This window comes from Anser anser (assembly GCF_964211835.1).
Source record: "Anser anser genome assembly, chromosome: 1".
In the NCBI taxonomy this organism is placed as follows: domain Eukaryota; kingdom Metazoa; phylum Chordata; class Aves; order Anseriformes; family Anatidae; genus Anser; species Anser anser.
Window position 1 is genome coordinate 52,794,966 of NC_139720.1, and position 72,089 is coordinate 52,867,054.

Consider the following 72,089-nt stretch of genomic DNA (forward strand, 5'->3'; position numbering starts at 1 on the left):
AATTCACATATATCATGCCAGCACACATGTAAAGACCCTCTGTTTCCAAGAGGCTTTGTTTGAAAATCTCGGTTTTAATAATCATAACTACTTCTTCAGCAATAAGAAACAATATTTCACTTATTTCTGGAGAACTTTTCCCTGGGACCAACAAATTAAAAAAGATTACGTGCAACTATTTTGGTATACACAATATGTTAGCGAGTAAGATACTGGGATACCATGTTGCAAAATATTTGTCTGAAACCTTCTTAGATATTGAAGTCTGGCTACTCCCTAGTCAAAGAATTAAGGTGCTCTTGGAAGAGACTGTGAAGTTATCAATTTAATCCAAAGGAAAAAAAGAATATATATATATAATACCTATTATATATATATAACTATACTAACATGTTATATATATGTATCTACGTGTATAATAGGTGTATATAATATGTTAGTTTTGTCAGATAATTTTCTAACCTGCTTTTAATACTTCTGGTGATGTAGACTTCATGACTTCCGGTAATTCATTATTCCCATGTTCTAAAACTCACTCCTACAAATAATAAAATACTAACAATAACAACAACAATAATAATCTTATCTCTTGGACAGTTTATTCCTTGTGTTTTTTGTTACTATAGGAAATCGAGAAGCCCCAGTCTGAACACATTTCCATTGTTCAACAACGTCACTGAAATTCAGAAATTCAGAAGTTCACGTAGCAAGGCTAGGATGAGGTGAGCAGCCGTTAGTGGAGCAGACAACAACTAATGGCATGTGTTTGCAGAGAGCTGTGTTTTAATTCCCCAAAAGAGTGTTAGCCTCAGTCTTACCTCCTCACATCTGAAACAGGTTATCTTGCAGCAGTCACGGGATATCAACTAAAATCAGACTCTGTTTATGAGTCCTTTTGAGGCTTTTACAAGGTTTTATCACATTCCTTTTATTAAGACGCATGATGAAGAAGGAGTTTCTAAATGGGAATGGCTCATTTCTATTCTTCTTCCAGCAATGTGTCAGCTTTCATCAAGGAGACATTAAGTAATGTAGTCCAAGATAGTCTTTTCCTAATGAGTGAATGGTAGTGACAGTTCCCTGTATTTTTCCAAAGTGTCTGTGATCATTTCTGAAGGAAGTTGTCACGAAGTTTCTTAGAGGCCAACATAAAGAGACAATACTAAAATGATTTGCAACAGCAGAAAGTTTTCTGGTTTCATTGTTTCTATTGTTTCCCTCAATGTTCAATTCATTTGCATATCAAATAATTTAATGTAAAGAAAGTATCTATATGAGAAGCATGCTGGTTTTTAAGTGTCTGCCAGAGAGATAACATTGATTGGACCATTAACTCAAGCTGGACATTTGAGTTCTTTTAGAATTTTTTCCTGTTCATAAATAAATTAGCTAAAGCACTTGTAGTAAACATGTAATCAAGAGCTATACATGATTTGGAGTTTTGTATCGATTGTTCTCCATCTACAAAGTATTTTGTCTTGTGAAACAACAGAATGACTGAGACAATAAGATTATATTGCTGAATCTTTTTACTTCTAGTAAACTTAGTGTTTGCTAAGTTTATTATACCCATATTTTGCTATTGTTTTCAAAGTGTTTTAAAAAAGAGGTATTGATACCCATCTCTTATTGATGAGGAACCTGAGGTTTTAGCCTAGGACTTGAAAAGAAGTCATTTGGAGTAGAAATACAAAATAAGAGAGAGAAAATAAATAGTTTCATATGATAAGATCTTTCAGAATAAACCTTCTTACATATAAATAGAAAGAGGACTTGATCTCAGTGGACCACTCTTCTGTAGAATGCTAACTAGGTTTGTTGCATAAATAAAAACTTTTTCTTCAAAAGCAAGAATACACTTAGACTCTAACCAGTCTAATACTTTATAGACTGCATCCTCAGCCAATAAACATAATTCCTCTCACTTATCCAGTACAATTTCTTACCTTTCTCCTATCTTAAAACTTCAACACATATGAGCTTACATTTGGCAACTGCCAATTTTCTGATCATTTATTTATGAGAATATTTGATGACACTTCTTATCTTCCCTAACATATAATATTTTTTAATCATAAATGCTGTCACAATTTCTTGAGAATAGAGCTGATAAAAACATATTCCAATGGGTTTACTTTTCATTGTGAAAATATCATAAAGAAATTTAATGTTCTGACTGCAGACATGAAGTCTTGGTCAGCAGTGGATTGCACTAGCAAAAGCAAACTTACAAAAGTTGGTGTGGATATATATATGAATACACAGTTAAATACAGACACAAGTGTGATGGGTTTCAATTTATTTTTAATAACTATATCTGAGTTAGCCATGTAGCCTTTTATAGTCAACGGAGAAAAATAGTCATTCCTTGGAAAGCAGCCCCACAGAGAGGGATCTGGGGGTTTTGGTTGATAGCAAGTTGAATATGAGCCAGCTGTGTGCCCTGACAGCCAGGAGGGCCAGCTGTATCCTGGGATGCATCAAGCATGGCATTGCTAGTTGGTTGAGGGAAGTGATTGTCCTGCTCTACTCTACACTGGTGTGGCCTCACCTCGAGTACTATGTGCAGTTCTGGGCACCACAATACAAAAAGGATGTGAAACTATTGGAGAGTGTCCAGGCTACTAAAATGGTGAGGGACCTAGAGGGGAAGATGTATGAGGAGCAGCTGAGGTCACTTGGCCTGTTCAGCCTGAAAAAGAGGAGGCTGAGGAGAGACCTCATCACGGTCTATAGCTTGTTCATGAGGGGGAGCGGAGGGGCAGGTGCCAATCTATTCTCTCTGGTAACCAGTGACAGGACCTGAGGGAATGGTGTCGAGCTGCGACAGGGGAGGTTCAAGCTGGTTATCAGGAAAAGATTCTTCACTGAGAAGGTTGTTGCACACTGGAACAGGCTCCCCAGGGACGTTGTCATGGCACCAAGCCTGTCAGAATTTAAGAAGCGTTTGGACTGTGCTCTTAGCCATGTGGTCTGAGTTTTTGGGTGGACCTGTGTGGTGCCAGGAGCTGGACTCGATGATCCTTATGGGTCATCATCCTCAAAAGGATAGGGGGAGAAAATACAATGGGAAAAAAATATATATATGGATTGAAATAAGGACAGGGAGATCGCTCCCCAATTACTGTCATGCGCAAAATGGACTCAACTGATTAATAAAATTTATTGTCCATTGATAACAAGCTAGAGAAGTGAGAAATAAAAGCAAACTTTAAAAGGTGTTTAAAAAACACCTCCCGCCCCTCTCCCCCCCCCCCCCCCCATCCACCCCCTGCTACCTACTCCCACCTAGTAGTGCAGGGGAACGGGTAATGGGGACTGCAGTCAGTCCTTAACACTTAGTCCCAACCACTCCTTCAAAGTCACTCTCTGCCCCTGCTCCAACAGGGGGTCCCTCCCACAGGATGCCATCCTTCCCAAACTGATCGTGTGTGGGCTTCCCAGAGGCACCCCCTGCTCCTGCGTGGGCTCCTCTCCATGGGCTGCAGCTATGGTCTGGGGCCTGCCCCTGCGGGGGTTCTCCGTGGGCCACAGCCTCCTCTAGGCCACATCCACCTGCTCCACCGGGGGCTCCTCCACAGGCTGCAGCATGGAGATCTGCTCCATGTGGGACCCATGGGCTGCAGGGGGACAGTCTGCTCCATCAGGGACCTCTCCATGGGCTACAGGGGAACTTCTGCTCTGGCACCTGGAGTACCTCCTGCCCTCCTTCTGCACTGACCTTGGGGTCTGCAGGGCTGGTTCTCTCTACATTTTCTTACTCCTCTTGCTCCTAGCTGCTGTTGTGCAGTTGTTTTTTCTTTCTTAAGTATGTTCTCCCAGAAGCACAAACAATCTCACTCTGGCTCAGCTCTGGCTAGCTCCCTTTTGGAGGCAGCTGGAGCTGGCTCTGATCTAACATGAGGCAACTGCTGGGCTGTGCTCACAGAGGACACCCCTTCAGCCCCCTTGCCACTACCAAGCTCTTGCCACATAAACCCTATACATCAGCATCCCCGTATTTCCTTACATTTGTACTTTACACTCCGTTTTAAACTACCGGGAGTAATGTAGACTACTTTTCTCCTCCCAAAAATTTTGTGATTAGACAGGTATGATAATTTTATTATATTGTAATTTGAAAGCTCAATCAAGAGTAATTTGCCAAAGCAGAACAAGGGCTCAGAAAATGGCTTCATTTGCTTAAATAAAACCCACGTTAATACACTGTTTGCCAGAGTTTGCCAGAACTAAGAATTTGCCAGAACTAAGGTCCATCATTGATTATCCAGTACAAAAACTTCAATACAAAAGCCTTCATGACCTGTTGTTGCACAATGCAGTTGATTATGCAGATACCTATAGCTCAGATTTCATCCATCCTCACTGGATCAGATGATGAGGAGAACAGTGGGAGGAAGGGTCAGGAGGCTGAGGACAATCTCATTATGTCAAATGAGGAGCAGAAGCTGTGGAGTGCTGTCTGAAATCTTCTGGTTGATACCTTGCAGCCTAACACAGTGGGACCAGTGGGATCTCTCCACTGCTCCACACCACATTAATTTTACCTGCCCTATGGTCTGTTTGCAATTGTTCAGTGGGACAGAGAGGCAGTGCATGCTGCTGCAGCTGTGCTAGGGACAGCTATGACCACAAAGGTACATGGAACAGGAGTCAGCTGAATCATTTCCACATTCAGTAAATGAGATCTGACCTGAAAATGAAATACTCGCACAACTTTCTAAATTTCTGACTCCAGATTCTATTCAGCTTCCATATCTCTCCACTTACTTCCATGTAGATAAATAATTTAAAAATAATAACGGCAACATTTAAAATCTGTATGCTTATAAACTTGTTTTCTTTTATTTTTCTGTTACTACTATTATGTATAAAAAACAGGTAGCAAAGACAGCCTCTAACAAAACATGCACCTATGTGAGTTCAGTTCCAGTTGTAACTTATTTTTCAAGTTGGTTTCATATCTGTTGCAGGAAGTTTTCATTTACTCATGCCAGGAGGCTATTCATGAAGCAATTCACACAGTTATTTCTAGTCTCAGTTTATCCTTTCACCCTGCACAACGTTACTTTTAGCCTAAAGGAACAGCTCACATCTAAACACACCTCCAGAGTATTGGTAAGTGAACTATTAGCTCTGCATAACTCTTTTAACTATTTGAAGGGAAGACTGTTTTTGCAAATTCAGTGACTGAGGTGAACAGTGTTCAAAACAGTCACACAAAGGTAAGTCATTCTTGGGTGATTTATGAAAAATATGTCATAGAACTAGAAAAACTATCAAAACAGAGAATTTCAGTAAGTCTAAGTCCCAATATTCCCTCCCTGCAAGTGCCCACTACCACATACTTAGTAAGAAAATCTAAGAATTGAAGAATAACATTTCTTGAGAAGAAAAGTATTTTTAATGCTCAGTCTTGGGTGACTAGCTTGCGCTCAGAATCAATGAAACTCTGTCATTGCCATGATAAGAAGAACAAGAAAAGAATGGCCTATGGTGAATTTTGTGGGTGGTAATATGGCTCATGTAAATGATTCATTTAAAGTCAACTACATTCTCTGCCTCACTGTTAGGCTGAGCTATTCTTCCTGTAGGAATGAGTTCCAGAGGTTAATTATATCTTATAAAAATATTTGATAATTATTTTATTGTTAAAAATTATTTCACTTTTCAATTTAGCTGAATTTTGCTTTGCTGTTGCTTTTTTGCTTGATTTATTTTTTTAAATTTTTTACTTTTTTATGTTTGATTTAATTTTTTTTTCCACTGACTTTTCTCCCTTTCACTGTTCTGAACTCCTCCCTCCACCATACCTTTCTCATTTCTTTTTTCTTGTCCCCAGCCTTAGTCCCCCTCTTAGTTTTTATTTTTCTAGAAGAAGAAGAAAGAAGAAGAAAGAAGAAGAAAGAAGAAAGAAGAAGAAAGAAGAAGAAGAAGAAGAAGAAGAAAGAAGAAGAAGAAGAAGAAGAAGAAGAAGAAGAAGAAGAAAAGAAGAAGAAGAAGAAGAAGAAGAAAGAAGAAGAAGAAGAAGAAGAAAAGAAGAAGAAGAAGAAGAAGAAGAAGAAAGAAGAAGAAGAAGAAGAAGAAGAAGAAGAAGAAGAAGAAGAAGAAGAAGAAGAAAGAAGAAGAAGAAGAAGAAGAAGAAGAAGAAGAAGAAGAAGAAGAAGAAGAAGAAGAAGAAGAAGAAGAAGAAGAAGAAGAAGAAGAAGAAGAAGAAGAAGAAGAAGAAGAAGAAGAAGAAGAAGAAGAAGAAGAAGAAGAAGAAGAAGAAGAAGAAGAAGAAGAAGAAGAAGAAGAAGAAGAAGAAGAAGAAGAAGAAGAAGAAGAAGAAGAAGAAGAAGAAGAAGAAGGAGAGGAGAAGGGAAGAGAAGGGAAGAGGAGAGGAGAGGAGAGGAGAGGATAAAGAATGTAGATGAGAGAAGGAGAATGTAAGGAAAGAGATAAAACAAGCAAACAAATGTCTTTGTTTTCATGTTTAATATGCAAAGCAATGATTACCTGGAAGTTCTAAGGCTGTGTGAAGAAGCATCACTCAGATAGTTGGTTAATGTGAAAGACATGAAGATTTCTTTCTAACCATATCTGTCTTTCTCAAGTCAGATTGCTCAAAAGTCATGATTGGGTAATTACATGACTGAGAATTGAAGTCTTGATTGGCATAATCATATATGTTATCTTCAGAAAGAGTATTTACTGCATGCCCTTAAGTCTGCATTGTTAATATGCTTGTAGTGTTCATTCACTCAAAAAAAGAAAGAATTCAGGTTAGTATTTATTCTAACCAGGATTCTGAGTATTGATTAATTGATTCATGGTTACTTGGATAGTTGTATCTCACATAATGATATACTTTCATGTGTGGTTCCTCATTCTGTAAAATGTCTATTCAGTATATGTCCTTCAGTATATATTCTTCATCTGAGTAGTACATTCAGCTAGAGTAAAACATTGAAAATAGCAGATGCTAGTCTATCTTGAACTGCACTGGCTGATAAACCAGAAGCACTGTGAAAGCATAAAACACATTACAGTAATTATGATAGCTTATTGCTGGTCTGTTTTTATCATTTTCTACTTTACATCACAGGTTTAAACTATTATTTGCTACAGAGGCATATCCCATGGAGCAGAATAGAAAAACAGAATTTTACCAAGAAGTAGAACACATTCATACATACTGTACAGGAAAAAAAAAATAAATAAAATAACAGTATTATGGTTTTACGAGGTATAAGCTCTGCCTAGTGCAGCTAGACAATGCATATGGACCTGTAGCTTTAAAACTCCCCATCCTGTAAGAAAACAAAAACAAAAGTATTAGTATTTCATGTGTGTTTAGTGACATTCAGTAGAACTGGCCTTCCAAGGAACACAATTTTCATTATGAAACAGAATTTTCAGAATTTTCACTCTCAGAATTATATGTATAGTATGGTTTCAGATAACTGAAACTTCTAGATGAGCACATAAAATCACAGCTGGAAAAATCTAAAAGCAAAAACACAAATGAAAAAGAGGTTCCTAAAATACTTTGTGGTCTTAAAAACAATCTTTTTTTTTTTTTTTTTCCCTTACTGCTGTAACATGAATAATTGAAACTTCAAGTTTTATTCAATAAATGTTGTTTTTCTATAATTTAAAATCACAGAAAATAATTTTTAAGTAGGCTAGAAAGTATCCTTGGAGGTTATGTGATCCAAGGACCTGCTCAAAGCAAGGCTAAGTTTGATGTTCAGTCAGTCTGCTTAGGGCTTTTCCCAGTCTTGTATTTTCTCTGGGTACTTCTGAGAAGAGTCTGTCTTTATCTTCTTTGTACCAACCAACTGATAGTTGAGAACAAGAAGTAAGACTTCTCTTACCTTTCTTCCTCAGACTGGGGAAAAAAAAAAGGGGGAGGGGGGGGCGAGGGGGGTCCTCAGACTAAGACATTGTCCAGCCATCTTGGTAGATCTCTATTGGGCCTGCTCCAATTTGACAATGTCTTTCATGTACTGCAGCGCCTAAATTTTGATGCAGAACTCAAAATGTGGTTTCAAGTGCCAAATAGATGGGGATAAGCCCTTCTCCCATTTTACTGGCTATGCTCTTACTAGTGCTGCTCAATATGCAGTTAGCCTTCACCACCGCAAGAGCGCACTGCTGACTCATGATCAATTTTCTGGCCACCCGGCGTTCCAGTTGCCTTTCCCTCAAAACTGCTTCCAAAACAGTTGGGCCTGTTCTCTTGCAAGGGATTATTCCATCCCAGGTGGAGGACTTTGCATTTTATTTTGTACAATTTCATCAGGTCTCTGTTAGCCCTTTTTTTCCAGCACCTTGGAATCCTTCTTTTGCCCTGAGAAGACGGTACTTGTGGATCAATAAACTTTGCTGGACCCTTCAGGGCTGTCTTCCAAAGGAGTATGTGAAGTATTTCCATGAAGAAACCTATGTGACACCTCTTGAAGACCATGGTTGCAATTCTGCTGTTCACCTTGACAGCATGAGAGAATAATTTGAGGCAGTCAGAGATCTCTCTCAAGAGTGTCTAGTTTAAACTCCCTGCTCAAGCAATATCAACTAAAGCATGTTGCCCCAAATCCTGTCCAGTCCTTCCCCTTCTCTCGGGATTTTAAACTCTAATATTATTTTTTCACAGTACTGGAGGTTGTCTTCACATCCATGACTAGATCTTCCTTATTCATGGATAGTGGGCCCTGCAGAGCTTATCCCCTAGCTGTCTTGCCAAACTCCTATGTCTAAAAGTCCATATCCAAAAATATGTCCAAGGAATATTTGTCAAAATATTTTTTGGTTGTTTTGAGATTTTAAAGGGCAGATTTTTTCCCCCTTACCCTTCTAAGAATTACATTTGAATGTTCAAAAGTGGAAGCCACATGGATAACAATTTTCAGTAACATACAGTATCATTTTATTTTGACAGAAGTTGGTACTTACTGTACAAGATGTTACTGCAAAAAAAATATTAATTGTTCTTGACTATGACTGATGTAATTTGGATTAGAAGATGATGCTCATTATAATCTTCTGTGAATATAAAATAGGCTGAGTATTATTGAATAGCAGATTTAAAGTAAACAAAAGGACGTGCAATACATTATTAAACTACTATCCTATTGCCATAGGATATTGTAAATGTCAAAAACATAGATAGGTTTAAAAAGGGATCAAGAATATTTTTGGAAGAAAGTTCCATCAGTTACAGCTATAGAGAAAGATATTTTCTGTAGCTCAGGAAATGCTGAGACTGCAGATTACTGGAAGGATTTATCCAGGGAAGTATCACTAGGGGATTACAATGAATGTATCCGCTACCTCTCTCTCTGTCTCTCTTTTTTTTTTTTTTCTTTTTTTTTTTTCCCAAGATAGAGTACTGGACTAGATAAATCGTTGGCATGACCTAGTATGTCTGTGTTTGTATAATTTCTGTGTCAACACAAACTCTTCTTGATCTATACTGATTGTGAAGTCATGCTTGCTAATTTATCATTTCATCAACATTCCTCTAGTCCAGTCCAAAGTACATAACTTTTCTAATGCAGACAGAACATCTGACTGCAACATTCTAAAGCAGTTTTGAAAGCATTGACTTGAACTAAACCAAAACTGATTTAATAATTTGAACTAGGCCAAATACGATTTCTTGTATACCCCATCCTTCTAGATCATTAATAATAAAATACCTTTGTTACAAAAATGCTTTTGAACTACTGCTTGCAATGTACATGAATGTGGCATAAAATAGATATCTCCTCAGTATGAACCATTGTATATAAACTAATCTCTCTTCTTCCTAACACACAAGGTTTATGTTGCACAACCCTATGATTCAGTTCCTGGCATTACATTTATGCATTTTTGTGGCCTGCAATGTGCTAAATCCTTTTAATCCTCTAACAAATTGCTGCTTAAACTAGGAAGCACAGCAATGAAATTATTGTGTTAGCATTCATCCTTGAACCAGAATAGACTTGTTTCCCAATAAACCAAAAAGCATTTTCTTCTCTCTAGCCCAAACCCATACCATTAAAATCTGAATTGAATAATTTCTAGAACTGGATAAACAGTTGCACAGATACTCCCGGAAAGTGAATATTAAGCTTGCACACTTGATGGCTCACACCAGAAAGGTTATAATTTATGTGGAATGAGATAATGTTTGGGGCAGTAAGAATCTCAGATCCCTCAGGCACTTGACACAGAGGTGATTAAGCAAGCCAGACAAGAGTCTGACTGCATCCTTTACAACTACAACCAGGCATGCACACACAATTACTTCACAGCACTCTGACAAATTAAATTTAAACTCTGTACCCAGCAAATAAATCTTATAGAACTCTATTTTTTCCATCAGCATTGCCTCAGACAAGGCTTATGTGACCTTGTAAGGAAAACCTGTAGCAGTTTATAAAATTTTCTAATGTTACTTACGTGATAACTTTCTTCAGCCTTCTTCACTCCATAAAAGATTCACTGCCACAATAACTACTTCAAGATCTCCTCTCGGAGACCATCTGGTCAAGTATCATTAATGATGCAAAATATGCAATTGTCTCTATTTCACATACCTGCAGATATTGTTCTATATGTGGCAAAAACATGGCCCTATTGAAAACAATGGAAAATTTGCCATTCGGTTCTGTTGAACTACAATTACAAACTTTACAGGTCTTTTTTAAGACCTGACTCCTGGAGTTCTATCATTTTTAAGAAACTATATTTCAGTTATTCCTTAATAGGGTTATTCAAAGATTGCAATGGGAAATTTAAAAACAAAATTAAAAATAAAAGCCAAAAAAATGAGTAAAAACATTTTTAAAAAGAAGTATTTAAGTTTTTGCATCTATCTAGTTTTTAGCAAGTCCTATTATTTTAGTGATTTTTTGTTCACAAGACTTGAACAGTCAGGTAAATAATTTTTTCTACCAGCTGAACTTTAAAGTTGTCTTTTAACAGATTTATACCAAACTGTCACCCAGTTTAATTTATAAATAAGCTCCACTTGCTAACAGGGTTTAACTTCTGTTCCCTGAACATGAGGCAAGTGGGAAGGAGGGGGAAGGAGATTCACGAGGACAGGTTAATCAAATTTATTAGTAAAAAACAAACAAACAGTACAACAACACAAAAAACAAAAATACAATAAATAACAACAAGAAGGACCAGTATTTTAATATGTCAGAGAACAATCACAGAATTATTAACTTCTAATTTTCCAACAAAGTATTATAGTTGTACTGTTTTCCATTTCCATTGGCAGTATTTCTAATTTGTTGTTTTACAATAATTTTCTTCTTTGACATATGCTCAATTGTGTAGACCTGGAGACTATCTAACTGAAGTTGCCAAAAAATATATATCTGATGTAACAATTTAAAAATAAATAAAATAAAATAAAATAAATAAAACATAGTCATGAATATATATTTTTGTGTGTCAAAAACTATCTGATATATTTAATTAATGAAAATGAACAGCTCTAAAGGTAATTTTGAATATAAAAAGCAACTGCAATATTATTTTCTCATTTTCATATTTATGCAAAATAATACATACCCTTCTTTAAAATTCAGTTAATTGATTCTGCAAATATTTTTTCCTCTTTTGAAATCTGTAATAGAAAGTACCTTGCATGTGCTAATAAAAGGCAGTGACACTACAGACCAGGAAATACTTAAACAGGCTAGATACTTTCAAATCCCTAGGAAGAAAAAAAAAAAAAAAAAAAAGAGAGAGAGAGAGAGAGATGAGATTTGCCCAAGAAGACTGAAAAAGCTGGCAAAGCTGGCTGCTGAGATTTTGAATCCAACTGTCTGTCACGTGCAAAGATTATGCTGATGAGAGAAGGTGCCTGACTACTAGAAAAACAAACAAAAACAAAACAAAACAAAAAACCTAACATTATGTCCTTCTTGCTTGTAGAAAAGGCAAAGTAGCTCATGTGAGTCCAAGGAATGAATAACAAACTGATTAGCATCACCCCAGCCCCTGGAAAGATCACAAAGTATTTACTCTTAGGTTCCTTTTCAAGTATTTGAAGGATAAATATATCTGGAGTAGTCAGCACACATTTACAAAGGGCTTGATCAACATGAAAACTTTCTGCAAAAGAACAAATGTTTATGTGGATAGAGGGAGTACATAATCTACCTCATTGTTAGTAAAGATTTTGACACAATTTATAACAGCATTCTCATTTGGATTTTGAGAAAGCACAGACCTTGCTCTGGAAAAATGGACCGATTGGTGGATTGGAAATTGGCTGGACTGTCAGGCATAAGTAGTAGTGAACATTGCCTTGATGTTTGGGTGACAGCCAGCAGAGTGTTTCAGAGGCCAATCCTGTGTCCAGGTGTATTCAAAGTCATCAGCCACTTGGGTGATGACACAGTATACTCACAGGCAAATTTGTAGATAAGTCTAAAGTAAGAGGAAGTTGTGGCACGATGAATGACAGAGTTTCAGTCCAGAGGGACCTGGAAAATTTTGAGGACTGGGCCAACCAAAACCTCCTGAACTTTGTTAAAGCAAAGAAAAAAGTCAGCAGATAGTCAAATAGAAAATCTTGTGCATTGGTACAGAGTTGCAACTGACAGCCAAACAGTAGCATTACTGGTAAAAGCTTCGATATTATGGTGGCCTTCAGATGGAACAGTGCACTGCCATTGCAAATAAGCCTAACCAAGCATTGACCAGAAGGAGGATCTGGGAAACTACAGGCCTGTCAGTCTGACGTCACTGCCAGGAAAACTCATGGAGCAGGTTATCTTGAGTGCTGTTGCACAGCACCTACAAGGACAACCAGGTGATCAGGCTCAGTCATCATGGGTTTATGAAAGGTAGGTCCTACTTGATGAATGAACATGATCTCCTTCTACAAGATGACACGCTCAGTGGATGAGGGAAAGGCTGTGGATGTGGTCTGCCTAGAAGTCAGTAAGGCTTATGACACCATTTCTAGCATTCTCCTGGAGAAACTTACTGCTCATAGTGTGGATGGGTGTACGCTTTATTGGGTTAAAAACTGGCTGGATGGCCAGGCCCGAAGAGTTGTGGTGAATAGAGTTAAATCCATTTGGAGGCCATTCACTAGTGGTGTCCCCCAGGGCTCAGTAGGCGCAAGTATTGATCTGCTCAACGACATGAGGTCTCTGCAGAAGCATCTGGATAAGCTGGACTGATGGGCCAGTGCCAACTGTATAAAGTTCAACAAGGCTAAGTTCTGAGTCCTGCACTTGGGGCACAACAGCTCCATGTAATGCTACGGGCTGGGGCAAGAGTGGCTAGAAAGCTGTCCAGCGGAAAGGGACCTGGGGTTAATGGTTGATATATAAGCCAGCAGTGTGCTCAGGTGGCCAAGAATGTCAACAGCATCCTGGCTTGTATCAGACATAGTGAGGATTAGGGAAGAGATTGTCCCTCAGTACTCAGCTCTGGTGAGGTTGCACCTTGAATATTGTGTTCAGTTTTGGGCCCCTCACTATAAGAACATCGAGGTGCTAGAGTGTTTTATCACCGAAAGGGTTGCAAAGTGTAGGGAAGTACTTGAGTCACCATCCCATGAGGTCTTCAGAAAATGTGTAGATGAAGACCTTAGTGACATGGTTTAATGGTGGACTTGGCAGTGCTAGGATAAGAGTTGAACTAGATGATCTGATCTGAGAGGTCTTTTCCAGCCTATATGATTCTATGATTCTATGACCAATATTAAAAGATAAGATAAAAAAGATAAGGAAAAGCTGTTATTTTTCTCCACTGTATCTGGCAATGATAGGGTTACACCTAGAATATTACCTACAGTTTTGACCCCACCCAGTTTCCAGAGGGATTTGGAGAAACAGGCCCTAGTTAAGGCCTGAACTCACGATCACAAGAAATTACAAGAGATATTGTTCAGAACAGCATCACAGCTTTCATTACAGGAAAAAAAAAAAAAAAAAAAAGTATGTGCAATAAATAATAAATTAAATAAAAACTTCAATTCAATTCAGAAAAGAAATAAAAAGAAGCCCACCAAAAATTTTTGTGATATTGCAGACATTCTCCTGGTATTTATGATTTCTGATATCTGAAACAGGATTTCTGAATTTAATGTATGTAAAACCTTATGCTGGTAAAACAGTGAATGTCACACCGCAGAAATAGGAAAATAAAATCATTATTTAAGGTGATTTCATTTGCTTATTTTTACTGAAATATAGATAATTATTTTTGTACACTATTCATACAATGAACCTAGTAAATTATATGAGGTTTTAATAGGAAACCAGCAACAACATCCTACAATATTCAGAAGTCTTAGAAGAAAAGAAAGAATAAGTCATTACATAAATCAAAACATAAATCTGCCACCTCATCAAGTGCATAATAAAAAGAAATTTTAAAATATGTGTATTACCTAAACAACAGTATACATTTAGCTCATTTTTATAAAACTTATCTGGGATTTAAAAGTATTGAGTAAACATATTCTTTCATCTTTTAGGAGTGTATGAAGTAGGGCATGTAAACATATTACACTGGATCTCAGATTTTGCCCCAAGTAGCTAACAATATGAAGAAACACTCTGTTCTGTTTCTTAAGGGCTGGATCCAGTAATTTAAGTGAATCCTGTATAGTTTGAGGTCATCAGATTTGCCCAAAACTATACGGTCTGCATTAAATAAAGCTACTGTTTTGTTTCATATCTACAGATAGAAATTCTGCTCCATTTTGGAAGATTAGCATAGTAGATGGCATTGCCCTTGCTTCTGTCTGCTCCATTTCAGATAATTTGTTTCTTGGAGTGACAAAGCACCAGGCTGTCTGCGCTCATAGGAAAAGACACCAATGGCCCAAGCAAAGACTTGGCAAGGACACTCTGGTATGCCACTACACTTCTGTTTGCTAAAACTCCCTCTAGTAACTGGGGAGATGGGACAGCAGCCCATCAAAAGTCGGGTTTTCATGACTTTCTATGCATTATGTAGAACTAGATTGCAGTAAATAAACTCTTCCATTTTCCCTCTTTTCCCTCTTTCCAATCTACATTTACCATTTTATGTATTACTTCGGATACATGAAGTTTAACAAAAGCAAGTGCCAGGTCCTGCAGCTGAGACAGGGCAACCCTGGCTGTACGTACAGACTGGGTGACGAGACACTGGAGAGCAGCCCCGCAGAGAGGGATCTGGGGATTGTGGTTGACACCAAGTTGAATATGAGCCAGCAGTGTGCCCTGATAGCCAGGAGGGCCAACCGTATCCTGGGGTGCATCAAGCACGGCATTGCTAGTCAGTCAAGGGAAGTGATTGTGCCACTTTACTCTGCGCTGGTGCGGCCTCACCTCCAGTACTGTGTGCAGTTCTGGGCACCACAGTACAAAAAGGATGTAAAACTGTTGGAGAGTGTCCAGAAGAGGGCGACGAAGATGGTGAAGGGCCTAGAGGGGAAGATATATGAGGAGCAGCTGAGGTCACTTGGCGTGTTCAGCCTGGAGAAGAGAAGGCTGAGGGGGGAACCTCATCACAGTCTACAACTTCCTCGTGAGGGGGAATGGAGAGGCAGGTGACCTATTCTCCGTTATCACCAGTGACAGGACCCGTGGGAATAGTGTCAAGCTGAGGCACGGGAAGTTTAGGCTAGACATCAGGAAGAGGGTCTTCTCTGAAAGGGTGGTTGCACACTGGAACAGACTCCCCAGTGAAGTAGTCACTGCACCAAGCCTGTCTGAATTTAAGAAGAGATTGGGCTGTGCACTTAATCACATGGTCTAAATTTTGGGCAGACCTGTGAGGTGCCAGGAGTTGCACTTGATGATCCTTATGGGTCCCTTCCAACTCGGGATCTTCTATGATTCTATGATACCTTTCTAATGTACATTTCTGGCAAAATGGCAAATGATGCAAATAGAAAATCAATTCCTGATGATTAGTCTGAAGCCTTAAATTTCTTTCCCATAGAAACATCTGAGATGGGACTGCTTCCAGTGGTTTTGGCAAATATTGGCTGTTACTGTAAATTTCTAAGTACAGTAATAAAGAAAATTTGAAACTGGCAGAGTGGTTGCTTGCTGTTTGGCTTCCTGTAGATGCAATCAGAAATAACTTTTTTAAGCAGCTGTGGTTCAGACTCTGTTTTGCTATTTTAGTGTTTTCCATAAAATAACAAGATTATACTAGTCTGTCAAATTTCATTCCTTCACCTGCTCCTCGACGTAATTTGCATGCACTCATTTCTTTAAGACACAAAATGGAAAGAGGATTATTGAAATTCAGAGGCAGTGTCAGTGCCAGATGAACATTAAGAAGTCTTATCACCCAGGGCATGATCCAACACGAACTAATTTTCCTGACTTCCACAAGCTTTGAAACAGGGCCGTCCATACAACTGAGAAATTTGGGCTGTTTGAGCAATAACGGATTGCAAGCAGCCTGGCCTACAAACTGGGATTGCTGGTCTTTGACATTCTATATGTAAAACATGTGTGCTCTACTCATGAGGAGAAAAGATACGGCTCTGACACTACAAATGATTCTGTAAGGGCAAAGTGATTTTTGAAAAAGAATGAATAGCTTATGCTAAGTAATTGTTAACCAGCACAACCCTTTGGATTTTGCCTCACCCTTCCTGAGAAGCTTCAGGGAGTTTGTTTTTGAAAATCTGAAAGATTAACTTATATTTCCAAAGGACTACTCATTTTCATACTGATTTATGAATTTTTGAAAGCTCTGAAAGGCAGTTATGGACTTGAACTAATCCAAAAGTCTACTGAGATCAGTGAAAATAATTATGTAGACTGGTCAGGGCATTGCTTAGAATCGTCAGTAAACAATAACTTGTTCTTAAATGCCTGTGTTTTTAGTTCCTGTAGTGGGTGTACATGGCAAGGTTTTAGAAGTAGGGGGCTGCATGGGGTGGCCTCTGTGAGAAAAGTCCAGAAGCTGCCCCATGTTAGATAAGGGCCAGTTTCAGCCAGCTCCAAAAAGATCTGCCACTGCTCATAAGCGATGATGTTTGTTCCTCAATAAGAGCAGATTTAAATAAAATAAAATAAAATAAAATAAAATAAAATAAAATAAAATAAAATAAATAAAATAAAATAAAATAAAATAAAATAAAATAAAATAATAAAATAAAATAAAATAAAATAAATAAAATAAAATAACATAAAATAAAACTGCTGTTCAATAGCAGCTGGGAGAGTGGGGAGTGAGAAACAGCTTTGCAGACACCAAGGTCAGTGAAGAAAGAGGGGGAGGAAGTGCTCCAGGTGCCACAGCAGAAGTTCCCCTGCAGCCTGTGGAGGGGCCCCTGGTGGAGCAGGCTGTCTCCCTGCAACCCATGGGTCCGACAGCAGAGCAGATCTCCACACTGCAGCCCGTGGAGTAGCCCCCAGTGGAGCAGGTGGATGTGGCCTGAAGGAGACTGCGGCCTCTGGAGAACCCCTTCTGGAGCAGATTCTGGGCTGGACCCGTAGCCCATGGAGAGGGGACTGTCGAGGAGGAGGGGATCTGGGGGGAGCTGCTGTCTGTGGGCGACCCGTGCTAGAGCAATTTGCTCCTGAGAGATGGACCTCGTGGTACGGATCCATATTAGAGCAGTTCTTGAAGAGCTGCTGCCTATGGGAAGCCCACTCAGGATCAGTTTGGGAAGGATGGCATCCTGTGGGAGGGACCCCACATGGAGCAGGGGAAGTGAGTGACTATGAAGGAGCAGAGGAGGAAGAGTGCTATAGACTGACCACAGCCCCCATTCCCCCTTTCCGCTGCACTGCTTGGGTAGAGGAGGTGGAAGAGGGTGGTGTGGTTTTACCTTGATAAGCAGTTGAACTCCACCACAACCACTCTCTCACTCCTCCTCCTCAGAAGAGGAGGGGAAGAAGAAAAGGGAAAAAAAAAACTCACGGGCTGAGATAAGGATAATTTATTTGAAGGAAAAATAATTATTAAGATAAAATTATTATTAAATAATTTAACTAAAGGGAAAAGGTAAAGGGGAAAAAATAATAAATTAAATAAATAATAATAAAACCACCACCAACAACAACAAAAAACAAAGGCCATGTGGAGGCACAGAGGAAAGAAATTACTATCTACTTCCCACCAAGAGCGATGTTTGACCACATCCTTGAAGCAGGGCTTCAATGCGCGCAGCCATTGTTTAGGAGGACAGATGTTTTCACAATGAGAGCCCACCCCTCCCCTCTTCTTCCTTTTTCCACCTTTTATTGGTGGAAAATAAATCACCATCAGTTTTACCTGCTCATTCACGCTTGCATGCACACTGATGTCTAGGACCTGCTTTTAGTAAAAAGTAAAATATAGAACGTCACTGTAGAAGCTATAGGGCATCACTAATCCAAGGAATTAGTCAAATCACTAGAATGTAAGAAATGTCTATAAGATCTGCCTTGTATGTCAGTGAAACCCATCCCCTGCTGTCTGCAAGTATGTTATCTCGGAATTCTCTTCATAAATGTATTAAATCTTCATAATTCTGGTGAAATATAGTTTGACAGCAGTATTTCTATTTAAAAAGTTCAAAAAACATGTTTCTTCATGAAACAAAGAAAATGTATCCAGTTTATAATATTTCGGGGGGAGGCAGAGATTGTCAGAAATCTTTTCACAGCTTCCCTCATACCATTTTGTACGTTACAGGACCCTTCTGACACATTTATTAAAAGTTGCCATATTACAAGCCTAATCAGTACCTAGCTCTTTAACTTACGTGTTTTTAAGCATTTTTATTATGTATTAAGTTGTTTGTTTGTTTGTTTGTTGTGATTTTTGTCTGTTTTTATTTATTTCTAACGATAGGCATTTAGTTTTCTTAGAGGATATTGTGGCTGCACAATCTAAGTTTATGAAATTTTGTTCAGATTGGTCATTTATAAATATTTTATTCCTGTTTTATTTGGTTGGTTGGGGGTTTTTAGTTTGTTTGCTTGTTTGTTTTCGGGGGGGTGTGGTTTTTTATGTTTTGTTTTTGACTGGCAACATGTTAAGGGCTATATAACATGGAAAAATGATTATTCTAAAATAACTAACAGTCCATATGAACACAGGCACAAAAAAATAAATCTGAGGGGTTTTCTTCACTTTGTACTTATAAATTAGCTTTCTGAGGATGTTATCCTCTATTTAAAAAAATAAAAAATAAAAAAAATCTGTTTTGTACTGAACTGGCTGGAGTATATCTGTTTAAGTAATGGATATTAAAAACATGCATTCTAACCTAACCCTTTAGCTTCATTATTTCCTGAAATGCAATAGTTTCCAACAATTTTCAATATTTATGTGGAATCATGTTTCTACAGCAGGGATTTTATAATACTAGATAAACCACACACACATGCAAGCACACAAACACATTCACACATGCACATGCACTTTTAGTATTATGGCTTTGATCCTTTACAAAAGTGATTTCAAAAATAAAAGAATATGAACCTTTTCCCTTTTAATATATCTTGTTGTATTAGAGTAATAGTGAATATATGAATTGCAAAAATCAGCATTTACAATTAGGCTGAGAAGTTAAAACTGTATCCCAGTTGTTCACATTTCCCAGAGAAAAGTCATTAAAATTAGGGTTGCTTATTTTTTTCCCCAAACTTTAAATATGTTTTTAAAACGGAGGTAGCTATCTTTCCTTATCTGTGGCTGAGAGCAACAAAACATACAGTCACATACACACATCCATATTTCAGAAAGCTAACAGAAATGGTGATGGTTCCCCACCAGTGTTCAAGGGAAGCTTGGTGAAAGCAATCTCAGACAGGATTATTCTTCTACTAACTCTTGAAGTAACTGTGATACTAAGATACTAGAAATCTATCAGTGTTGTCAATCCTGTAGGTAGATGGCAATACCCAGCTAAGAATGGAACTGGCTTCCACCTAGTTTAAGTTCAGCATCTCAGAAGTATATTACTGACTTCTGCATTTCAAATAGCAGTATATGAAACTGTTTCCTTGCCTTTTGCAATGTCCCAATGCACTGTCCAATGTCATTTCTTGCAATATTTCCTCAATATTTTCCATGGAAATATACTACTCCAATGTTAGTTTGCTTTCACAAAGTCATGCTGGATAATAATTAATAGATCTTCATGAGCAGTGGTCCAGAGTCCCAGTGCATTAAGAGGTACTGCAGCACGAATTGTGCACAGATCTAGGGAAGCAATCAAGCCAAAATCTTGAACCTTGAAGTAAAGCACTAAACTTTTGAAATATCTAGAAACATATTTTCATTCTCAAGATATGTTTGAAAAAACTATCTCCTACTGATATAATTGCTATCTCTTATTGATATAACTGTAAAAGCAAAAAATCCTCAACACCTTCTGGAAATAGTTCTTACAAGATGAAGCCAGTGATATATAGTATGACAATAAGATGGTATATGACTCTAAATATCAGGCGCCTGAAACTCTTTTTTCAAATGAATGGACATTCTCAGTTTGGAAGCTGTATTTTTTCCACTTTCAAATACTTTCAATTATAAGCGCAATAAACATTAAAGCTTCTTTTTACAACAGCTTTAGGAAGGAGAACCAAAGACTTGAGAAAAATAATTTTGGATAAATGAGGGATAAAATACATATCTGTACAATGCAACATATCAGTCACCACATTGTTGTTTTGTTTTTTTTTTTTTAACCTCTCCGTTAAGTCAATCTCCAGGACTAAATTTAGACATGCAATTCACAAAATACTAAACTTTGAACAGCTACCGTGAATTCTTGCAGGAGGTTGCTGAATGCTGAGTTTTTTTAAATATCAAAAATCATATGTCAGCGTCTAAAAGGACATTTGGAGACCTAGCTTCACACATCTATTTTGAAAAACTGTGTTCTTTATCTGAATGAATAATGGGTGTTAAAGTCTTGATTTTATTCATTGTAAGGGAGAGAATAATTAAATAACTACTATCTGAGAATTAAATGTAAATTATACTTTAGGAATGCATCAAGCATCTACTTTCATAGAAAGATGCAGTTTGTCTCTCTGTTCCTGGAAAATGATCATTAAAATGGTGACACAAAGTAGAATTTTGAAATAATAAAATGTGATTCAGCTCAGTTATTAATTTTTCAAGCACTTACTTGGCATGTCTTTTATGAACCACGCAGAAAAACAGTGAGTATTTCTTAGAAATACATGGTTATTTTGTAAACAGTTTTGAATTAGGATATTCAGAATCCTCCCTAATGCTTACTAAAAGTAGAATACTTTTCATCTCAACTGTATATAATTTTTGATCTTACATCTTCCAATATACTACATTTCATTTCTCATACAAACAGTAAGGTAGATGGAAACTCACCAACCCATCACAGAAGACCTGCCACTGTTGCCTGAATATTTATTTTCTAGATAAATAATGATTTTTAAAGCAAGTTATGCAAAACTTGGGTTCTGTCAACTGCTGAATGACTTTACAGCTGCACCTTTCAATATCTACAATTCTCAGCTTGAATAAATTCTATTTTATTTCTATTTACTGCCATTTCTACTTTACAAAGCACAGCTCTCAGAAGATAAGGAAAACTCTTGAAAAAAATTGGACATCTAATCTTCAAGTGTCAACAAATTACGTTAACTCTATTCTGTATGCAAGAGTTCATTACAGAATCATGAAATAAATTTTATGGGGAGGAAAAAAAAAACACAAAACAAAACATAGAACTTTGAAATTTTAAATAAGACACAGTACAATTCCAATTCAGATTGGAGTCCATGATATAAATCCTTCTACACTAACACATAAAATTCTATTATTTCTCAAAATTTTACTGACAACACTTATTTGACGTGTTTTGGTGTTAGCAATTAATCATTTCTGGATTTTCACAACCATTTCTAATGCAATTATTCATGGTTATTCAAAGCCTGTAGATTTCCCTCATGTCTTCCTATCCAATCCTGATGGTAATAGCTATTTCCCCTCACTACAGAAATTAAGAGGTAGTTTTCTCAGGGACCCATACCAGAGATAAAACATTTAAAATAAAACTTTTTAAGATAAAACTTTTTCCCCCTCCATTCTCCTTCTACTGGTGGCCTGGATCCATTTCCAACTTCTGTTCCATTTGTACTGTAATTTGGAAGAGGAAGATCGTTATTGACTTCAAATACAGATCTCTAGGCATCATGGCATAACATCTTCCACCAGAACAGTCAGTTTATTGAACTAATATTAAAAATGCAGATTAAGGAAATTATGATGATAGCTTATTTAGATCATATGTCTTTGAACATTTACATTCTCTAAGCTTCTGTCTGAATGTCTCCTGAGGAGACTGTACACTTGGAAATACAGGATTTGCCAGGGAAAATGCTTTCAGAAATAATATAGAATATAAATGTTGGAAAATAACAGTTCAGTAGTCTTGTGACTGGTTTCCAAACTTGTTTAATTTATACTACCTGACAGAAAAAAAAAAATCTTCCTTTTTTTTTTCTCTGACTTGGATTATGTTATAAAATTACACTTCCTTTCAGAAAAGAGTCCCCTTTGGTAGAGTTTCATTTTGATGATTTCCCAGATGTCTATTACACAATTTAAGAAATACGGGTTCCCACTCTTTTGTGAAGAGTAATATTGAATTATGCGGATATGAATGATCTGTTAAGAGAACTTTCAGGAGTAATGTACTTTGATACTGTGAGAAAGTACCTGTATTAGAGGAATTGTGACATATGAAAGAACAACAATGTATTAAATGAACTCTTTCTGTACGGTTCGATGACAGTTTTATATTAACTGAAGCATTAATTTCACTTGAAAGTATCTTAAGTCCAGTGACATGACTTTAAGCAAACAAACAGAATTTGATAGTAAAGAAATAAGTCAAAAATATTACTATTGCTAAAAATATTAGTCTAATCTTCTTTATTGTTTATCTTTTCTTTCTGAACACTTTTTTTTTTCTTGGAATGAAGCAGTGAAACAGACTGAGTATAGCTGAACAGTCTGAGATAAAGTTTTAAAAAACCTTCTAGTCTTAAGGGTAGCACAGGTCAATAACTTTTGAAAGTAAAGAGAATGAAATAACAAATAAAATGAGATTTTCAAAGTGTTGTTTTAGTTCATTTTAGCCAGGTATTTCATACATCTCCAAGGTGAAATGAACATGCAAGTCTTTGGAAGTATGTCCGTCACTATTACTTGTCAATACTAAAATGCAATCAAAGACCCTTTTTGCTCTCATGCAAATTAGAGAGCCTGCTCTCATGGACCTCTACAGGAATTAAATTCACTTCTAAATGCTATTAAACAATCAATTATTTAATGTATGATACAAGGTATTTGTTTATTATTTCATAAGTGCCAGTAAACCCTAGGTAACTATTTCAACAAAATATACTCATTGCTGTTACCTACTGAACACCTCCCTTCCTTCACAGGTCTCTGAATAATGCAGTGTAAAGTGTATGCTGATCCTGAACATGATTTTCCAGTTTGGAACAAAGACCTTTCAGGTTCAATTATATGAAAATGCAACCTAGGTCTATTCAAGATATACAGTTCTCTCTTTACATCTCTAAGGAACAACTTCAGAGCCCATTGAGACTGCTGGAAATCTTTCCCTCAATTCCCATTGTTTTACATCCAATGTTGTGTGATATCACTTGTTTTGCCATAAATCATCTAATCTAATCTGTGCTCTTGCATGTTCCCAGATTTAAAATGTTGCACTTATATCCATTCCTTATTTACCTCTGCTTTCTACCTCTGGACTTTCATGTGACTTTATCAAAAAGCTGGAAAGACCCACAACACCATTCTTTATCTCTGTTTAGTCAACAGTAGGAATTGATCTCTTTACACTGAACCAGTTATTTGAGGACTAGAGAATAATTTCTTTAAAAAAGTCAACCTTCATTTTCTAAAAGACCTCAAAATATGGTTATATTTCAAGATTAGCTTCCCTGTAACATAAGCAGAAGCAAAAGTCTGTTAGCACTTTTTTATTTTTATATTTTTTTTTATTTATTATTATTATTATTTTTCCATGGCATTAAATCAGGAGCTCTGGAACACAGACGGAACACAAGGGTTCTGTCTAAACATCATGAAGAGCTTTTTTTAATTTTTTTTTTAACAAGTAGGTGACTGAACACTGGAACAGTTTGCCAAGAGAAGTTGTGGAGTCTTCCTCTCTGGAGGTATTCAAAAGCTGTCTGGGCATGGTCCCGGGCAGCCTGCTCAAGCAGAATGGCTGAACTAGATGTCCTTTCCAACCTCAACCATTGTGTCAAGAATTGTGTAATTTTGTAGAGTATGTAAGTATACTTACTAAGCGTGTGTGTGTGTATATATATATATATATATGTAGATATACTTAGTATGTAGATATACTCAAAAGTATGTAGATATATCTATTGCTATTTAACCAGAATTTACCTATTCACTAAAGCATAAAATCCAAGAAATCAGGCCTGCTTGACAAAACTCATTTAACATTAAAAATACACAAAGAAGCCTGTTCTACCCCCCCCCCCCACCCCCACGCAGAAAACAAACAAAACAAAAAAAGACAAAACAAAAAAAAAAGGTGGGCTGCCTTCTTTATGATACTATACTGTAACTTTATTTTTTTAATTTATTGGTTATTATTTTTTATTATTACCTGAATATTTTATTGCCTTTTTTTATTTTATTATTTATTTACTGATTGGGACTTACATCAAGACAACCAGCCTTCTGCAGCCTAAGCCCTCCTGTTTCATAAGTCATACATTTGTCCAGCATTATTTGGAGTTATCCAGAACATGATCTGCCATATGTATTCTCAGACAGCTATTTAAGAATAATTGGTACCATGAATTTCAAGCTCTCTTGATTAAATATATATATATCTTCTCATTAGAGAGGAAATAGAAAACTGGACAAATAAGAAGGCTGACCATATAGAACCAATAAACATGGACAGTAAGGGAAAAATAACTAACTTTGATTCTGTGATACATGGTCCTCTGGGTGGTTGGTGGATTTCTTCCATGAGTAGAATCATAGAATATCCCGAGCTGGAAGGGACCCATAAGGATCATCAAGTGCAACTCCTGGCACCACACAGGTCCACCCAAAATTTTAGACCATGTGACTAAGTGCAGAGTCCAAACACTTCTTAAATTCAGACAGGCTTGGTGCAGTGACTACTTCCCTGGGGAGCCTGTTCCAGTGTGCAACCACCCTCTCGATGAAGAACCTCTTCCTGATGTCTAGCCTAAACCTCCCAGGTCTCAGCTTGACACCATTCCCACGGTCCTATCACTGGTCACTAAAGATAATAGATCAGCACCTTGCCCTCCACTCCCTCCCGTGAGGAAGCTGTAGGCCGTGATGAGGTCTCCCCTCAGCCTCCTATTTTCCAGGCTGAACACGCCAAGTGACCTCAGCTGCTCTTCATACATCTTCCCCTCTAGGCCCTTCACCATCTTTGTCATCCTCTTCTGGACACTCTCCAATAGTTTTACATCCTTTTTGTACTGTGGTGCCCAGAACTGCACACAGTACTGGAGGTGAGGCCGCACCAGCGCAGAGTAAAGTGGCACAATCACTTTCCTCGACCGATTAGCAATGCCGTGCTTGATGCACCCCAGGGTACGGTTGGCCCTCCTGGCTATCAGGGCACACTGCTGCTCATATTCAACTCGGTGTCAACCACAATCCCCAGATCCCTCTCTGCGGGGCTGCTCTCCAGCGTCTCGTCACCCAGTCTGTACGTACAGCCAGGGTTGCCCTGTCTCAGCTGCAGGACCTGGCACTTGCTCTTGTTAAACTTCATGCAGTTGGTGATCGCCCAGCTCTCCAATCTGTCCAGATCTCTCTGCAAGGACTTTCCACCCTCAACCGAGTAATTATGAAAAACAAAGTTATAGTCAATAAGATTAAGTTGACTAAGAAAAGGAAATATATTTCCACCCAGATTTTTTATAGGGAAGCACTGATTGAGAGGCTATTGTATAGAGATCTATATCACCTACCACTTTTGATCCAGAAATGAGAACAGCAGCTACAAAAGCAATACTATCTCTTTGCCTCACGAGGAGAATATAGAAGCAACACAGATTGCATTTGCAATAATCTGTGTAAATATATTGAATAAGGCTTCTAATTATATTTACAGGATTAAATCTACTGAAAAATAAACAGTAGGAAACCACTAACTGTTTATAGAGAGACAACAAGGAGAACGCAGGACTAACTTAATCATATACATAATTTATGGTTATTCACTCAATCATCTCTTCCTATGTAGTGACTTTTTTTTTTCTTCCTCTGTGGTAGTTTAGACTGAACTGTCACAGCTGTCTCTTCTTTTAGTACTAATAGAGAGGGAGCTTTTCTGGAGACCTGACCCATCACGATTGCTGACCCAAGCATGAATTCTTTATGGCCATGCAGGTAGCATGCTGTTTCTATAAATGCTCTAGTAAAGTCATAAGGCATTTGAAGGAAGAATGGGCTGTAGCAGCTGCTTGTGTTATTGTTTCTTTGATATTTTAACCTCTGGATTTTGGCGGTTTACTTAATTTTGTCTGAATCATTATACGCTACTTTTCATTTTGAGAAAAGAAGCTTAGCTGGAAGGCATAACTGGTATTGGCTATTATCTTCTTCCCTTAGTCTTTCTTTAATTAGGCCAATCCCAAAAGCATCTCGCCTTTTCCTCATTTTAGTTTGGTTCTTTTCTGTTTAAGTGTCACCAAAAAACGAATATGAAAATATAAACTGTTCCCTTTTTTTCACCTTACATCAAAGAAAATACAATCACAGTCTGTATTCCCATTAAAATGAAATTAAAAACAAAAACAAAAAACAACAACAAAAAAACAACACTGCACAAGAAAAGCTGTACAAGAAAAGCTGTACAGCTTTCTTGAGGTAAAATGGGACAAGGTTTCCCCTTGAAGCTGGATACTCAGTTAAAAATCAGTATGAATAATCAGTAAACAAGAAAGCCTCATGTATCAGAATTTACGTAGAATTTACATAGAATTTGACTGTACAGCAGTAAAACTCAGATTTTAAAAATTCAAACATATTTTGGAAGCTTTCTCAATTTTTTTAACACATGCTATAAACTATAACTTGATATTTTCAGAGCATTTGAATAAAGATATATTAATTAACCTCACTTTAGATAAGTTTTTCATTCAACTGGAGCATCAGTCATAAAACATATTCTTGCATACTGAAAAGAAGTTTTCATGCTGAATTGCAACGCATCAGCCTGACTCTTAGCTCTGAAGAGTGTCAAATGAAGTGCAAGTACAAATGCACAAGTGTTATTTTTGGAAGTTACATTGGTTTCTCTATTCACAGCTAAATTTCAGGGCTCTATTTACCAATATATATATACATATATAAAAATATACATATATACATATATATTTGGGGGGGGGGGGGGGGGGGAGGGTATCAAAATTTCACCTAGACTTACTTTCCTGATTAGTGTTTCTCCCTGATTGGATTCAGAAAAAAGGATGGCATGCAGGAAGTCTTATCTGAGAGATGCATAGTAATTTGAAGAAGTAAAAGATGTTTTACCTTCCACTGTTTATTGTGCAATTTGAGCAATTAACCTTTGTTCCATGAAAATTCTTAATTGGATTTAAGCTTTAATCCATCTTGCAGTTAGTTTCCAGCTTTCACAGAAGAAAAGATCTGAAGAGCTGATCTAATCTGAAGAGCTGCCGGAAGAGGAAAAAAGAGAAGGGGAAAAAAAAAAAAAGGACAAAAGACAAGAAAAAGAAAAACTTCATGACTTCATTAGATACAACTCAAATTTAATGCATTGTTTTTCCTAGGAAACCAATTACTCCAGTCATTTTAATATCATGGCAAACATTCATTTATTTTGATCATTGCAAATTTAACTCCTAGAAATTTGTACAGAGGAAATTTATTAATTAAATATTAAATTTATTCTTACTCACTTGTTGCTATGCCCAATTGACATATATTTTACATAATTAAGCATTCGTCAAGATTGTCTTTCAAAGGCTTTGAATTAAATTCAGTTTTCAGTGAGTTCAGTTTTGGGCCCCTCACTACAAGAAGGACATGGAGGTGCTTGAGAGAGTCCAGAGAAGGGCGACGAAGCTGGTGAGGGGTCTGGAGAACAAGGCTTACGAGGAGCGGCTGAGGGAGCTGGGATTGTTCAGCATGGAGAAGAGGAGGTTCAGGGGCAACCTTATTGCTCTCTATAGGTACCTTAAAGGAGGCTGTAGTGAGGTAGGGATTGGTCTATTCTCCCACGTGCCTGGTGACAAGACAAGGGGGAATGGGCTGAAGGTGCGCCAGGGGAGGTTTAGGTTGGATATTAGGAAAAATTTCTTTACCAAAAGGGTTGTTAAGCATTGGAATGGGCTGCCCAGGGAAGTGGCTGAGTGATCATCCCTGGAGGTCTTTAAAAAATGTTTAGATGTTGAGCTTAGTGATATGGTTTAGTGAAGGACTTGTGGGTGTTAGGTCAGAGGTTGGACTAGGTGATCTTGGAGGTCTCTTCCAACCTAGATGATTCTGTGATTCTGTGAAATAGAAGTTTTTCTGAGACAGATAATGCGTCATCTGGATTAATGTTCTTTTTAACCTGTCAGGTAGTACTATTTTAGCTAATAAGTTAAAAATTGTATGAACTGGTACACATCTAAAATAAGCCAGTGAATAAACCATTAAACATAATTCACAACACCTTTTTTATATTTCTGATTTCTTTCCTATAACACTGTTGATACTCTTCCAAGACACATCTTACTCTCTTGGCATTCTTGTAATGAGACCTCATATTTATCTCATCCTTTAAGTAGGTTCTTGGTTAACAATTTCTGCCTCCACCAGAATTTCCGGGATTCAAAATCCCCTTATGGGAAATTATACCTGCTTGTTTTCCCTAGTGGTTGGTTATGCTAACACTTTGTCCTTGAGAGAGTCCTACGTCAACTCTGTTACATGTTTTCTCTTCTCCTTTCAGATCAAGATCAGTCCCATATGCTCATCTGGAGACTTTAGTCCTCTGAACCAGGAAGATTTTTAAATTGACTAAGTAACTTCTGTTGTGGAGGGTCTGTAGCATTTAAAACTACCTGCATTCTCCTTCAGAAAGTCAGGTTCCACAAACATAATCATAACAAAGTTATCCTAGATCCCCAACTAAGCATATAGTTTAACAAATTATTTTTGGTATTTCCAAATTAATCTATATCTAGTGGTCCCTATATCTATCTTACTATGCAGGACTAGATAAATGTATCCATGTGTAGTCTGAATAGGTTTCAGCAGTAGTCCAGTAATACAGTAATCCTACAGTACCAGCAGTACAGTAGTCCACCTGGATTTATATACTTCAGTTCAAAACAGAGTAAGCTTAAATACAATGCTCTTCTAATGCAGCTATGGAGCTGCCTGTTGGCTCACTGAGAGATAACTCAGTGATTTCTACTCATTACTGCACTTTATGGCATAGACATACCTAATAAGATAAGCATACTTAGGAGAGAAGTAAAGCGCCTGTCTAAATCATTTCAACTGCTGACATATAAAGTAATAAGGTTAGTGCACTGCCCATCAATTACAAGTATCTATGAAGCGATTTTATAATACAAAGTGAAAAATACTTTTTGAAGGTGCCACTTGTTGAAGCTTTCCATAATATCAGATTTACTTGGAAAGTTTCTTTGAAGTTGAAATGCTCTGTAGAAAACGTTAACTTTCTAGCAAGAAAAAATAAAATAAAAAATAAAAAATAAAAGGGAAATAAAAAAGAAACTTGAAACAAAGTATTTCAATTTACTGAACTGATTTTAACATTTTCCTTTTTATGTAATTCAAAATTAATCCATTTCCACTCTGACAAACAGTAAGATGCCTCAGTAGAATAGCATAATCGTCTTTCATCCATGGACAGAAAAGGAGTATTAAGTACCAAAATGACAGTTTCCGTAAAACAATGCTCCTTCTTAGAGGAATGTTAGTATTGCTAGTCTTTCAGACACCTCACCAGTAGATGCAGCAATTTCTCAGCAAGGACGGAGTTCCCAAAGTCACGTAAACTTTAGTTTTAATTCAGGTAGCCTAAACTTTACAAACCAGACGATACTGAATCACAATAATCCATACTCTATTGAATCATGACAAATAACCACTGACATTGTCTAATAGCTAAAAACACTGAAAACACCAGCTCCCAAGTTCATCATGAACAGCAGTAGGACATTAGACTGCAAGAATTTATTGAAACAAATACTTTTATGAAAGCATCCTACTGAATCTGTATTTTCTGCATATGTTCTATGATAAAGTTTCCAATTGTTTGAACATGAAATTTCAAACATAACTAATGTATTGATTTTATTTTGCTAAGCAAGTAAGATAAGGAAGAAAGCACACTCAGTATACTCCACTTACCAGATTCCAAATAACAGCCTGTAGTGTGCATTTCTTGCAAAACTTTCAAATGATCAGAACTATGTTTTTTATGAACAGTTGTGCAAAACGCTCATTGTTGATGACTTAGAAAAGTAAAAGATACAAATTTAATGCAGATTGGAGCATAGTAAATTACTTTGTACTGTCATTAACCTTTAAATTCTTAACTGCCTAATGGCCAAGTTAGAATTTATTTATTTAAAGTTTTAGTAGAAAGCAATATTAAATAGAGAATACTAAAGTTAAGTCCCATTTCTATCATCCACGTAGAGAAAAATGTACAAACGAAAGGTCCCTATTCACAATGGTGCTAAAGGTTTTTCCCTGATTTTTTTTCCTATTAACATATTATTTATTGTATTTGAAGCTAATATTCATTCTTATAGGTAACAGAGACTGTATTCCTTGATCTGGTAAGCGTAAAGTGTTTGGCATGAGTTTTAATATCTCATGATTCCAAACAGAACATCGATCCTGAAGTTATTTCTTGGTATAACCACATAACTATATTTAAATGAGCATTTCAAAGTACCGTTTACATGTCTTTTCTGATCTTGTAACAAGGAAAGAGAATATCTACTTTTTTTTTTTTTTCCCCTTGCTTCTTTATTGGGCTGCAGGGGTGGGAGAAGAACTGAAAAAAAATATAGTTGGGTTTAAAAAACTGAAGCCAAGTCCTTCTATGTTAGTAATTAAAGCATAAATTTATAGAGAAGTAATGCTTCTGGAAGAAGAAATAGCACTTAGCAAGAGAAGAGATTTAGAACCTGTCCCAGAAGAGAATACATCTGAAGTTTCCTTAGTTAGCATACCAGATAAGAATCAATTCAAGCTTCCAACCTGAAATAGGAACAGCACAGGCTTAGAAATAGAAACAACCCCTTAAAGCAGGCTACAATGAGATATTCTGCTTCTATCCTTGCAATCTGTTATTAAGATAGACATTCTATGAGAGAGACTCCCCCCAACAACATCATTAACTTTAGCCTAATCTTTTGAAGAGTTGTATTATAAATGAGTCAGCAGTTTTGTTACAACTACATCATCAGACTAAATATTCACCAGCTGCTGTTTCAGTTAATCCATTACAGCTGCAGTTCATCCTTGCAGTCAATCCCTGACAGGTTAACTTCAGTTTTATTCAGGACTGAAGTCATGGTCTCAGATCCCCTGGAAGAAATATCAGAGTAGTTCAGCTCCATTTGCCTACAGGAGGTGCTTATCCTTGGTCTGACCAATCATCAGATCAAATGTACCATAATTTCAAGGACTTCCCTTGAGGAATGAATCTGAGGCATCTTCTGCAAACTGTATCTTCCCAGAAAATGAAGATAGTATCCCTTGAATACCCTTGTTTTATTTTATTAATTATACCACATTGGAAATGTAATAACTCATACTTCTAGAGTCCTCAGGACTTCAAATTGCAAATTAGTTAACTTTATCAGCTGCATTGCTTTGAAGATGCAAACATTTAAAAAGAGGAGCTACTCCTATAAGTATTCACATTTCAAGTACCACTTAAGTATGTTAATTTCCTGGGTGATTGAAGCACATCCTCAAAATTCTATGCATAGCAAAGGGGTGATACTCTGTGTGCACAACTTATAGAACACCATTATTGTTAATAACATGATATGAACCAGATTTACATGAAATGTATCAAATGCCTTCATTGTCTAATAGTATCTTCCATGTATGTTTTCTGAAAGGAGATCCTTTCATGTAACTATCTGTCTAGACTCTTTCCTGTTGTACAAAAGTTTATGACATAAGTGTCCCCTGAGTGAGCACATATTTTTCTTTCTAGACTGATGGTTCTGAGCTCATTCATCTATCTCTGTAGTATATTATCTGAACTGCACAACTGCCACAAGACTTGATCATCTGTTCTTCCTCATTAGAGCTGCACCAGTAATACCACTGTATTTAAGAAACTGTCATCATGCTATTAAACAAATATATAAATAAAGTTATTAAAGGCTGGACTTTTTTGGCAAGAAAACTTTCAGCAAAGTCATAGTACCACCTCCTTTCTCTCTGTTTTGCTTAAATCCCAAGTTTTGTTTTTTCTTATTTTACTTCGTATAGTTTGTATTTGTGACTTTTTATTAAAGAGTTAAATGAAAATATTTTTATGACCTAAGCCTTGCAGATTTAAAATTCAAATTATTAATTCTCCTTAATTTGGCAGTACAGACAATCAGCATGAGATAGGCTAAATAGTTTGTTAAGACTTGAATGCAGAGTAACCATGAAGAGCAACCTCTTCCTATAAATAGTTAGGTAAGTTTGATATATATTTGGTTGAAGCCAGGCAACATAATGGCAGTAAGGAAATGAACCAAGGTATTTTGGTGGGATAATTGCTGAGTATTGTAAATTGTCTTATAAAATATGATGAATTCCTGGATGTTTTTAAACTTCTGCTTTAAACAGAAACTTGCTTTTCAACTGCTCCTTGGAGTAGCTTCTTACTTTCACTGTTCAAGGTGCTCTTCAGATCAATGATCCTTCTTGTGTTGTATCTCCATGATTGTGTGTCTATTCCTTTTTAAAAAACAAGTTATTATATGTGGATAATTACTAAATGCCTCACCAAATAGACTATAATCCATATTTGATGCCTTGTCTATGCTACAGGTACACCAACAGTTATTGAAAAACACATCACTCTACAAAATCAAGTCATTGGAAAGTGAGTTGGTTTATTTCTATTCTGAGGGAATATCACACCTGCAGTATTCATGGAAGAATGAAAAGGACCTAAAAGAGTTCACTCCTTAAAGATTAAGGGCACACTCTTAAGGGCATATAAACATGAGGTAAAGTTTTCTTCGTTTCTTACCAGAACCTAATTCTTAGGAATTCTGGCTATAATCAGACCCTCTTCATTTGGGTGTTGACGTGCAGAGGGCAATTACAGGTGATGTATGTGTGATTCATTCAAAACAGACATGCCATCTGGGTTACTCAATAAATGTTGTTTCCATTCTCTTCTCAATGATTTTAATAATAGAAGTAGAATAATACAAGTAGAATGGGATTTTACTGAACTGTAAAATAACTCTTTCAAATCAATATTGTTGGTTATGCTGACTCATTTAATCCAGGAAAGGAAGGGAAAAGGACTGGAACTAATTTGGGGCATTTATATTTCTCTCTGCAAATTCCTGAAGATGCAATCGAATTATTAAATAATATAAAGTCTTCCAAGAAGTTAAACAGGATGTGTATAGTTATCAGGTCACTTTTCTCTTCCACCAAAATAACCCCAAAATAACCCCAAAATATCCCAAAATATCCCAAAATATGCAAAATATCCCAAATCTGAGTAACAAATCTCCATGATATTAAAGAGATGGTAGGAGAGAGCTTATCAAAATAACAATACCTTAGATTTAATTCAGAGCAAATCGGTTATTGTCACAGAACACACTTTAGAAAATCTTAAAAATTCATACTGCATCACAAATACCGTAACTGTAGCTACATTCCATGTAAAAATATAGCATAGGAAGTTCCACATACCCTATTATAACATGCTAGTAGAAATTAAAATTGTATTACTCATTATTTTAATAGGAACAAGTAACAATTTTGGTGAGAAACTACAAACAGGAAAAATCTATGGATCTATAGGAATAGCAATCAAATGTTTGTTTTAAAATATTAGTATTTTAATACTGGCAAAGACATTTCATTAAGACAAGGCCAGGTTGTATGGGGCTTTGAATCACCTGGTTTTGTGGAAGGTGTCCCTGTCCATGGCAGGAGGGTTGGAACTAAAGATAATCATCCCTTCCAACTCAAACCTTTCTATTTTTCTATGATACACTGAATTACCTTAAAATGTCTGCTTAGAAGGAGTAACTTAAGTTACAGGAGTTTGCTTACAAAAGTATGTGTAGTTCTGTACCTTCTACAGATTAGGATAATTGAAAACTGGAGGCAGTATGGGTAGGTTTGACATTCTATCAGACCAGGCAAATATTTTTATTTTAGTCCTCAATGTACTTCAGTTTCTGCATTATAATAAGACCAAATTATGAATCATTTACATCAGGTTCCACATTTTCCTAACAATTATGGATTTACTACACATAGTTCAAAATCTAAATCTGGAAAGTCTAGACTAATCCTTGGTCTAGAATCTAAGAACTTTTAAGTTGGTCTTCTATACTGCTGATATGAAGCAACATATTTAGAAATAAGAAGTGATACCTGGTCCACCTAGCCCAAAATTTAATCAGTGTGGCACACTTCTTTATATCTGTTGTCATGCATTTGTGCATGCATTTATGCATTGTCAATGCTGAAAATAGCATTTTTATATAGTTTCTCTATTCAAAGCCATCTCTGTGTATTGACTCACAAAGTTCTATTCATATTTTTCCTTACAAATCTCATTAGAATGACAGGTAATATCCCATAGTATGTGCTTTCTGCAAAATCCACACAATTCCATAATAGTATATTCTTACTCTGTGCTTTACTCTTTATAGAAAACCAACTGTCAAGACAATGGTTTTTTTTTGTTGTTGTTGTTATTAATCTGTTATTTTCTTTGTGTTTTATTCAGGGACATTTTTACTGATAAAATTTTTAAAGGTTTTTGCAAAATATATGTTTAAAATTTTGCACTACATTATTAATTAAGAAATTTCTCAAACAGATATTTTTGATAAATTGCAGTTAATGTCATGGTGTCTTGGGGTTCCACTGAGAGCTACTGCTAATGCACTGGAAAAAAAAATAATCTAAAAGAAAAACACTCAAATTTTAATACCTTAATAAAGCTTCAGTAGACACTACAGAAAACATCTTCATATGACAACTTTTATATAGGCAAAATAAGATTGATTTAACAGTGAGTTCAAGATAAAATTAGAAGGAAAAGTAATTAAACACCCAAAGCCTGGTCATTTGCACAAATCCAAAATAAATTCATTAACTTCATTGGAACTACTATATTTTTTAGAAACCTAAGGTAAACTTAATTACTTCAATTCAATTTTTAGGAAATGTTGTTTCCAACAAAATATCTTGTGTATATTTTAATTTAATTTAATAAAGGGAAAAAAAAAAAAAAAGGAGAATTGAATAGGTATCTTTCTCCTACCACACAAATGAGTGGACAACTGTGGAGGCAATTTTGCTTTTTTACTCTATCAGTTGAAGCTAATAATGAACTCAGATATTGCAGAAACACTACATCTCCTAAGAAACTAAACTGTGAAAACACGATGTTTAGGATTCTAGTGTTTTCTCCCATAAAGTCTAAAACAATAATTCATTTTTACGTACAGAGTCATCAGTCAGTTCCCTGAAGTGTAGTTTGTAGTTGTTCACCAATTCCTAGGGGATTTCCAAAGACATTCTGCATTGTGCATGATAACTCCCATATTTCTAGTACAACAAATTGAATCAATCCATCACAGTATCTAGAATGGCACTATATTAAATATTGCACATTAATCTCATACCCTGAAAAATCAGCTTCTTGTTTCCTATGTTCTCATTTTCTCTTCTGTTGCATAAATATTTGTACTATCTGTGTAGCATCAAAACAGTATTCGTGAGCTACAAAATAAGTTCTTTAAAAAGAACATCTCTCTAGTCAAAATATTCCTTTATTCATATTATTTGTCATTTGTCTGCTTATTCATACGCTCAGCTTTCCCATACCACAAGCCATGCAGGAATGAGTTTCCTCTTAACTTTGCCTTAATGGTTTCAACAGCCTTTCCTGTCATGTTTGGAGCTTTGAGATTTTACTAGCAGATTGATAGCTTGGCAGTTTAGAGGCAGAATTTTCTGTTTGTTCTTGATTGCAAATTTTATAGTTCTGAGTGAGCTTGCAAGTTTGGGGAAGCAAATTACACAGGCTTTCTTGACAGCACTCAAACTGTTGTGAAAAGCTCATTGTGAGAGTACTTGGAAGAAATTTACAGATATCTTCTGGGTATAACTTGTAATGTATGAGGCCACTTTTTCTGAGATGAAGGCAAGGCAGCAAAAAGAATCACAAAAATTAAACTATTAAACAGCATTTCTTTGGAACTGCCATTCTGAACAGGTTAACATTTATTGTGATTCTGATCTGAATGAGATAAATAAGGGCATGGAGGGCTTGAAAAGCAGATAATGGTTTTACATAAATCATTTAGTTTCTATGTCGCAGAAATGGGATGACTGTCAACAAGGTGATTCATTTCCTGAGCTGCTGCTAGAGATGTGAAATATTTCAAAATCTGTGGTTTAACATACAATATCTGGAAGACATTGATTCTACTCTAACCATTAGAAATAATCATCCTCATGAAAGCCTAACTAGTGACAGTAAAATTTTAGGGCTTTGCAAGCCTCTGTGTACTACAGATAGAAAACCAGAAAAGATAACTGAAATTTAAATGATACATAGTGCCAGGCTGTTTACAACTCATCAAAAATAAACAATTGTAGTCTTGAGTAGGTCTGATAATGGCTTTAATTTTGAGTTTCATAGATACATTCTAAATTTCAGACAGATTATAAGGGTTGAAAAACAAAGTACTTTTAAGATCACACGAATCTGGGAAAGGTAAAGTAAAGATTGTAAGGGAGGTGTTGCCAAAGCAAAAAGGGCTCCTCCTATGGAGAATTTTTTGAGCCAGCAAGTGTGCCCTGGTGGCCAAGAAGGCCAATGGGATCCTGGGGTGCATGAAAAGCAGCATGGCCAGCAGGTCAAGGGAGGTGATCCTCCCCATCTACTCTGCCCTGGTCAGGCCTCACCTGGAGTTCTGTGTCCAGTCCTGGGCTCCACAGTACAAAAAAAGACAGGGAACTCCTGGAAAGAGTCCAGCAGAGGGCAACAAAGATGACACGGGGCCTGGAGCATCTCCCCTGTGAGGAAAGGCTGAGAGACCTGGGTCTGTTCAGTCTTGAGAAAAGAAGTCTGAGAGGGAATCTTATTAATGTGTACAAATATCTTAAGTGTGGGAGACAAAGGGATTTGGCCAATCTCTTTTTCAGTGGTTTGTGGGGACAGGACAAGGGGCAATGGCCACAAAATGAATCACAGGAAGTTCCGCACTAATATGAGAAAGAAATTCTTCACGGTGAGGGTGACACAGCACTGGAACAGGCTGCCCAGGGAGGTTGTTGAGTCTCCTTCTCTGGAGATATTCAAGGGCCATCTGGATGCCTACCTGGGCAACCTGCTTTGGCAGGGGGGTTGGACCTGATGATCTCTTGAGGTCCCACCCATCCCCTATAATTCCGTGATTTTGTGATTCTGTGATCTCATTAAGTTGATATCTGATGGGGAAAAAAAATAAAAATAAATAAAAATAAAAATAGAAATAAAAATAAAAATAGAAATAAAAATAAAAGTAAAAATAAAAATAAAAAATAAAAATAAAAATAAAAAATAAAAATAAAAATAAAAAATAAAAATAAAGGTTAGAACAAGTAATTCCAGACAGGAAACACTATCCACTGCAGATATTTGGGAGCTACAAATATCTACATGTGCACTGGCCAAATTCAGATGCTAATTATTTCTCATAATGCTGTCAGGCAGAATTCCTGAAAACTGAATTCAGCCTTTTACTTGCTTTCACTCAGCACTGATTTTCAAAAGATTTCAGAAAATCATCTCTGATACTCCTAGCTTTTCATCAAATTTCCTCGAAATTGGCATAAAGTGGTCTTGCAGAAGTACACTCAGACAGCAGATCCTTTTCCCTTAGAGAGCAAAAGAGAGGGAAACTAAAATAAATAAATAAATAAATAAATAAAAAGAGGGAAAGTGAAATGCTATTAAATATGTATATACACATTTAATGAAATATTCATATAGCAAAAACTTAATGTAGATATCAGATACTTAGTGACAGACAGTGAAGATATATTCTGATACATTTTCTAACCAAAACAAGCCCCACAAAATTTCCTTTTACAACAGATATCCTAAGACATGCTTTAATTGAGGGGAAAAAAAAAAAAAAGGCTTCATGTCACATCTAAACTTACACAATGCAGTTCATTACACTTTTTCCTTAATAAATGCTTTTATTTGAAGAAAAGTTCAGGTTCAACAGTTCATAGTGAAGTTATTTATTAACATTGCCATTTACATCCTCATCATATTTTGAAGAACTTGGAATAGCTTAATAGAAATCACAGACAAATTACAAGAAATAGATCAATGTGGAAAATGTTCTAGAAACCAGTCAGATGTGTGGTCTGGGCCAAGGAGAAGAGACTGACAACACTGCAACAGAACAATATTAATCCTGTACTGTAGGCACTGCCAGCATTTGACAATGATTCTTAAGAAACATAGGGATCATAGGCAACATAGATTTTAACATGAATGTTTAGTTTCATAGAAAGATTGAAAAGACAAGGTTTAACTGACTTTGCAAAAAAGAGTGTGAGACTTTTCCAAAGCACAGGAATCAACAACAATAATAAATAAATAAATAAATAAATAAATAAATAAATAGAAGCTGTTTTTCTGCCTGAGGAAAAGGAAAGACCAAGGAACTTATCTTTCAGCTTCTCCTCACTGCTCACACAAATAGTAAGAGAGAAAAAGAGTGAGAGAGAGAAACGCTGAGGAAAATTAAGTAAATGAGAACTCAGTTGTTTAAAATCATAAAAATCAGCCTTGGAAAGTATGGGCTGCATATTTATTGCAGATGTGTAACAAAAGAAGCTTTACTTCATTCATAATGACAATATTTCAAAAATGTGAAGAATTATCCATTATCCGTGACAAACACTTGATTACATCAAGTTATAAAAGCATGAAGTAAATCTGCATAAAGAGGTCTGCTTAATAGAAACAGTTTACACATACTATGTTTTCATACTGGACAAGTTTTTCTTGTGCCGAGTCAAAACTTTTACATAGCATGAAATATGAACATGTTGCAAACTTAGGTAACAAGGAGTATAGTAAACCAGGCAAGATCTGGGCCATACTTTTCATTCCACACTTCTTTTCCTCTGGTAAGAACTGCACTTGTCCTTTTTCTCTTGGTGAAAGATTAAAGACTATGATTTTTTTTCCCATTTTTTTTTCCATTTTTCAGATTCTCATGTATAATTTTCAAATATACTTTCAGACATTAATACGGTTAATAGTTCTACTTACAACAAGCTTGTTTTTCTTAGGTATTTTTTTAGTAGCACTTTTAGAAGCACTTCATTCATAGTACTTAAATGCCCCTGAATTAAAAGACTCTAGCTAGTTTTTGTTCCAAAACAAATGAATGGATAGTCAATGACTGTTTAAGTCACAGTTCCTCTGGTAAAAGATAGATTTACAGAAAGGACAATAAACCACAAAGGTTTATTTATTATCATGTTACTTTTCAACTTGAAAAATCAGGTAATTAATATACCTGAGTATGTCTTGCAGTATTCCTCTATGATAGCCTTTAAAGTCAGGCTATAAAGGATTAAAGTAAAAAGACACCATGACAGAATATCAGGTTTCAGATTTTAAATACTTCAGACATTTAGCTGTATAACAAATGAAACTAACAGCGTTCTAGGTACAGCTCACCCCTTTTTAGTCCCCACACCTCATGTTATAATTAATTAGGAATATTTGTTCACAGTTAATGATGGAAAACTAACAAATGTTAAGTGACAGACACCTGGTGCATGTTAAAAAAAGATATACAGCTATTCATTACTCATATCACAGCTTTTCAGCTAGGGAAAGTGTATACCAAAAGCAAAAAGTTTCAAAAAATACTGAAAAACGCAACGTCAAACTTACCAAATGAGACTGTCTTTCTATTATAACAGAGATGTAATGAAGGTTAAATCAGCAGTAAAGATCTAAACTCCTTTTTCCAAGTCAGTTGTCATTCAACAATGTAAAACATAAGTCAAAGATGGGTTAAAGCATGTCATTGTAACTTTCAGTCTTACAAGCACTTTTACCCACTTTTTTTTTTCTTTGAATTGAATTTGAAGTTCAGATCCTAAAAAAAATAACAGTTTTCATTTCTCTTGTATATTTGTATTTAACACTTTGACTTTCCAAAATATTTTTACTTTGAAAGTACTTACAGGACACTCTCTTTCTGCTTTCTGCTCAAAAGAAATAAATAAGGATACTAGCTAGTGAACTTTCTCCCCCAGCCCACCCCCCTTCATTTTAATTGCTTTTGGTAGGGATGTAAGTTTAGCATGACCAAGCTATCTGTCATTTCTCTGTGCAGTAAATGTAACATTCTAATGTCAACTCAATTACGTGTATGCCTCATTAAAATGAGGATTAAATGGAGTATATGATAGCTCTCATTTCCACGGAATTCCCACTTGAATATTGGATTTCCTGGGTATTTACTATCTACAGGCAAGAGAGAATGTGGAAATAAGAAACCAATCTTATTGGTGATTCCCTGCTGGTCATCCCAAAGCTCATTACAGCTTCCCAAAACAAACATAGTGTAAGAAATAGTTTTCTAGCATAGCCTTGTGTGATTATGGATGCTCTCCTTCAATTTTCTTTTCCTATTGTGTCAAGAGAAGACCTGCTTGCCCAGGTTCCTAATTTAAGAAGGCCACAAATGGCAGAAAGAAAGTGTTACAAATAACATTAGACTTCAGGCAAGGATTTACTGCTGAAAGGATGGGAAAAGAGGAAAAAATGATCACACGGTTAGTATTTGAATTTAGGCATTCCCAGTTTGCCTGACCATATATTTTGTTCTAAGAATAGTTTCTAGTCTATACTACCTTCCAGGTAGCATGCAGTCACTGTCATACATATGTGGAGGGCAAATATTGTACAAAACTTAGCCACTGCCTGGAAATTGAATAGAGATCTATGTGTCCACCACATTTGGTTGTCAGAGCAGAGGTATGTGAGCACACAGACATAGTTGAGAATTACAAAATGGTAGAAAGGGAGTCTAGCCGTGCAGGAGTATTAAGGAAATCATTTAATATACTGCACATCCTCATAGCCCAAAGGCATGAACTAGAACATGAGATTAATTTATGCTAATGTAGCTTTTTAATAGTATCTTCTGTCAAGCAAACAACCCAGGAAGAAAATATCATTAAGTAGTATACTGTGATGAGGATCATGCTGTATGAGAAAGAGAAAAACTATAACAAAGCAAAAGAAAAAATCTGCAGGCAATATGCAACAACTCAGGAAATTCGCAGGCAATCATAAAAGATTTTGCTGTTTTTACAATGAAGGTTAGCATACACAGGTGTTTTAAATACTAGTAATCTATCTGCACAAACTTCTACATCATATTCAGAAGGAAGTTTATCTTCAAATGCCCCATTCCATGTTAGGTATTTAAAAGTTCAGTAAAACCAAATAAAACCCAGTCGAGGGAAAAAAAAAAAAAAAAAAAAAAAACACCATCCTGTATACAATATAATTATAATATTAGCTACAGGACTTTGTTAACTTGAAGATCAAAATCATAGTTGCTGTGAATCATACTGGTTCAGCTTTCGGAGGAAAATAACCTTTGAACTTCAGATTTCCAGATGTTACTATTCTCTGTGTAATGGTCAAAATAGATCCATAACCATAACCCACATTGAGAGCTCGCAGACATCCATAATCAAGCATATCATATTATTTTTAACTATATCATCATAGACAGGGTGTGTCATATATATGGAGAGAGTTTTTCATAAATTTTTACAGTACAATAGTCTCCAAAGGAATCTATGAGAAATTATATTAATTTTCTTGAGATAGAGTGTTTATTTTTCATTTATTTTGGCTAGTGTCCTGATAAAACAGTTCTCCCTTCGAGATTTAGGAAAAAAATCAATAAGCTATGTGAGATTTAGTGTTATATAGATTTTTATTCATATAAAATTTAAAATCTTTGTCTATCCTGTGTTTCAGTGCCTTACGTTTACATGAAAATGGACAATATATATATATATATATGTATATATATACCATAAAGTTAAATCATAACTGCCCAGAATCCATTCTGTCTTCTCTCCCAGAATGTATAGAAAATTCAGGGTGCCCTGAAAATCTGGTCTCTGGGAAGTCTTTTGGGGTGATGAGGAAGATAGTGCCAGAGTCCAAATGCCTCTTGAACTCTGATATGCTTGGTGCTTTGACCACTGCCCTGGGGAGCGTGTTCCCATGCCTGACCGCCCTCTTGGTGAATAACCTTTTCCTAACACCCAGCCTGACCCTCCCCTGTCCCAGTTCCCTGCCATTCCCTCGGGTCCTGTTGCTGTCTCCAGAGAGCAGAGCTCAGCACCTGCTCCTTTGCTCCCCTCATGAGGAAGCTGCAGGCCGCCATGAGGCCTCCCCTCAGCCTCCACTGCTCTGGGCTGAACAAACCAAAGGACCTCAGCCAGTACTCAGTGATTGAGTCTCTAGTGGTTCATGCAATTCTGCAGTGAGTAAAAAACAACTCATTTTTTTCAATAGCATGGGATAACCTGAAGACAATAATTCTATTGTGGTAGTCCTTAAGCAAACACAGAATAAAATTCATGACCTGCCTCCAAATTATTTACAATCTTATTATAAAGCAAGAATAAAAGATAAATATAGATAGGGAGACGAGAGCATAAGCAGATACATTCTGATCTTACTAACCTAACTATGCAAGAAATGTCTGTTGGCATACCAGCTATGGAGATTTGCAAAAACAATTAAGTACATTTGGAGATATTTATAGGATTTTTTTTTTCTCTAAAATATGAAGAATGATTTTTAACTTCTCTTTCTATCTCAGATGTATGTGTCAAAAAGAATATTTCTGTCAACAACAGGCTTACAGATGGTTGTTGTAAAACTAAAGAACCATTCAAGGGTGGTAGAATAAATAGCCACATCTCCAAACTTCTCTCATGACTGTTTTTAAAGTTTATGCAATTCTTAATCCTTTTTTGTTTGTTTGTTTTGTCTCGCTTTAAAAGTTGTATTTTGTTGAGAGGAACAGGTTAAAAATGGAAGATTGGTGAGGAGGATGGAATCAGAACAGAAGACAGGTGAGGAGTATTGTAAGTTCAAGTGACCTTGCAGTTAGGAATGCTTGAAATCTGAGGAGCAGCAATGTAGAAAAATACATAAATTATGCCTGCTGCTGTTTGTGCTCTCTTTCTTTGGCAAGTAGCACATCTGATAACATAGGTGTTTGGTGGACTTGTAGGTGCCATAGCAGATGTGCTTAAGCTCCCAGCCTTGGTACAGTGAAGATCAAAGAAGCACAGTGGTTAAAACACTTCTATCACAGCATGGTGGAAGAAATTGTGCCTGCACGTACCTTTGATAAAAACAGATGAAACCAGTAGGCTGGTCTCCTAGCATGGACCCTGTTTAGCTGTTCCTGCGTCCGCACTTGTGTCCTTCCACTTGTTTACCTCTGCTTGGGGGATCTCCCAGTTGGCAACGTAATGAGAACAAATCTACTCTTTGCATTTTAGCCACCGATCTGTGGTTGTCCGTGCTGCCTGCCTGTACTGATTCGCACATATTTATTTGTTTTTTTTTGTTTATTTTAAGACCAATGCTGACAGGACAAGTAAGATTTTAAAAGAATAAATCAGACAAAATTTGCACTGAATGCATACATTTTGATAAGGAAGTAAATATTTCAACTTCATGCCCATTTGAAGTTACAAACCAGAGTAAGAAACTGGTATCTAAAAAAAATTTGAGTACTCTTGAGATACTAGCAATGCATCATGTTCAATTTATCTTTCTGAAGGAGTAAATCCAGTTAGCAATTTTTCATTATTAGTTTTTTTTTTTTCTTTTTATCAGACCTATATAATACAGAAAGAGAAGACATAACACAAGGCACAGTAGCTCACATAAGGTAAAACAGACTCATAGGCAATCTTATGTGTTCAGACTTGCCCCAAACAACAAGAGAGTATTGAACCCACTTTATGGAAACCCTGTAAATGAATACAATTTGAGTATTTTTTATTTTTATTTTTAATGGGAGGACTGAGTTGTGAAAAAGCCATAAGAGCCATTGTTCAGTGAAATTATACATATAATATCAGAAATATTAAAGAAGAGTCTCCATTTATGAAATTGAAATAAGAAAATCATAATGCTGTCTCTTGCAAATGTAGGTTTGGACTGGGAAATGAAGGATCCCCTGTCTCACATTTCAAATTACTGAAAATGTTTTCACTTCTTGATTATGTTTGGAAAAAAAGAGACAAATACATTGTCAATCTAAACATTACCTACCATAACTTTGTGCTGTCATTATGATTTTTAAAGGAAATATGTTTATATACATATTATATATAACATGTTATTTGTAACATATGAAATACATTTATATGTTACCTGAATTTTGTTACATAAAGTATTGCCCCCAGTGCTGAAACAGGAATCTTTCTCTAAATGGAAGAAAGGTGGTTGTTTGGTGTCCAGACTTGTAAAGAATCTTTCTGTTGTTGTTTTTGACTTTTACTGAGATCTGAGATCTTTATGCATGTGGATCTGGTTGTATGTGAAACTGCCTAGAAACAGTTTTCTAGTTTGGTCTTAGTTAACTCTTCTTCGTGTCCATTCATTTTACTGAGTGTTAACTTCCCTTGGATGTATATGGAAATGTAATAGAAGAGTAAATTGAAGAAAGAAAAATCTTCCTTATATGAACATTCAAAAGTGCTATGGGAAAAAAAAATCTATCATGATGAACAGACTAATTACTTCCACAGTTCTGGCTTGCAGTTTGTTTTGAGAAGAATTGCCTGAAGTTCTTGTTTGCATGGCGATACCAAGAACACCCTTCAAATCCATAGCTACCTCATAAGAGGTACCACACCTATAAATAAATAAATAAATAGACAAACAATAAATAAATAAATAAATAAATAAAAAAAAGTTCTTATTTATTTAAATAGTGGTGAGCTGTGTGATTCGATATACATTTTCTGGAATTTATTCACATCTTGTTTGCATAAATAATGTATTTCCTTCTTAAGCTAAACTACTCCCTTAACAACTGAGAAGGACCAACTTTTTTCTTCTGCCTGTGTTTGGGTCACTGTGAATGTCACACTATTAATCAGGATGAAAAGTACTCAAGGGATGTTTGGTTAATACACAGAAATAAAACACGTCACCAGCAGGATGTATAAGACATTATTCCATAATTCCGCAGTCTAATTCTAACCCATCCACTCATTTAATTTGATTGCAGTTAGCAATGTCTTTGACGATTTCAATCTTTTCAGTTGCTATAAAAACTATAAAGTCCTCCAAATTGTATAGTCTGATCCAAATGACATTTGAATTTAAACTTTAAAAAGCAGCTAATTAGGTAATCCATGACATAACTGATCTTCTCCTAGAAAGGAATTCAATGAGTATCATTCTGAAACATTTGTTTAGACACACAATATAACTGAAACACATTATACAACAGAAGGAATTTTAGTCAGTCTTCATCTCCAAAATTATTGCTTTCATTTTACAAAAGATAAAGAAATACAGATTAAAACTTAATTTCTTCAATCACTTTGTTCCATTTCAATAAATAGGCTGAAACAGCAGTAAAACTCTAGATGTAACTATGCAGTACACCCCTTCTTTCCCCCTTTTGTCCTCACCAACCTTGCAGTTTAAAAGTAGTCAGTAGCCAATCATGTTACATATCTTCTGTAGTGCTCATGATTTATCTTCTTGCCCTTTAGGGGATTCACACTGTTCTTCAGTCACCTCACAAGTACACAGCAGCTATGTTGTCCTGACAATCTGTCTCGTGCCCATTTCAGGAACCTTTAGAATAAGATTACTTTCAGATGCCAGATAAAAGGTCTAATTCTTGCTTTTTAAATGAAGCTTGTGGTCTTTGTAGAGATTATATCCTCTTTTGTTAATACATATCTCCACAGCTTTCATTAACACTTTCTCTAAATATCCAGTTTCCTTGAGTTATAATATACATAGGAAAAACTCAGATTAAATGAAAGAAAAAATGTTAAAAAATACAAAAAATTTATAGAAAAACAATGTAGGAAAATTTACATTAAAAAGACGTTTTTCTCACTTTTCAGAATGAAATTATTTAAAGTAAAATAAAGTTGCAATGGTAACTGCTGCAATGCTGGTAACATTCATATTTTACAAGTTTGGTTTGGCTGTACGGATATAGACAAGTTCATTACTTCATGATATATGAGAAAAACATCATGAATTTAGTAATACAATCTAAACGTCTCTACTATTTTAAAGAAAGTACTTTTCTTTCTGTCTTAGATGTTTTGCAAGCATAACACTGTAGCCAGTTAAAGCTAAAAAAAATGGTGTTTTAACCAAATACAACAACTAGATTCTTGCAATTCTTACAACTAGAAGTTGTCCTTTCACCCTCTTCCACAAAAAGAGGCTAATCAGGAAAAAATAATTTATTGAAGTATTGCATTAGCTAAGTATGAGATGGGATATGTAGTCTTCTGCTTTTGTTTAAACCCTGAAGTTTTTTGTAGATATGTACTTTTGGTGAAAGAATAATAAGTATGTTATTTTCTTCATGTTAAATGTTGAAAATAAATGGAACTGGAACTTTAAAGGATGGTGTACATGAAATTTGATGATCTTGAATAGGGTTTTTCTGTATTTTTAGAATTACAGAATGTTTATTAGACATACAAGAAGTATTCCTATTATAAATACATGAGGTGGTTTAATTATATATTTTTTAATTTATTTATTTAATGTAGGAGGAAAAAAGAGTTGAAAGCTTTTCAGAATACAAGGAATGCCTTTTTTAAATCACCCTTTAAATAACTGAAATGTTTATTTTTTTTTTATTTGTTCCCATACCGTTCATTCACTGATAGTCTCTACCCCAAAGCCCTTAATTTAAAAAAGGCTTTTTAGAATTCCAGATTATGTTTCTGAAAATCCCCCAAAAATGCAATCAGAAAGGCAGAAAAAAAAAAAAGTAAAAGAAAAAATATTTTCCAAATTCTTTTCCAATCCTGTTTCTTTAGATTTAGTATTTTAATTAAACATTATTATGTTTATGAACTGAACAGACTGGTTTGTCCATTAAAGGTGAAGAGCCTGGACAGTCTGAGGAGTCTAACCATTTGGAGGAGGGGACTTTTTAGGGCTCAGTATGAATCTTTGCCTACACATTTTTGCTTGCATGTGTATTAGGGGGTGGGAGTGTCATTTGATAGTTTTGTGAGGAGTATTTTTTTCCAGTGGAGGAAGTTAATACATGACAGACCACCATGGAATGACCATCCTGATCTTTACTCTCTGACTAATTTGCAATGACTGCTAGCCAGAGTACAGGAATTTCCATCGTAAAGAGAATTATTTGGGAATGTGATATCCATACTAAGAGTTCATGGGACACAAAATAGGGAAGTACTGAAGAACAGACAAAATCCACATAGATTTCAGAGTAACGACTTACAGCAGGGAGTAGTCATCATGATTTTGTTAAAGAATACAGCTATAAAGAAAAAGAAAAAGAAAAAGAAAAAGAAAAAGAAAAAGAAAAAGAAAAAGAAAAAGAAAAAGAAAAAGAAAAAGAAAAAGAAAAAGAAAAAGAAAAAGAAAAAGAAAAAGAAAGAAAAAGAAAAAGAAAAAGAAAAAGAAGAAGAAGAAGAAGAAGAAGAAGAAGAAGAAGAAGAAGAAGAAGAAGAAGAAGAAGAAGAAGAAAAAGAAAAAGAAAGAAAAAGAAAAAGAAAAAGAAAAAGAAAAAGAAAAAGAAAAAGAAAAAGAAAAAGAAAAAGAAAAAGAAAAAGAAAAGAAAAAGAAAAAGAAAAAGAAAAAGAAAAAGAAAAAGAAAAAGAAAAAGAAAAAGAAAAAGAAAAAGAAAAAGAAAAAGAAAAAAAAGAAAAGCCTCTGACAAGTCCTTATTGATTACACTTCCATTCATAAAATCAGCATGTATGCAGAATAGACACTTGTAGACAGGATTCATTTCACAAAGTTTAAACAACTACAATATTGATATCTGTAACTGAAATTTGCTATATTTTTACTCTTGGTGCACAGCTAAACCTCTTTAGAAAGTCATTTGTTTTATCTTAAGATGAACATCTGTAATGGGTGTCACAGGGGAAAAAAGAACAGCAGACAACATGACAATGCTGAGTACAATTAAGTAGACTAAGCAAAGGATAGACAGTATCATGAAAATCGTTGCACAAAGACAAACAGGCCAAACTGAGACCACACCAGTTATGGCACCAGTGGGTAGGTAGAGCTAAGTCTGGGGGAAGCATGGCACTGACTCAGATCAGTCTCAGCAGTTCTGTCTGGTGGCTGGACCCAAATATGTAGTGGTCCCACTATGTGGTCTCCCCCTCTACATGGTGTTAGATGCAGGAAACCCATATAATAATGCTTGCCTTCAACCTCTTTTATGGGATGGAGGTGGTTATAAGCACAGGTTGTCAATGATATCAGTCCATATTGATACCATGATACAGCTTGTTAGCAGTTTCGTATGTTTTTCTTCTGTTACTTGTCAATTCATAGGCTATACAATATTATTATTTCATCTACAAAAAAATATCATGCTCACAGGCTCTCATCCTGATGGGGGTTTTCAACCAACTTAGATGTCTGATGGAAAAGCTTCACAGCAGGCTGCAAGCAATCCAGGAGACTCATGGAGCACGTCACGGATAAATTCCATGTCCAGGCATTAGACAAACTAACCAGAGGAGAAGCATTATTGGACCTGGTGCTTACCAACACAGGCGAACTCATTAAAGAGGTTAAAACTGTAGGCAGTCTGGACTGCAGCAACCACATTCTTGTTGAGTTTATGATCTCAAGGAACATGGGCCTGGCAAAGAACAAAGTCAGGACCCTGAATTTTAGAAGAGCAAACTTCCAGCTGTTTAAAGAATTAGTGTATGAGATCCCCTGGGACATTGTCCTTAGGGACAGAGGAACTGATCAGAACTGGCAGCACTTTAAGGACACTCCTCTTAGAGCACAAGGGCCCTCCATTCCCATGTGTAAGAAATCAAGCAGGGAAGGCAGAAAATGGACATGGCTGAGCAATGATCTGCTGGTCAAACCGGGGTGTAAGAACGAAATGTGCAGGCAGTGGAAGCAGGGACATGTGGCCTGGAAAGGGTACAGGGATGCTGTCTGGGTGTGTAGGGATAGGATCAAGAAAGCCAAGGCACAGATGGAACTGAGCTTAGGTAGGTACATTGGCCAGAAAAGAAAAGCCAAGGAAAGTGTATCCCCTCTGAGAAATGAGAAGGAAGAACTGGTAATGACAGTTATGGAGAAGGCTGAGGTACTCAACAACTTCTTTGCCTGTCTTCACTGCTAGTCAGGCTTCCTATGTCTCTTGAGTCCCTGAACCTCTATACAAGGGCAGGGGGAGCAGAGTCTCTCCCACTATAAGCAAAGAGCAGGTTCAAGACCACCTGATGAAACTGAACAGGTACAAGTTTATGGAGCCCAGTGCCATGCATCCCAGGGTCCTGAGGGAACTGTCTGATGTAGTTGCCAACCCTCCCTCTATTAAAGACATTTATAGCTTATGAGAATAATTAGGAACAGTATTTTTAGTAAACTATCTAATGTATCTTACCACACCACAAAACTGCTGAAACTATAAAGTCTTTATAATATGTGAGGTCTTGCTACTGTTCCCTTTAAGACTATTGAAAACTTTCCACTGAGATAAATTGATACAGAATTTTGTACCAAACTACATTGTTGGCTCTTTTACCTGTTATCAGTGAAGTATTTTACATTGGAAATCTCTTTAAAATGAAATTAAAAAGAAAAGAAAAAAGTACTTTTAAAGAGTTATTAAAAATAAATTATAAATATATATATATATTTGCTTTTTGCTGTTCCTTTCAAAGCCCTTGTATTTAAGCACATGTTCAATGCCATTCTTAGGAACGCTGAAATAGCTACAGATAATCAAGCTAGTCATTTCTCAAGAGTGTTCTCTCAGTGTTAAAGTATTAACTCATTTGTACAGCAGGATTAGTAGGTGCTAAGATTTTCTAGCACCACTTTATTTCATTATTCTACCTCTCTAAATTTTTGATTTTTAACACAAATATATCATCAAGCTTGGAAAACGTTTCTTGAAATGATATGCTACACACAGATGTGAGTTCTAGGCTTGCTGTAGCCTAGAAGCAAGCCTCAGATTGCCACAAGGAGGATTGCCATTCATGAGAATGCCCATGAATCACGAGCCAAGAGAGTGATGATACCACCTCTACACAGGGAATGCTCTACATGTGGTTCAGTGAAGCTACTGATATATCTTAACTTCATGATCATGATAACTGAGATTTAGGTTGGACTGTTGGTTAGATAGAAGCTCTTTGAGGATAGCTCTTGCTAGTCCTGTGTATCATAATAGCAAAAAGAAGTGGTGCAAGCAAAACCATGCTTCTTGTTACAACGTTTTAGTTGGGACCTCAGACCCAAACCTATAACATGTCCTGTCTAAATTCATAGGTTGCCTTGGCGATCTCTGGAAGATGAGAAGGCTCGAGCTCTTTAGTGCAGGCCTATGTGTTCTTTCACTTGTCTCGGCCACTATATGTTTCCAATATGCTTTCAGACAGAATGTAGTCGATTCCTTACTGGCAGAAAAGCTGGCTTGGGCTCCTACTTGGAAGCTGTATCATATGCAGCAAGGAACTAGGAAATAGGAAAGACCGTAGTAGCATACTAAACATGGCAATAGAGGGAGGAAAATATTAACAAATGTTGTGCTTTAGACTGCTTACTGGTTACTGGTTCATCGTCTAGAGTTATTATTTTACAGATGGAAGTACAGATTTTTAATTTTGGATAATGTCTGTGCCTGTGAAGAATGAATATATGCATGAAATGATTAGGAAATCAACTCTTCAGTCAAATATGTAATCAAAATATCAAAAAGTTGGAAGACAACTAGGCTACTTCTGACTGGGAAATAAAAGATACCATTTAGGCTTTTATCTTGGAAGGGTAGCTAGCTATAGAGGCAGACTTCCAAGAGAAGTGGTCTAGTCATTTATTTAAATTTTGTTCCTAGGATGGTCTTTGTTCAGTAAAGAAGGTATGCAGAGTTATCTGTTCCTGTGCCTCCACACTATCCACATTTTGATGTGAAGGAGGAACTAGACCATAGGTTCACTATTATCTTTCTCTGATCCTTTATCTTTTTTAGATCAAGAAAGTGAACAGAGTCTATAGTCACTATGTCCAGAAATCAGTGACCACCACTCCAGAAAGAGCTGTAGAAGATAAAATAATAGTTGGAAAAGTGCAGGAACAGCCCTCTCATTGCCATAGTTCCATAACCTGATCGAGTTAGAACTGCACTATTTAAAAACAAACAAACAAACAAACAAACAAACAAAAAACTCTGTCATATATGGATTAACAGTTTGCAGAGATCTCCAGCGCATTTTACCTGGGCAACTAAAAAGAATGCTAAGGTCAGAGCTAATGCATTTATAAACCTAAGGCCTGAGGAGTGAGAAAAGGTGATGTGTTAATCCACCAGAAAGCCTGGGTCTAGGAAAAAAACTGCCTGCCTTCAGTTTAGAGTCTAACAAGCTCTTGAGAGAATTAAAAATAAAAAATAAAAGCAGAAAAGAGTTGCAGTGTGAGACAGGACTAGAGTTAGCTTCGCCTACTGCTCAGCTTAAAGATAACAATATACAGAGCCAAACCATCCACCGCTATATCTGCATAGTAATTGGTCTGGTGTTTATTGCTTTATCTCTGGTAATTATGACTCCATTAATAGCCTGGGACATGGTCCTGGGCATGGTCTTGGGCAACCTACTCTAGGCGGCCCTGCTTGAGAAGGGAAGTTGGACCAGAGGACCTCCAGCGATTCCTTCCAGCCTAAACCATTCTGTCATTCTGAGCCTCTGTAGGTGTTATAAAGGCTTAGCCATTCAGCGATATTGAAAAACATAATATTTTTTTCCTGATCTCTATTCCAAAATAAAGACTTTTATCATTTGATGCATAAGTCACTCTTTGCTGTCAGTCAGAGTTTTCCTTGAATGGTCACTGTAGGTTCAAACTTTATGGTGTGAAGCCTAAACCACTGCCAGATAAAATAGACTTTGATTACATCTGCCCATGTCTCACTCACCAGATTAATCCAGTATGAGCTGGGGAAAAAAAATAATAAAAAAGTGATAGAGCGATAGACAAACTTATGTAACTGTTACTCACTTCACATATTTGTAGAACACTGGGGGCAGGAGACCAAAGGGTGATAAAAGTCCCACTGATTGCCGTTAAACATTTATTAAAAAAAGAGAGAGAGAGAGAGAAAAAAAAAATGGCCAACAAGCTACATAACTGATACAGCCACTGGCGGTTTATACCCACAGTATAATTCAGAAAGCAATAGATAGCTAAAATGGTAGCCCCTTACGGATGGAAACACATGAACAAATGCTACATACAGTGCAGAAGACTGAGTCCAAAGTGGAACTTCTCCATGTGGGTTCCAGGCTGCCAGCCAGGACCCAACTTGTCCCACATTCAGGGTGTCTTCTTCCCATCAGCCTGTGGAGCACCCCAGCTTTAACCAGACCATAGTTCTGATCTTTGAGTGTGTACTAAAAACATGTAGTAGAACAGAAATCCTGGGATGGAAGAGACTATCAACCTATCATAACGATCTTGCTCAATAAATACAATGTAGATTACATGCCAGAGGGTAGTGTAGTTCTCATCTTGCGGCCACCCTACTATAATTCCCTGTATGACCTCTGTAAAAGATTAAAACTACGATTAAATAAGTAGATTTAATTAGTAATAAATAGTTCATCTTGTTAACTGCAGGTTGTAAATTTCTAGATTCACAGCAGGTTAACCACAGAATAAAGGGAATTTCCTGAATTCCAGACCCAATATTTTATGTATTTGTTGTGAAATTCAAAGCCCAGTTTCTTATTGCAAAGACTAAAACACCCTGTAGTTCCTGGAGGGTGCAGTATTCACCCTTACAAATTTAAGACACAATTTCAAAGTGCAAAAGTTCCAAGGACAGACCAAAACCACTCACTCCAGTGCTGCTTATAAGATATTGCGCAGATAGGCATGTAACTTCCTTACTACCTTTTGGCCTTCTGCCTTATGGGACAGCAACAGCATGGTGGTCTTCAGGGTATGATTGTCAGGGAGCAGCAGCAGGATGGCAAGCTGAAGGTGACCACAAACTATGTGAACAGTGACCACTCTAACCAGAGCACTGTCCTACAGTGGCTAAGCCAAATGAGCAGAGCCGTGTGGTGAGAGCAATCAGTCCTACTGACAGTCCAGTAAACACTGGGCAAAAGGAAGGTAACAAGTCACGTTCAAGGTCAATACAGGAAACCCAAACCATTCTTGAACAGGCCTGAAGACACATACACCTACAGCATAGTTCAGGTTTGGATTGAGGACCCAGGTAAGGCTCATCAGAACCATTGCAGCTTATTAATGCCCCCAAAATGCTGATAGTGATTTAGGATTGTGAATCTTGATAGACAGTCACCTCATTTTTGGAGTTACTTAATTTTACTCTTATCAGCTTTTTCATATGGGGATTGAGATGATTCTTGCTCATGATTCCTGACTTCTTTGTACATTTTTTTTATTTACATTCTGTGAAAAATATAGGAATTTCCATTACACATGAGCATGCATCAGCAGTGAGCTTTGCTACATGTAGGTAGGTGCAGGCTGAGGTACACATCTGCTCAAGACCCGTAACAGAGCCACTTACACACCAAGGAGACCTCAGGCCTTGTAGGACCTCAAACAAATAAGGCTTTACCAGCACTGAGTCTAAATTCTGATCAAAGAAATGGTCTGAAGAAAACATTTACATTTCTGCATTTATATTTCTGCCAGGAGCAGCTTGGCTTCCTTACATGAGATTCTGCTTGATAATCCACCTGATATTACAGGTCATACAGGAGACAGAGACCCATTTTCAAATATCCCAACCAGGAAAAGCAGCATGAGCATGAATTTCCCACACCCTTGCTGTCTGGGTTAACACTACCCTTGTTTTCCAGAGTCAGTAATTACTAAAATGAATTGGATTAACATGAAAGTGGATTAAAAATAATAATAATAAAGATGCTAATATTTATTTGGACAATATTTGATAAACATTATGTTATGCTTACAGAAATTATAAATGAGTCATGAATAATTCAGAAGAAAAAAGGTTGGATAATTTGACAACAAATAATTCAGCTAACTGAAAAGCATATAAATCTCAGATAAAATCCACATTTGCTTGCTCTGTAAACATTTGATATAGGAATATATATTACCAGAAAGAAAGCTCACATCACTGTCACGTTACATGGCCTCATATGTGTTTAAAAAGAATGCATACATTGTTTAAAATATAAATCAATATGGATATTTAATTGATTACAACAAAACAATAGTGAGGAGAATTTGCAAAGAAAACAGAAGACTTGGAACCATAAAATTAAATTTAATTAAATAAAATCATATCAAACCCTTTAAAAGATGAAAAAATCTTTCTTTCACATAATATTTTTAAATGATATATCTTTACTAAGTAAAGCACTATAAGTAAAGGAAAACAGTGAATGGCATAAATGACATTATAAAAGCTGAGCAATATTGCATCTACACTGTCAAGCTGGTCTTGCGGGAGCTAGAAAACATACATGGTTTAAAATCTTTTAAATAAATATAGCAAAGTAGTGTTTTATATACTTTCAAATCCTCACTGCATTACTGTCGGAATGTAAACTGCAGGCTAGTACAGTACACATTCTCTTGCAGTAGGTTCGACTTGTTTTTCAAGACTGCTTTATACAACACATTATCTTGATTTGATAGAAATGTCATTTCACTTTATTTCCTATATCCAGACATGGGAAATTTATTGAATTCAAGTTCTCAAATATAGTATTCATTTTATTTAGATTTACCTAGAATTATTGCATGAGAAATAAACAATTGCTAGCAGACTATTTCTGCAATTTCTGGACCTTATTATAAATTTAACTACAATAGTGTATTCATAGCAGTAATTTTTACACTTAGTAGAATTATGCTGAGAATGCCTTATCAGTAAAGAGAAATCAAATTACAGTACTTTTTTAATTGTTATAAATATATGTATGCACTGAAGTGTCTGTACATATGTTTGTATACATATACATTGTACAGAGCTCGATCCTGCAAGATGCTGACTATTATGCATATGACCAATCATACCACCTAAATGCATTTCTAATTTCTCTAAAACTTCAAAGGTACTATTTATGGTTAATGTTATGTACAAGCTTAAGTGCTCTGGTGGATCAGAGCCAGAGTATTCAGCACCTTGCAGGATCAACCCCTAATCAATGATCTTCAGAATGTACATTTTAATAGACTTTCAAATGGATTTGGGACCAAATGAAAAACTCAGATCTGAATACTTGTGGCTTAGTGAAAGCTCTGATAGGATTTGCATATTGAAACAAAATCTGATCCCAAACAGAGTTATGAGTCTAAAAAAGGAGACATTAGCTAATTCATATGTTCAGTGGGAACATACTGTTGAATTTATGTTGACGGCTTTCAGGTATTATGACAAACAGTACAGCTTCATGTACAACAAATGTCTTGCGTTGAGGGCATGCTCCTGCAATGTGCCATGACAGTACTGTTAAGAGCAGTCTGCCGAACATTACTGCAATTCTTCCGCTTTTCCAGGAGTCACTATCTGTTGAAATGGTATTATCTGATTTAGCCACTTGGACTACTTGTAAAACAACATACTTTATGCTTCGTTATTACTACCTTCTCATCATGTCCTTGTCGGTCTTAGCAGATGAAATTCAGCCTGAAAGTTCATCCTCAGGCCAAAGAAGTGGCCATTACAAACTAGGCAGAAACACTTCTTTGACTTATTTTTGAAACCAGTTATCTGAGACTGGCTTGTGGCTTCAAAGAGCTGGGAAGAAGCTGAGGTACTGACCACAGAATGTCTTTGAATTTTTAGCATATGAATTTACAGCAATTCTGCAAAAGACTAGATGAACACATCCTTTGCAAGCTTGCTGATGCTATACTGGGAGGTACTGTTGACTCTCTGGAGGGACAAGAGGCCTTGCAGAAAGATCTAGATGGATTGGAACATAGGGCAATCATCAAGGACATGAAATTCAACAAAGGAGAATACCAGGCTTTGCACCTGGAGGTGCAGACCAAGAGATGAGTGGCTGGAGATCAGCTCAGCGGAAAGATATCTGGGGGTGTTGGTCGACAGCAGGCTCAGGATGAGCCAGCACTGTGCCCTGGCAGCCAAGAGGGCAAACTGCATTTTGGGATACAATAAACTCATCATAGCCATCCAGTCAAAAGATGTATTTGTATTTATTATTGGTGCAGTCTGAGCTTGAATAGTGAGTGTAGTTCTGTTCTCCACAATATGGAAAGGTTGTTAAGGTCCCTGAAAGCTTTCTGAGGAGGGCAGCAAAGCTGGGAAAGGGTCTGGAAGTTGTGTCTATGAGGAAAGGCTGAGGACATGCGGGTTGTCTAGTTTGGAGAAGAAGGCTAAGGGGCAAATTAATTGCTCTCTACAACTTCCTGAGATGGGGAAGTGGAAATGAAGGTGCCAGTCACTTTTCCCTTGTAACTGATGATAGGACACAAAGTAATGGTACAAAGCTGCATCGGGGGAGGTTCAGATTTGATATTAGGAAAAACTTCGTTATTGCAAGGGTGGTCAAACACTGGAACAGGCTTCCTAGAGAGGTTGTTGATTCCCATGCCTGTCTGTGTTCTAGAGCCATTTGGATAATTCCCTTAATAATATGTTTTAATTTTCGCTTAGCCCTGAGGAGGTCAAGCAATTGGACTAGATGATCTTTGTAGGTCCCTTTAAATTGAACTACTCTATTCTATTCTATCTGGTGGCAGTTAGCCTTCAGATTGTCTCATTTTTAATCTAAAACATCACCTCTTACCTTTAAGAGGAAGGACAAACTGTTATTACTATGTTATGTTAATGCTTAAGTAAATAAACACCCAAATATCTGACAAAGGACCCGACAAAAATAAGCAATCAAAAGAGATAACTAGGCAAACAAAAACCAATAGCAACAAGAATTGAAAACGTTGTTGGTGTTTTTCATTTTTAAAAGTGTTAAATAAATGAACAGATGACTACCTATATAATGATCTGTCAATTTAAAAATAAATATAATTGTCATAAAAATATTATGAAGAGTAGAAATTTCCAAAAAAAAAAAAGTCAATATGTTCCAAAGACATTTTATTTTCTAAACTACACCATTTTTCAATTAATAAAATTACTCACAAAATATGTACTAATTCAATGCTTTAATCATGCATGCAAGAGTTATTCCATTTTGACAACGAAGAGAATAGGTTAAAAAAAAAAAAAAGTATTGAAGTATTGACCCAACAGCGAAAACCTCTGAACATTAAATCCAAATCACTGGACTGCTTTCATATTAGGATATTAGCCCCGTATTAGACCCATGCTTTTTGTAAGACTTCTGTCTGGCTCTGTTCTGACTGTCCAGTGCCCCAGACTCAGCAGGCAAGTGGGAAGTATGCTTTAATTCAGGCTAACCTACTACACAGTATTTAGGCCACTCTCATGTGAACTGGGAGAGTTCACAGAACATGGAGGTGGCAGATAGACAGGAGCTAGGTTTCTCCCTTCCTGAAAAAGAGAGAGTTCTCACCTAAATTGTGATGGGAAAATGAGGATCAGGAGCTCATTGTCGTGCTCTGAACACTGTGTAATCAGCGAGTGTTAGTTTTAAGAGGTCTAGATAAGTCTTTGAAGTCTTTGAGTTTACAAGTATGTTTATGGATTCAGGAAAACCTCGGGAAGAAAAATGGTCATTTTTGAACATTCAGCACACCAAAAAATAAAAATAAAATAAAAAATTGCAAGAACACTTGCTCAGTGAACAACTTCTGACACCTAACTTAAATTTAAGCATTTAGAATATATGAGGTACTTAAGTGTGCTAGAGACATTTTCTGACTTTCTCTGCTAAAAATACATACTGACATTGTGGTTTATGAAACTGAGTTTTCTTGTGTCTCAGCTTAAGTGATTTACCTGGTACCATAGAAGAGCCATGAATGAAATCTAGCTCCCTTTCCCAGTTTCTTCATCTGAAGAGCATTCTTTCTTTCTAAAGACTGCACTTTACCTAGCTCTAAAAAAAAGTAGTTTATGAAGATAGAAATGGCTAACAGAACATTCCATGGAAGGCTTTATAACGAAAAAACAAATGCCTGAATAAAATAAATGAATAATAATAATAATAATGTAATAAATACAACCTAATATTCACAGTTTGTTATATTCTCACTAGAAAGAAAACCCTGCAAGGCCTTTTTCACTTTCCTTCTTGTTGGGTGTTGCTGTTGTTTGATGAACTTAAGGAGAATATGGGCCAGCAGCCTGAAACAAGAAATTATTCTGATGCTTGCCAGGAACTGACAAAGATTTGCACATGCCTTGGACTGCCAATGAGAAGGCCAATAGTAATACATATATGGAGAGAAGGTGGTTTAGTGGCTGAATCACATCATACTGTGTTGTGAAATCACTTCATAGCATATCTCAGGTTGTTGTTTTCATAAAGAGGATAAAGGCAAATATAAAGAAGTCAGAAAAGAAGTCTGCATATCAAGCAGATGGGTAGATTTACAGATAATGCTCGGTAAAGCTTTATGTCTTTTTTATGTCAGTAGAACCTTTTCTGGTACTCACCTCAGTCCAACAACTCACATAGTACCAGATAGCACAAATATAGATGATATCATTTTCTTCTTACTGATAAAAAATTAACTGTAACATCTTTCATAAAATATAAGCAAAGTCATTATTTACTCTTTCTACATTAATTTAATTATTTGAGGTTATTTGCTTGACTCAACCTCAATTAACTCCTAATTCTGAAGTTTCATAGCTTCCATACTATTTGAAGATCTCTGATCTATCTCTGAAGATCCTCACTGTGAACACACCCAAAACAAAAAATATTTTAAGAATTTTTGTAGGATTCATTTCTCTGTTGAATCTTTATAGATAATGTATTTTCTTTCCTCCAGTCTTCATGTCATTTGAACCTCTTTCTACTAGCTTCCTGGAATACAGTATTTCTCCTTGCATACCTAGAAAAAGCTTCTTTTTTTTCATTACCTCTTAGTCTTGGCTACACATTTAATTCTCTTCTGAGGAGCCTGCTGCTGCTGCCTTCCTGCGCCAATGTCTTCATTTCTACCTATCCTCTTCTTCACCCTAGACTCTCCTCCCAGACCCATGTACTCATCTCAATTTGGGAAGGTGTAGTCACAGCCCTGCCAGAAAACTCGGTCTGGCTCTGTGAAACACATATACCTCCTTTCTCTCTGCTACCCACAGATGTTTAACAGAACAAAAAATAGATGAGGTAGCTAGGGAACAAATAAGAAATGATACTATCCAAAAAGATGCCATCCATCACATTCATTTTTGACTACATGTTACCCATTTTTCTACTTAGTTTAACCTGGTATTGACTTTTTCAATATTAATTCCCTCCACACCCCCTTTCTGTTTTGAGCAGTGCTGTTCTCTAAAACAATTTCTGTGTTCAGGAAACACTATCGTCATAAGGGGGTTTTCCTTAATTTTAAAGTATTCACATAGCTTAACTGTATACACAAAGAGTAAGGCTAAGAGCATCTGGTACAGATATTAAGATTGGTACCCAATTATAATTCTTCTAGCAGCATAATTAGGTCTTTACAGTTATTAAACAATTACAGTTGTCATCAGTTTTAAAAACTTTGCCTTAAACCTTAATGGTTTATTGCTAATTGTGTGATTTGATATAAATGTAATTGGTTATGATGGCTGAATTAAAGAAGCATTGCATCTTATAATGTAGATATCTTTAACAGATTTTTGTTCCTCTGGAAACAGGGTAGAAATGCAATGATAAATACATCACATTGAACTTAATGTTAAGTGTATTTTATCTAAGTAATCAGAGAAAAAAATTCAATGGTTGGTAATGAATCAATATCACCAGGAAAAAGATCTAGACAGTAATAGTGTTTCTGGAATATTATGTGTAAGAGTTTAGCACGTCTCACTGACCCTCCAGATGAGACAACTAAAAAGATATGAATAACAGAGAGTAGTTTGGTCAAGAAAGACACAAGAATTAATTTCTTAATCTTAAACATAATGTAAAAATCTCACAATAACCTTCACCTGTGTGTCAAGCTGACCTTGAACTGATGCCTGTTGTCTATCCAGCTGCTTTCTCACTCCCCCTCCTCAACAAAACAAGGGAAAAAAAATAGGATGAAAGATCTCACTAGTCAAGACAAAGATAGGGAGATCACTTATCAGTTACCATCACATGTGAAAAAGACTCAATTTGGGGATAATTAATTTAGTTTATTGTCAGTTACAATACATTTGGGTGGTGACAAACATTAAAACTTCTCCAGCAGCCCCATTGCTCTTCTTCCCAGGTTCAATTTATCTCATTCATTCCTAACTCCTCTACCTCCTCCCTACACCTGAGTGGCACAGAAAGAAAAAAGAAAAGAGGGGTTGCAGTCAGTCCATGACAGTTTTCCTCTGCTCTTTCATGGGCTCCTCTCCACAGCCCACAGATCCTGCGTGGGCTTTTAGTGAGCTACAGCATCCCTCAGGGCATGTGCACCTGCTACAGTGTAGAGATCTGCTCTGATATGGTATGCTGTGGGCTGCAGAGGGACAGCCTGCTCTGCCATGGGCCTCTCCTCAAGTTGCAAGGGAATCTTTGCTCTGATGCCTGGAGCATATACTCTGATTCCTTATTCTCTCTCTGTCCTTGGTGTCTACAGAGCTGTTTCTCACTTTTTTTTTTTTTTTTTTTCTTAAATACACTTTCCTAGAGGTGCCACTATCTTGACTGCTGGGCCCTCCAGCGGAGCCGTGTCTGGAACTGTCTGCGTCCAGCACAGGGTGGTCCCAGCCTCTCCTCATAGACATTGTCCCTGCTGCCAGCACCTTGACACCTACACCTAATTCAACCTTCCACCTCTCCTTAAACTTTAGAATTGCAAAAATGGGTGCCTGTGGAAACTTATAAGGAAATTATATTTTAGAAGGAAGATCTGCATAATCAAAATCCCAAGGTTTTCTCACAAAAATGCCACTACCAACAAGTCTCTTGGTGGAGGTAAGAATCAGAGATGGTCATGACAGGCTGATGCCAAACATACACGTGTCTATCTACTAGTAAACATGAAAAGGGGACAGGTCTGGAAGTATTTGTTACCTGGGAAGAACAAGAAAGGAAGATGTATGGCACACTCTGGATATTTTTCTTTTCTAGGGCTTTTATTCAGAAATGTATTATTGAAAGTAATGTACTTGTGCCAAGTTTAGACTGCTTAAAGGTGTCACTCCATTGAATTTTTCCCATAATGTGCAAAGTCTGCATTAACATTGAATTTCTATTCACCCTATACATACTATATCTTCCATACGCAACTATGTGGATCACATCTAACTCTTCAACTAGATGTATTTGTCTTAAATGTTTTACTTAATGTTTTACTAAGCTTTCTATCCTCTTTGACTACATAAAACCGAGGCGATCGGCTCCAGGGCAGATGCATTCTGCAGCAGAGCAGGGGATTGGGACAGGCAGGGCTTTTTTTCCGGCATCGAGGCCACTCGAGGGAGCCACCAGGACCCGGCAGCCCTCGCTACGGAGGCTGACGAGGTGTAGGCGGAGCCAGCAGCGCCCCCTCCCTGGCCGTTCAAAAGCAGCCCCTAGGGAACGTGAGCAACCAGGAGTGCGGCAAACAGGGTGGGCAAATAGGGTGTGGCATGTCAGAAGGGAGTGGCGCAGCAGTTTGCGCGGTAGTTCGTGCAGGCAGGGCGGGCAGAGAGGGCAGAGTGCTCCCCCCCACCCATATGAACAACTCGTCTAATGGCTGTCGACCGCTAGCTGGGCTGCAAAGGTCTACACCAGGCAGAGTGCTCTCTCTAGAAAGTCTGTAACCACCCAGACTGACTGCCTGCTCAAAAATGCGGCAGTTAGGTCTCTGGGTGCAGGGAGTGTTTGAGCCTGTTGCTGCCATCTGAGGGAGGCAGAGATACTGTGTGTGTGAGGTGCGAGCAGGTGGATGGCCTGGTCCGCTTGGTGGCAGAGCTCAAGGAGGAGGTGGAGAGGTTAAGGGCTATCAGGGAGTGTGAGCGGGAGATAGACTGGTGGAGCAACTCCCTGCAGGGCCTGAAGGAGAGGTACTGGGGTAAGACATCCCAAATGGTGGTGGACCCCCTGCCCTATCACTGTCAGGTAGAGGGAGGGGACCTAGGAGTTGAGGAGGAATGGAGACAGTTCCCTGCTCGACCTCGCAGGCGATGCACCCCCCCCTACCGGGCCCACCTTCCCAGGTGCCCTTACACAACAGATTTGAGACCCTGGAGCTTGAGAGACCGGTGGGTGAGGATGAGGTAGAAAGTCAACCCAGGAGGATGCCTAGGGCGAGGAAGTCAACTCCATGCCTCAAGACTGCCTCCACCAGGAAAGAAAGAAGGGTAATCGTTGTAGGCAACTCCCTTCTCAGGGGAACAGAGGGCCCTATTTGTCGGCCTGACCCTACCTGTAGGGAAGTCTGCTGCCTCCCTGGGGCTAGGGTCAGGGACGTTGCCAGAAAGCTTCCCAACCTGGTTCGCGCCTCTGACTACTATCCTCTTTTGATAGTCCAGGCTGGCAGTGACAATATTGAAGAGAGAAGCCTGAAGGCTATCAAACGGGACTTTAGGGGTCTGGGACAGTTAGTGGATGGAGCGGGAGTACAGGTGGTGTTTTTGTCTATCCCTACAGTGGCAGGGAGGGGTACAGAGAGGACACGGAAAGCCCACCTGATTAACACGTGGCTCAGAGGCTGGTGCCAACACAGAAATTTTGTGTTTTTTGACCATGGGGCGCTTTACTCGGCACCCGGCCTGATGGCCGCAGACGGGTCCCTATCTCTAAGGGGAAAACGGATCCTAGCCCAGGAGCTGGCAGGGTGCATTGAGAGGGCTTCAAACTAGGTAAGAAGAGGGACGGGGCTGAAATAAGGCTTGTTGGAGCTGTGCCAGGGGGAACAATGGCAAGGCCAGGGGAGAAGGCAATGGCCCAACTGAAATGCATCTACACTAATCCACACAGCATGGGTAACAAACAAGAGGAGCTGGAAGCCATCGTGCAGCAGGCATGCTATGACTTGGCTGCCATCACGGAAACGTGGTGGGACCGCTCTCATGACTGGAGTACTGCAGTGTCTGGCTATAGGCTCTTCAGAAACGACAGGCAGCACAGAAGGGGTGGTGGTGTGGCTCTCTATATTAGAGAGTGTTTTGATGCTGTGGAACTCGAGACTGGGAATGATAAGGTTGAGTCCCTATGGCTTAGGATCAGCGGGAAGGCCAACAAGGCAAGCATCCTGGTGGGGGTCTGTTATAGACATCCGAACCAGGATGAGGAGATGGATGAGGAGTTCTACAGGCAGCTGGCAGAAGTTGCGAAATCATCAGCGCTTGTTCTCATGGGGGACTTCAACTTCCCAGACATATCCTGGAAGTACAACACAGCCCAGAGAAAACAGTCTAAGAGGTTTCTGGAGAGCGTGGAAGCTAGCTTCCTGACGCAGGTGGTTAGAGAGCCTACCAGGGGAGGTACCCCGCTAGACCTTCTGTTCACAAACAGTGACGGACTGGTGGGAGATGTGGTAGTCGGGAGCTGTCTTGGGCAGAGTGACCACGAAATGGTAGAGTTCTCTATTCTTGGCGAAGTCAGGAGGGGGAGCAGTAAAACCGCTGTCTTGGACTTCTGGAGGGCAGACTTTGAGCTGTTCAGGACACTGGTTGGCAGAGTCCCTTGGGAGGTGGTTCTGAAGGACAGAGGAGTCCAGGAAGGCTGGGCACTCTTCAAGAAGGAAATCTTAATGGCTCAGGAGCAGTCTGTCCCCACGTGCCCAAAGACGAGCCGGTGTGGAAGAAGACCGGCCTGGCTGAACAGAGAGTTGTGGCTCGAGCTTAGGAGAAAAAAGAGGGTTTATAATCTTTGGAGAAGAGGGCGGGCCACTCAGGAGGACTATAAGGATGTTGCGAGGCTGTTCAGGGACAAAATTAGAAAGGCCAAAGTTCATCTGGAGCTCAATCTGGCTACTGCTGTTAAAGATAACAAAAAACATTTTTACAAATACATCAGCACAAAAAGGAGGACTAAGGAGAATCTCCATCCTTTACTGGATGCGGGGGGAAACTTAGTTACAAAAGATGAGGAAAAGGCTGAGGTGCTTAATGCCTTCTTTGCCTCAGTCTTTAGCAGCAAGACCAGTTGTTCTCTGGATACCCAGTACCCTGAGCTGGTGGAAGGGGATGGGGAGCAGGATGTGGCCCTCACTATCCACGAGGAAATGGTTGGTGACCTGCTACAGCACTTAGATGTACGCAAGTCGACGGGGCCGGATGGGATCCACCCAAGGGTACTGAGAGAACTTACAGAGGAGCTGACCAAGCCGCTTTCCATCATTTACCAGCAGTCTTGGCTATCGGGGGAGATCCCAGTCAACTGGTGGCTAGCAAGCGAGAGGCCCATCTACAAGAAGGGCTGGAGGGTAGACCTGGGGAACTATAGGCCTGTCAGTCTAACTTCGGTGCTGGGGAAGCTCATGGAACAGATTATCTTGAGTGTCATCACGCGGCATTTGCAGGGCAAGCAGGCGATCAGGCCCAGTCAGCATGGGCTTATGAAAGGCAGGTCCTGCTTGACGAACCTGATCTCCTTCTATGACAAAGTGACACGCTTAGTGGATGAGGGAAAGGCTGTGGATGTGGTCTAGCTTGACTTCAGTAAGGCTTTTGATACCGTTTCCCACAACATTCTCCTCAAGAAACTGGCTGCTCTTGGCTTGGACTGATGTATGCTTCGTTGGGTTAAAAACTGGATGGATAGCTGGGCCCAAAGAGTTGTGGTGAATGGAGTCAAATCCAGTTGGAGGCCAGTTACTAGTGGAGTCGCCCAGGGCTCAGTACTGGGGCCAGTCCTCTTTAATATCTTTATCAATGATCTGGATGAGGGGATTGAGTACACCTTCAGTAAGTTTGCAGATGACACCGAGTTAGGTGCGTGTGTCGATCTGCTCTAGGGTAGGAAGGCTCTTCAGGAGGATCTGGATAAGCTGGACCGATGGGCTGAGGCCAACTGTATGAAGTTCAACAAGGCCAAGTGCCGGGTCCTGCACCAGGGGCGCAACAACCCCAAGCAGCACTACAGGCTGGGAGATGAGTGGTTGGAAAGCTGCCTGGCAGAGAAGGACCTGGGAGTACTGGTTGATCGTCAGCTGAACATGAGCCAGCAGCGTGCTCAGGTGGCCAAGAAGGCCAACAGCATCCTGGCTTGCATAAGAAACAGTGTGGCCAGCAGGACTAGGGAAGTGATTGTCCCCCCGTACTCGGCTCTGGTGAGGCCACACCTCGAGTACTGTGTTCAGTTTTGGGCCCCTCGCTACAAGAAGGATATGGTGGTGCTCGAGAGAGTCCAGAGGAGGGCGACCAAGCTGTTGAGGGGTCTGGAGAACAAGTCTTATGAGGAGCGGCTGAGGGAGCTGGGATTGTTCAGCATGGAGAAGAGGAAGCTCAGGGGCGACCTTATCGCTCTCTATAGGTATCTTAAAGGAGGCTGTAGTGAGGTAGGGGTTGGTCTATTCTCCCATGTGCCTAGTGACAAGACGAGGGGGAATGGGCTAAAGTTGCATCAGGGGAGGTTTAGGTTGGATATTAGGAAAAATTTCTTTACCAAAAGGGTCATTAGGCATTGGAATGGGCTGCCCAGGGAAGTGGCTGAGTCACCATCCCTGGAGGTCTTTAAGAGACGTTTAGATGTTGAACTTAGTAATATGGTTTAGTGGAGGACTTTTTGGTGTTAGGTCAGAGGTTGGACTAGGTGATCTTGGAGGTCTCTTCCAACCTAGACAATTCTGTGATTCTGTGAAAACTTCTACATAAAAGCTTAAAAGTGAAATCAGAGACCTTTGATATAGCAATATCCTTATGGAACATATCTTTACATTTGAACACAAACAATTCATGAAAGAACATAATGGTTAAAGACATATGTCTATGAATGATAATTTTAGAAAAATGATGCACAGCTTGAACAAAATTCTTAGTCATATAATCCTTACAGCTCATGGACCTTAAATTGCAACAGTTATACATTCTGCTGGCTTTGATAATATATTACTTCAAAGAAACAGAAGTCTAAAGAAGCTGTTTCTGTGAATTATACTAGCACTACTAGATTTAGTGGCTTGTATAAATTTAAATAAAATATACGTTGGCGAGTTATCACAATGATTCTTTAATTCAGTTAATTTAATGACAGTTCGATGTTTTTGTCCATCCCAGAAGCTCAAAAATAGTTGTGACAGGATTATATGGGCCCTATTAGAAGTTTTACTTGTTGATTTAACTGCATTGATTTCATCTGAGCAGTTCAGGTAAAACCTTCGAGTCAGAAATTAGTTGTGATACAATGCAGTACTAAATTAATACGAATCTAGGATATGGATAATCTGTACACCAGGTCAGAAAGGTATCATTGCTGAGCTGGACTTTATTTAGATATTTTGAAGGAATAGCCAGTATGAGGTTTCAGGAACTTTGAAAGATGACAGAAGTAATATAGGAATTTCATTCCAGGATAAGAGAAGAATAAGACAAAGGTCTTAAAGCCTGTCTGTATTTTTATTTTGCAGTTGAAGAGGAAAGACGGAGCCTTTTTGAAAGTAAAGGATTACTGTATTACTAATTTTGCAGTTCACACAATGGTGGGATAATGTACTAAGAAAGGCTGACATTACCTTTCACAAATATTTGAAAGCAAAAACCATTTCAGACAACTTAGCCATCAATTTATTAGGCACCACACATTCAACAAAGTGCTGAAGCTTTTAACTTTAGACATATGTCTAAATGCTACAGTAAGCACTTTGCAGAACAGTGATGCACTAAGCATGAGCTTAACTGCTTTGCTCATCCGGGACTTTAATGAGTACTCCCTGATAATCTTGACCTAATATAGAATGATCACTTTCTCTAGGGATTACTAGCAGTGCAGTTAAATTTTGTTTCTTCTCAACTGCAGATGTGAAATAAAATCCTTCAGAGATCAAGTGTAAACCACAAATTATGCCTCAGAGGCATAAGAATTCTGAGATAAGAAAAGATTGGATTTTTATGCACTCAGGCACCCAAACTCAGAGAAAGCAATTTAATGCTGCTTATATTTTCAAAGTTCGTGTGACTTATGTGAAATTTCCTTTTGTGTACAACCCCTTCTTCTTTGAGTAATTAGTTCCTTGGCATTAGGCCCATCTGTGACAATGAAAAGAAATTATCTGTTTGAAGATTGTACTATAAAAGAAGCTGGGAAACAGGATTCACATAAAAAAAAAAAAAAAAAAAAGTCATAAAAACCCCTCCCAGTATCTTACATACTTATTTTAGTTAGCCAGACACAGAAACACAGAAACTGGTTAACTGGAAAAGGTTAACTGCACTTTTCCCTAATATATTCAATCTTTCCTTCTTTAGCCAGTATATATCTCTCTTTTGATTCTTACATAAGGAGAAACAGAAGCTGAAGTAAATGAAGTGTGTTACTATATATGTTCCCAAATATTTGAAAATCAGAACTAGTTCATATGGCTGTACAAACTGGTTAAAACAAGTCGTTAGAAAAACCTTAAAGGAACAGGAACTATGCGTCCAATAAGATCTACTAATTTAGGTAGCATTTAATCAAAATTAAGAAGGTAAAACAATCCACTTCTGTATGCTTTATCATTCATAGGGTAATCCTGCAATAACAACTAAAAACATCATGCAGAGTTATTGATATCAATATTTTTACATTTATTTGAACAAAAGAGGTACTCCTTGCTTTGCTTTATCAGATAGCATCTTGCAAGCATAGCTTGATGGAGGAAAAACTCACAGACATAATAATGCACCTAAAAGCAGTTGGACTGTTTTCAAACAATACTTGTACACAGGCACACGTACAGGGTAGCAGTATTTCATATGGCATGGTCTGTGTAACCACCAGTTCTAGAATTCAGCCACTGACTTTGAAAGAGACTCATATGAAGGAAAAGTACAAAATGACATTATGACTCATTATTTATTTATTTATTTGTTTGTTTTCATATCCGATTAGTTGTTGTTTTTTATTTAGTTAAAAAAAAAAAGGGGGGGGGATGCTGGACAGACATGTAGCATTTTTTTTCATAAACCCTTCGGTTGTATTACTCTGTTTATCTTTGTAGCTTTTCAGAAATCAGTTTTGAAGGAAAAACATTGCAAACATCCAGAGGGAATGAAATTTTGAGGGAGAAGACCTATAAACTTTGAAATGAGCAAGGAGGTAAAATATAAGCAAAATCTATCTGAATAGAAAACTTTGAAAAGATCCAATATAAAATTGATGTTTTTTTTCTGCTCCTGTATCACCACATAAGGTTTTATATATTGGCTGCAAAGTGGTTTGAAACTGTTACCTAATTGTATTTTGGCATTTTGCAATCTCACTTCACTCAATTTTGAAGTGACAATCTATGAAAGGACATGAAAAGAGTTAAAAAAAAAAATTAGTCACATCACATAGTTTGTGATGAGCAGACTGTATAAGCAGCTGCTGGTAGGTAGCTGTGCAGCTATTTACCTTGCAGTTATATCATATTAGTCATAGTGAACAAGGACATAAAATGATCCAGAATCATGCTGCTGTATATATGTTTATGTATGTGTATGTATTCATCTGATGTGCCCATTCCCGTATAACTTCTAATGACTATTTTTTGTGTGTGTGTTTAGTAACTGCCATAAGTGTTCTAATGTCTTTTCAGTTTAACCTTATGTACTGGTTATGGATGAGATAGAGCTAATTTTCTTTGTAGAGATTCATTTTTGAATTTCTGTTGAAAACAGTGGTGATAACACACCCATGTTCTAGCTGTTGAAGAGTAGTGTTTGCACAGAGCCAAGGACTTTACTTTCATACTGCCTGGCCTCTGATGAGTATTGGGGGTGCACAAGAAGCTGGGAGGGGACACAGCCAGGATGGCTGACACAGACTAACCAAAAGTGGTGTTCCATACCATAGGGAATCGTGCTCAGCAATAAAAGCTGGAGGAAAGAAGAAGGAGGAGGAGGTATTTGGAGTGGTGGCATTTATCTCTGTGAGAAATCATTACACATGATAAACCCTGATTTCCTGGAAATGGCTGAGCACCTGCCTGCCAATGGGAGGTAGTGAATGAGTTCCTTGTTTTCCTTTGCTTGCAAACTTTTGCTTTACCTAGTAAACTGTCTTTATCTCAACCCACAAGTTTTCTCAGCTTTCCAATTCTCTTCCTCATCCCTCTGGGGGTAAAATGAGAAAGTGGCTGAATAACATTTAGCTGCCGACTGGTGCTAAACCACACCACCTTGCCAGAGTGTCATATCCGAACACAAAGCCTAATGCTTTTCACTTCTTTTGATTGGTTCATTCAGTTTTCAGATTTAATAGAAAGAGTGGTGTGGGGAATGAAAGAAGAGAGGGAAAACAGTAACTGATAATCTTCCACTGATGCATCTGATTGCTCAGTGTATCTTTTGTAAAGTTGTGACATACATTTTACAGATTTAATGCATTATAAAATGCATATGTTTTTAATCTTGGGGCAATGAACTTTTCAGTTTAATTGTCCAAAATTAAAATTAAAACTTTCTGTTTTAATGGGAAAACAACAATGATAATAATAATAATTAAAAACAAGCAAACAAAAAACAGTATACATACAGAAAATCTCAGTTTATAAGGAAAGTTCCTAATTGCTTCCTCTACATTTGTGTCAAATTTTTGGCCTTGCAGTGAATCTTGGCAACACATGGCAACACACATGGCTTGGAGGAGTCCAACCGGAGCTGAAATGGTATTTGGAGGGTAAAAGCCCCATTTCTGTAGAGATGTAAAAATGCCACTGCTTATGAAATGGAACCTAAAAGTTTTCAACATAAAGCAAAAATTTGTGGTGTTTGTTGTTTTTGTTGTTTTGTGTTTTGTTTGTTTGTTTGTTTGTTTTTAATCTGAATGTAAGTACTTGCTCACCTCAAAAAATAAACTGGTTAGGAAATTTCAGATGAAGCAGACATATACTAGAAAACACTAACAGTTTCATGAATATATATCAGTTTACAGGCAGGTAGCACACACAAGTCTTCCTTGTTCCTGGCCTAAATTTAAAGACCCCTCTGTGATCCCAGAGCCATCTCTCCAGGATATCTGACATTAGCAGGGGGACCTGCACATGTTACATCATAAGTTCCTTATTATTTAGCCATGAATTATAAAGGTTTGTGATGGATTTGTGAGTCCTTGCTTTCAGGGTAATCCTATTGTACGGCTGGCTCAGGAAAATGGAAGAAATCAATGTTGAACTTCACTGATCTACTTCCTGTGAACTTTGGCAGAAACTCAGCACAGACTCTTGTCAGATTTACCACAGAAAGGGAAGTAAAATCAACGGTAATGTGTGCTTCAGGATGGAATTAGGACATTACAGTGCATATTTCAAACACTGTTTTCAAAATGCTTTTTCTTGTCTTTTTTGACAGAAATTCTGGTTCACAGGGAGTTTCAGTATTTTTGGCTTACTTTATAAAAGAGTAAATTTTGAAGTATGCATTTTTCTTTTCAAAACAGAAAGTCTGATTTTCAAAACAAAACAAAACAAAAAAACTTCACCAATTCAGAAATATTGCCTAAACAATGAGACGTGAGTTAATATCATTACTAATTAAACACTCTGACAATTCAAGGGAATTAAAAAGCTCTTTTTCTACTCCCTAACCATAAAAAACGGACAAAAATGGCTGAAAAATATTCCTCCTGTTGACATCCAGTAGTCCTTTACTAATTAACTAGAATCATGTCCTTTTTAATGAGGCAAGACTTAATTCTTCATGAACGAATAACTCTGACCTAATTTGACAAAGCACTTGAACACACTCAACATTATATATGAGTAGTCCCTTTGAAGCAGACGTGGAGATAAAGTTAATATGACTCATTCTTAAATCCAGTGCCAATTCAATATTATTCTACAATGTGTATCTTCTGACAAAAGAACTCAATCCATTTTCTTTGGCTTATTATCCAGTACAGTTCTACACATTAAGAAATATTTGTGATACTAAACCTGAGTTTACTGAATCCTATATTTAATCCCTTATTAATTTTTCTAACCTTTAACTCTATATACGTCAGATTCATATAACATCAGATAACTCTTTACCTGTTATGTAGTAATGCTTACCTGGAACATATTTAAGTTATTTGGTGATTAATTCAGGCATGATTTTTTTTTTTTCAGGTTCCAAAACATCGTTATGGATATATCCAATTACAGGTAAACATCAAACATATTAGTTCCCTAATCACAAGGACTGGCAACAGGTTTGTATGATTTGTATGCAATTTTTAATCTTGAATGAGGGGGATAGATGAATCCCACAGATTTACATATGTGTCACAAATAAATTATGTGGCATATTCTTAAGACAGCAACAAGGCTGATAACTTGATCACAAATTATTTGCAGG

General features: G+C 37.3%; 1 long non-coding RNA gene across 1 annotated transcript; it reads right to left on the reverse strand.

Moving 5' to 3' along the window:
- Positions 1-19,460: 19,460 nt before the first annotated feature.
- LOC310892489 lies at positions 19,461-31,434 on the reverse strand. The gene is made up of 4 exons (XR_014578179.1): positions 31,239-31,434; positions 30,406-30,509; positions 27,547-27,689; positions 19,461-22,083 (listed from the first exon to the last, which is right to left on the reverse strand). It is a non-coding gene; the product is annotated as an uncharacterized lncRNA (long non-coding RNA).
- Positions 31,435-72,089: the final 40,655 nt, after the last annotated feature.